The sequence below is a fragment of the Camelus bactrianus genome, chromosome 10 (assembly GCF_048773025.1).
Source record: "Camelus bactrianus isolate YW-2024 breed Bactrian camel chromosome 10, ASM4877302v1, whole genome shotgun sequence".
NCBI classification, from domain to species: Eukaryota; Metazoa; Chordata; class Mammalia; order Artiodactyla; family Camelidae; genus Camelus; species Camelus bactrianus.
In genome coordinates, this window is record NC_133548.1 from 9,925,388 (window position 1) to 9,982,526 (window position 57,139).

The window sequence follows — 57,139 nt, forward strand, 5'->3', positions numbered from 1 at the left end:
CCAAGGGACCAGGATTCATTAGTCATGGGAGGTTCTAGGCTAGGGGGCCAGGGGTGTGGGCAGCAGGTGCCAAGTTCCCAATGAGGGACAGGACTGGAAGCTGAGAGGCAGAGCAGGGGCAGGGGGCATGGAGAGGGAGCTATATGAGCTGAGGCTCAGGAGTTGGCAGGGGGTGGGGGGAGCCCTTGCAGGGTTTCAAGCACTCTGACCTCAGGGCTGACCATGAACTGGAAGGTGCCACCGCAGAGGTCCAGGAAGGGAAGGACAGCTGTCTAGAAATTGCCCTGGGCTGTCATGTCCTCCTCTCTGCTCTGCCTCTCCTCACTCCACTTTCACTCAGCTCTATTTTTTGTTCCATGCACCTGTCCTCAAACCCAGGATCCCCTACAGGTTCAGGGAGTTGGTTGGCCAGGCACAAGAGAGACTCAAATTGTCCTGCATGTGCAGCAGGCCTTGCATCAGCCTGGGAGATAAGCTTGCCCCGCTGCGGGGGCGGCATCCTGGCCATCGTTACAGAGTTGCAGTGAGGCTGTGTATATATGATGCTCACCAGTGACTGTATCACCTGTGTGCGATGTAGCAGAACAACGCTGGGTGTTACCAAGAAACGGGACCTGGAAATTAGAAGTTAGATCTGGTTTAGTTTTAGTTTTAGAAGGTGGGTTGGGGTCTAAGAGTTTCGGTGAATCCCACTTTAGGACCTCTCACAACCTGGCATCTTTCACCTGGCCTGGCAGAGGGCTGCCAGCAGGACCTGGGAGAAGCCACATGCACCAGACATCCCCAGCCTGCTGACAGGGCAGTCTCCGCCTTTCTCATGTTCTCCAGTAGTGGCAGCTCAATGTGTACAGTAAAAAGGCTCCTTTCAGCAGCCTCCAACTGAGGCATCTGCAGGGCCACTGCTGCCCTAGACTGGGGACAGGGCGGGGGGCAGGGGGTACTTGGCCCCAGGACTTTCCCTAGGCCTCCAGTTCCTGGTCCCCACACACTTCGGGGGCGCAGACTGGACAACAAGGAAGAAACTGCACTTCTGTTCTCTTTGATGTGTTCCTCTCCTGCTTTTTTCCTGCCATCCACATTGTTTCCAGGACCTTTCCTATTATCCACCACCCCCGAAGGTCACCGGCACATGTATACACTCTCATTGCAAGGCTCAGCCCTCTGAGATGGCTTCTTGGCAAGGTGACATCTGCCACCCTAGTGACCTCGCCAAGAGAGGACAGAGTTTGAATGTGACATGCACTTTGTCCCCACACCCCAGTGATCCTGAACTTCCACCGAGGAGCAGCAGAGGCAGCTGAGTCTGCATACCACCCTCTTGATTTTGTTATAAACCTAAAGCTGCTCTTAAAAAATAAATAAAATCTTTTAAAAATAAATAGACGAGGTCCTTGACCCAATGGAACTTCTCTGCTGGAGGACATAACCAGTAATTGAATGAGTATCATGTGCTTGAAGACATTGAAAAAGGACAAGGTGGCAGAAAGAGGATGCTGAAAATCCAGTAGGCAACCACTTAGATGGGATGATCAGGGAAGGTCTTCGTGAAGAGGAGACATTCCAGCTGAAACCAAAATACAGGGAAGAGGCCAGTCATGCAAAGATCTGGAGGAAGAGAAGTTCTGGCAGAGGAAACAGTAGAGACCAAGGTCCAGAGGCAGGAAGGGGGCTCAGCACGGGAGGGAACAGGAGGAGGCCAGTGTGGCTGGACTTGAGTGGATGGAGGAGGCCAGGGGCCAGATCCCTTGGGGCTTGGAGATCAAGGTGAGGGCTGGCTCTTAATCCACGGGCACTGCGGCGCCCCAAGGAGGGGAGGGCTGAGGCTTCATTTTGATTTAGTCTGAGGTCAGTCTCCTTCAATCTCGACTCCCTTGTGGGCCCTCTATGGTGCCACAAGCTTCTGGAAGGTGCCCCCACTTCCTTCCCAACAATAGTGTTGCACAATCTGAATTGCATTTGAGAGCTTCCTCTGTCACTCAGGTGCCCAGGCAGTGGTTTACCCCTAGTTCAGTTACCATGAACCAGTCACCCCCCAGCCTCCCCTCCTCCCTACTCCACTGGGCCTCGGTGTGCATCCACTAAGTGGGTGGGTAGGACAAAATGTTGCGTATATCCTTTCCAGTTCTATCATTCCAGATTTGGATGGCGATTAGAAGAGGATGCAAGCAAAAGTAGGATCTAGGGAGAAATGAAAGTGAAAGGTGGAAAATATTCCTCCAGCCTCCAGGAAGGCAGGCAGAGATTGGGGCAAGAGCAATGGGTGAGAGGAGAGGGGAGGGTTTTAGAAAGCTGAGCGGGCGGAGACCCTGTGACCCGGGCTTTCGTTTCTCCTAAACACTCCACGGCACCATGTGACGCAGCCCCGGCCACAGAGGCAGTGAAAGGGGAAGCTAGGGACTCCCAGAGTTTCTCAAGAAGCAGAGAGCTGGACAGAGGCTGAGCCACAACCAGGAGCCAGAGGGACACCAGGGGCGGCAAGGGAGGCAGTCGCTGGAGAGGGAGGAGGTGGAGGAGGCAGCAGGGGGCAGAGGGAGCCCATGTGGCAGGACCCCTCTCCCCAGAGCTGGCCAGGTGTCACCTGGGTTAAGAAAAGGCGACCAACCAGGGAGACCAACAGGAAAGGGGGGGGAGGGGCAGAGAAGTGGGGAGAGGAAGGGTGAGCAGTGAGGACAGAGAGGAGAAGAAGACAGAGTCCGGGTGGAGGAAGGTGGAAGAGTTAGGGGTGGGAGGCAGGGAAAGGAGAGAGTTGAGAATTAGGGAGTGGGAGGTAGAATCTGGGTAGCATCAGAGGCCGAAGGGGCCGAGAAAGTCAGGCAGAGGGGGCAGGGGAGCAGAGGGGAAAGGGACAAGAAGGGGGACTTAAAGGGGTGAGAAAGGAGGGCAGCCATTTGGGGGAGGGGAGGAGAAGAGTAGGGCTGGGGGTTGGTGGTGGAGGGGGGTGCGGAGGGCTCGGGAGTCGGGGTCAGAGAAGCGCAGCGGAGGCCCAGGATGCCCGGGCCGCGCGTCCCGGGGGAGCCCCGCGAGCCCGCGCCCGGGGAGCGCCGGCCGCTGCTGGCGCGCGGGCCGCGGAGGCCCCGTCGGTGGTGGCGGGCGGCGGCGGCCGCGGTGCTGCTGGTGGAGACGCTGGAGCGCGCTGCCTTCTTCGGCGTCGCGGGCAACCTCGTGCTCTACCTCAACAGCGCCGACCTGCAGTGGGCCGGCGAGCAGGCGTCCCGCGCCGCGCTCGTCTTCCTGGGCGCGTCCTACCTGCTGGCGCCCGTGGGCGGCTGGCTGGCCGACGTGTACCTGGGCCGCTACCAAGCCATCGCGCTCAGCCTGCTGCTCTACCTGGCCGCCACCGGCCTGCTGGCCGCCACCGCCTTCCCTGACGGCCGCCGCTCCTTCTGCGGCGAGAGGCCCGCCTTGCCGCTGGAGCCCTCCTGCCACCCGCCGGACTGCCTGCACACCTCGCCCAGCCCCTACTGCGCGCCCACCCTCTACGCCGCGCTGCTGCTGCTCGGCCTGGCCGCCAGCTCGGTCCGGAGCAACCTCACCTCTTTCGGAGCCGACCAGGTGAGTGGCAGGAGGGCCCGCCCCTTCGGAAGGCCCAGGGCGTGAGGAAGGAAGGGGATGGCCGGGGAGTCAGGAGGTTCCGGCTGTCAGCGTGACCTCGGACAACCACTTCCCCTCTCCCGAATCCAGTTTCCTTATTTCAATGAAGAGGGGGTGCTAACTCCAACAATAAGGATGGCACCAGTGGTCATAACCATAGTTAGCCTTCTGTACGTGCCACTTTCAGTGTTTCAACTCATTTCATCCTCTTAACTACTTAGGAGGTAGGTAGTGTTATTATGTCCATTTTACAGATGAGGACACTGAGGTTTCAGGACATTAATCAACCAGTCCAAGGTCTCATAGAGAGCGGGTCAAAGAGCAGCGTAAATGAAGCTGGACTTCCGGCCCCAGCCGGAGCCTCATCTTTATGAGCTTTGGGGATCTGGGGGCTAGGGTGGGAGCAAGCCTCTTCCTGCCAGCTGGGCCAGAGGTTGTTCAGATCCCAGATCTGCCACTCACCAGCCAGACTGGGCCAGTAGCTTCACTTCTGAGCCTCTCTCTGTACCGTGTGGCCAGAGCATGGCACAGAGGAGAAATTCAATAGATAGATATTTGCTACATGAATGAGTAAACACCTAACAACATGGCTCTGTTTTGATAGCTCGACTCAGTGGGATATTAGACAGGAATTTAAATAATATGTAACATGATTTTTAAAAAACCACATATGATGTTAATGAGCAAAAGCAATGCAGAATTGCACACAGAACATGATCACAGCCGCGTGAAAAGACCAGGTTCATCTCCAAGAGGATGCAGTTTTAAACACATCTGTAGGGACTGTAAGTTTACACTTGGAAAAGGAACAAGATACCTATTTACCTTTTCCCCAGTGCAGTCAATGAAGCTTGACAAAATCTTCTTAGCTAATGGGTACGTGTATCTCTGGGTGGAAGGAAAGCAATGGGGTCTGAGGTTTGGGGAGTTATTGAAAGGGTGATGGGTACAGAGTTGCAGGGGGGAAGGTGGAAAAAATTCTAACGGTAGAGTATTCAGGTCCCTGGACTAGTACTGTTTTCCTAATTGTCTCTGTTTTCAAATGTTCCTTAATCGTAAGTATTACAAGTATAAAGGGGACATTTTTCAGGGAATCTTTGCATCCAGTATCCAACAGTCTCTAGTATCCTTGCCAAGGAGTCGCTCACCTGGCCTGTTTGGATCCCTTTGACGATGGGGAGCTTGGTGCCCCCAGGACAGCCCTGTTTATTTCTCAGCCAACATTGATTTTCCTTCAGACCAAGAGATCCCTAACATCTGCCAGTGTGAATCTCTCATCTTCCCTTAATTCTGCTCTTTCATTGATATCCCACCACACCCCCAGGTGCTCTTAACCTGTGCCCTTGACCTCACTGACCTCCAGAGGGCCTCAGCCATCTACTGCCTCCTGTCTCTCCCTCCTCTTGGTGGCAGAATTGGCCTCTCAGAAGACCACTGGGCCGACCTCTGGTGGCATCACACTGATAGCAGCTTCCCTGCACCCTGCTGTTTACTGAGCATGGATTTCAGGCGAAGCAGGGTGAGGCCAGGCTGGAATGCTGCCTTAGGGGTTTGGGCCTGATCCCTGGGACAGTACAGAAACACTAAAATGCCTTGAGGCAGGGATGGACATCACTGGATGAAGATGCTGTTAAAAAATAGCTCTGGCTACAGTGTAGAGGGTGGATGGGGGTAAGGAGTGGGCACACCAGAGCACTGAGGGGGCTGCGGTGGAATTCCGGACGGCAGTCGGACGAGGAGCATGGGTGGGAGGGGTTGGCACCATCTGGCAGACAGCTACACCCAGGAGCTGGGTGTTCAACACACTTGCTGATTTCAGAAAGGGCCATCCATCACTCTCAACAACGTGGCCGCTCATTTGGCGAGAACTCATTTATATCCTGAACGGGCTATCTGGTCTTCCCCTTAGAGTTGCAATTGTCATATTCATTTACATCCAATTAATAAATGGAGTGGCTGCTCATAATGGGACTTATTCAATTTTCTGCTTGAAAGTCGACAGCAAGGATTCTCAGTGAGTGTTCAGGCCCCTCCCTCCCTGTTGCCAAGAGGACCCCTCAGAATCTCCAAGAGGATGCAGTTTTAAACACATCTGTAGGGACTATAAGTTTACATTTGGAAAAGGAACAAAATATCTACTAACCTTTTCCCCGGTGCAGTCGATGAAGCTTGACAAAATCTTCTTAGCGAATGGGTACATGTATCTCTGGGTGGAAGGAAAGCAATGGGGTCTGAGGTTTGGGGAGTTATTGAAAGGGTGGTGGGCACAGAGTCATTTGTCCAGAGAAGTGACCTCCAGACCTCACTGCTTTTTAAAAGCGCAGATGCCCGGGCCCTGCCCAGACTTGCTGATTCAGAATCTGGGATCAGGGTGTGGGAGAGGTGGGGCAGTCAGTGCAGCTGACCCAAGTCAGCAGACCGGAAAGGGGCCTGGGGCCTGGCTGTTGCAGATCGATCCAAATCCTGGGTAAAGATTTTCAGCCCTTCTGCCCTTGCTGGGGGGGGGGGCCTGAATTTTTTAAATTTTCATCAGGCCAGACCCCGGCTGTGTCCGGGACTACTTCTGCTTTCCCTGATTACGCCAAATTTGTTTGACTGGGAGGCAAGTTGGGGTGGGGCACAATAGAAAGCTCTGTATCTCCAAATTGCAGAGGAAACTCTCAATTGCACTTCTACCTGTTTTTTCAGTAACATGCACAATTCATATTTAATAATGTGAAACAGACCTGAGCTCTTTCCTGGCTTTTTTTCTGCTTATGAAGGTGACACATGCTGTAGGTTGCTCAAAGACAAAGGGATAAATCAACTAGAAATGAACAAAATGGCATCAGAGACATCTGTTGTGTGTGCTACTTAGTGACAATAACAAAGCAATGTGTGTCAAAGGCATGAAGAAACAGCTGTGTCAAAATGTCCTGATCATTTACAAGTGACTTCTGAAAGAAGGATCTATTCATTCATTCAACAAATATTTATTAAGTGATCAGGGATTTATTTAGTGATCAGGGATTAAGAAAGTGCTAGGATGCCCACACGCTGACCCAAGAAGTGTCTCTGTGGGAGAGAGGGTGCAGGTACGGAGAGCACATCGTGGCAGGGTGTTCCCGCACCTCCTTGGCCCTCACTCTTACCCCTGCCTGCCAGGTGATGGATCTCGGTCGCCATGCCAACCAGCGCTTCTTCAACTGGTTTTATTGGAGCATCAACCTGGGTGCGGTGCTGTCGCTGCTGGTGGTGGCTTTTATCCAACAGAACATCAGCTTCCTGGTGGGCTACTGCATCCCTGTGGGCTGTGTGGGCCTGGCCTTCTTCATCTTCCTCTTTGCCACCCCAGGCTTTGTTACCAAGCCCCCCACAGGCAGCCAAGTGTCTTCCATGCTTAAACTTGCTCTCCAAAACTGCTGTCCCCGGCTGTGGCACCGACACTCTGCTAGGTAAGGAGGGGGGTCGAGGTGAAGGGACCACTGAGCCTGGAGAAGCTTCTCCTGGGGAGGTACAGTCCAGTTTAAAGACATTCTGGATCAGGTCCGGTGGTGGCCCTGTATGATGACCAGCTCTCCACTGGGCCAGCACTGCCTGCTGTGACTGAGGATGGGGACGGAGGTCAAGGTGGCAGTGGACTAACTGTGGAAAGTATGAGGACGTTAATGGTCTTGATAGTGATGGCGGTGATGAAGATAGGGATGATGGTGTTGTTAGCTCCGGTGATGACAGATGCTGGTAATGGTGAGGCAGCTGGATTATGAAAATGATGGCACCAGTGGAGCTTGCTGGGATAGAATTCTACACTATCTCCATATTAAGTATAAGAAAGTCTAAGAAGTCAGCCAGACTAGCTCCCTTTCCCATTAGCTGGCGTCGAAGGGAGGAAGGTTCTGAATGCCCTTGCATGTGCGTAATGACTTCCTTTTGCCCCTCTCTTCCCTAAGTTAATTGACTACTTACGCTAAGCAAACCTGCCCCCAGACCTTGGGCCCAGTTACAGTTCCTGTCAGTGGGATCTAGATCTAACCTGGTGTATTTCTGTAGGGTTTTGTTTTAATGGCCCATTGCTGCCTAGCAAACCACCCCAGAATTTAGTGGTCTAAGCAACCACTTTTTTTTTTTTTAATGATCTCTCACGATTCTGTAGGTGAGGGGCTCAGCTGAGCAGTTCTGCTTCTTGTGATGTTACAGAGGGGCTGCAATCATTTGGGGACTTGAAAAGGCTAGAGCACCCTGTTCGGCTCACTTATCTGGGTGGCAGTCGAAGTTGGCTCACCCCCAGGTGGCTGGAGCTCCTTACAGCAGGGTGTCCGGGCTGTGAAGGGAGGGAGCATTCCAAGAGGGAATGTTCCAAAGGGCAGAAAGTGGAGGCTGTTGGTCCCTTAAGGCCCTTTGGAGGTTTGGTAGTGCCAGAGCATCACTTCTTCCTCACTCTCTTGGTCAGCACAGCCACAGGCCAGCCCAGATTCAAGGGCAGGGCAAATAAACCCCACCTGTTAGCAGAGGAGTGGCGTCACATACTGGGAGGGGAGAAGCTGATGCTGGCCATCTTTGGGAAAAAAACCACACCGGTATCGTCCTTTTTGGAATCTCAAAAGATGAGGCAAGGCTCTTGGGCAAGAAGGGATTAGAAGCCTCTTAGGACAAAGGACAAAGGGTAAAGGATAAAGGATAAAGGTTGATCTTTCCTGTCTCCTAATTATGTTGCCTCCATCCCTCCCTCTCCATTTCTTGTTCTGTAGGGAGAGGGCTACCATGCTGCCTCCTGAGGAGGATGAACTTGGAGCCAGCACTGGGGGAATTTGGGTATCTCAAATTGGGACAGCTTCTCTCTCTGAATCAGGCATGGATGGGGGCTTCCCGGGTTCCCATGGCAAACTGGCACTCCAAGCCAAAAAATCCCCCAAGACTCTGCTGGCCACAGTCTCTGGTCTTACTTCCCCCCAGGACCTAAGGGGCCACAGCTCTAGGATGGAATGGGTCTTGATCGATGCCTTTGCTACAGAGATGATAGGGATAGTATTGACAGTGGCAGTGCCAGCACTGAAAAACTGATGGTGATGGTAGTGAAAACTCCATGCAGCGGATGGCTTTGGTGACGGGGATCACCTTACTAAGTGATGGTGGTGGGGATGCTGGCATTGGTGATGATAGTGATGATGACGAAGGCGATGTAATGGTGGAGTGGAGGAGGTGAGGGCGGTGATTGGGGAGGTGACGGCTCTGATAACTGGTGACAGGGGAGTGGGATTGAAGTAGGGGATAATGGTGGAGGTGGAAAGGTGGCCGTGGTGGCGGTGATGACAGCTGCTGTTTTATCTGCTGCCTCTATGGCCCCACAGAGACTCTCCAGGCGCCCATTTGCTGCCTGACCAGAGGTCTCAGCAGCCTGGCCCTTCCCCCCAAGAGGACATCGCCAACTTCCAGGTGCTGGTGAAGATCTTGCCTGTCATGGTGACTTTGGTGCCCTACTGGATGGTGTACTTCCAGGTGACCACCCCTGCCCTTTCACTCTGGGGGGACTGGTTCTCCAGTCCCCTCACTGGTCTCATCTCCCATCGTAGAAGCCCAGGGCATATGACAAGTGGGGAGGGGTTCACCAAGTGAACAGCTGCTACATAGCAGCTGGAGTGGGGCCTGGGGCAAAGCCATCCCAGTAATTAACCGCCCAGGTGGTATAGCACAGGGAACTCTGGAGACCAGGCTGAGGCCCAGTGACTTGGATACATCACCCCATCTCTCTGGGCCTCAGTTTCCTCATGTTAGACGAGAGGCTCGAACAGCTCTGCAACATTCAGATTCTCCAACTTGGCAACAGAGGCTCAGAGAAGGTGTGTCAGTTGCCCGAGGGCCTCCAGCAATTTAGGGGCAAGCTCGGTGCATTGAGCTTTACAAAAGCGGTTCCCCACCCTGGCTGTGCCTCAGAGTCACCTGCAGAGATTTTAAAAAATACAGATTCCCAAGTCCCACCCGAGATGACTGAAAGGGACTTGCTGGGGGGAGTCTGTAGTGTAATAAACCTCTCAGATGATGCTGACAGGCAGCCTGGTTTGAGAACCACTGCTTCCCCCCGCTCCCCAAGGGGAAGGTTATTGGGGTGTATGTGTGTGGGTGTGCGTGTGTGGGGTGGGCAGCAGCCTAACCCCAGCCTCTAATCCCTAGACCACAAGGTCACTGCCTCCCGCACCCCCATCATAGGGACCTGGTTTCAAGCTGCAGGAGATGGGGGTTATGCAAGGCCAGCCAGCTACTGGGAGAGGGGAGTGGGGGTGGCACAGAAGCAGAAGGTATCCATGATGGGACAGGGACATAGGGGGCAGAATGTGTATTTATGGCTGATCCCCAGTCATACCAGTTGTCAGAATAACGACATCCTTTCATACCAGTTGGCAAACAGCTGCTGCCCCTAGTAGCCCAAGTGCCCTCCCCTGCCCCCAGCCCTTCAGGGCCATTCTGGTGGGTCAGTGCCTATACAGTTCCCAGATGTCAACCTGTGGGACTCAGCTTGGCCTCAGTGTCAGATGAGAGCTCTCCGCAGGGACAGCCATGTCATTATCTTCCCCTTGTCAACAAACATTTATCCACGCCTACTCCGTGCCAGGCCCTAGAGACACGAATATGAGCCAGAGCAGCTGTGCTGGGCTCTGGAGTAAAGTTGCCCGCACAGTCCTCAGGCCTGGGAGCAGAGTGGAGGAAACTCCGGAGGGAGGAGGCTGGGAGAGGGGACAGCTGCCCAGCTGCCCTGTGCTACTGCTGGAAATGCCTGACTGGGCGCTGGGAGCCTCCTGGGGTGGAGGCGAGGGGCCAGATCTGTTCCAGCCTCGCCTCTGTCTCTCTCTCGGCAGATGCAGTCCACCTATGTCCTGCAAGGTCTTCACCTCCACATCCCGAACATCTTCCCAAACTACCCTGCCAACAGCTCTGTGGCTCTGAGAGCCCAGGGCAGCAGCTACAAGGTGAGAGAAATGTGCGTGTTCAATCCACAGGCTGTAGGCTTCCTCTGAGAAAAGGAGGAAATGAAGCTGCCACCCTCACCACCACCCCCAGCCGCAGGGCATCCTCAGGATACAGGAAAAGCACCTGGAGGCCCAGACATCCTGCCACAAAGCTCAACTCCTTGAAAGAATTCAGGCTAGCTTTGCTCCCACCCGCTGCTGCTCTGAAGTGGGTCCCACTGCCCAGCTTGCACCCCACCCTCAGATCAGGCACATGCAGGGTGTTCCTCAACTCGACCTGGCTCCCTCCCTCTCTGGGATACCTGGATGCCCAGACTGATACCTTTCACCAAGACTTTCCTGACCAGATCCCTGGCATTTCAGAGACTCTTAAAATCAAAGATCTTCAGAGCTGGCAGATAAATGACATACTTGCTACTAGACCTCCCTTCCTTGCCCATGGCAGACATCACTAATCAATCATGACATTTTTTCATGCTGAGCCCTGGAATGTTCCAGGCAGCCACTACCAATTGATAGATGTTAGAGGAAACTTATTTGCCACCCCGATCAAATCTGGCCCCTAGTAACATGGCTTAATAGTTTGCATTCCGGAGAGGAGAAAGGACTGATGCTGGGTCACCCAGGGACAGTCTGGATGGAGTCCAGGTCTCCAGCCCAGAGCACCTTCTGCTCTGCCAGCCTGCCTCTCTTGGTCCCTTCTTGCCCAGATCCCAGAAGCCTGGCTCCTCCTGGCCAACGTCGTGGTCTTGCTGATTCTGGTGCCAGTAAAGGACCACCTGCTCGACCCTTTACTGCTACGGTGCAAGCTGCTTCCCTCGGCTCTGCAGAAGATGGCACTGGGGATGTTCTTTGGTTTCACCTCCGTCATTGTGGCAGGTGTGTAGGCCGGAGTGGAGGGTCTTGGGGAGGGGGCTGGCCTTTGTCTATGGCCAGGGGAAGGCTGGCTCCACTCCAGGCTGATGCTGAAGCCATGGGCCTGGGGCAAGTACACCCTCCACCCATGGGTGCCAGTCTTGGCTTCTGGGAATGTGTGAGCTGAAGGAGACCCTCCTCCTTGAGTCCAGCCAGCCCCCACCTCATTTTGACAGATGAGAAAACTCAGGCCAAGAGAGGAAAAGATTCTCCCCAGTGGGATGTAAGCTCCATGAAGGCAGGCTGTTTGTTTCTTTTTGGCTATTCACTGCTACGAATAACGCACATAGGTGCTCAGTAATGTGTCGAATTTGTTTTCCAAAGACACACAGCCACTTACTGGTTTGGGGGCTTTTTTCAGAAGAGTACATATTATTTATTCTCTTCCTTCTAACATTTGAAAAGGATTTGAATCCACTTACAAGAAAGGGGTCTGGTAAAGAGGCTTTGTATGATGCTACTGCACAAACCTCGGCCCTTTTCACTACATGACTTAATGATCCTGAAGTTACTTCGAGTCTCTGAGCTTTAACATGGGGAGAGAAATTCATTCAGACCCTGTGCAGGGCCCAGGCTCAGTCCTCGTGGAATGTGGTCTAGCAAGAGTGTTGTGAGGATTAAATGAGATGAATCCGGTAAAGCATCCAGCACTGTGCCTGGATCACAGGGAGGAGCCAGAGGAAATGAAGGTCAATAAACAGTACTGTGTTACAAGGATGAAAAAGCAAACTAGATTCTTTTTCAGCTACGTGCTTTAGTGCGTTTCACCCTATTTCATTCTCACGATGATCCTGGGATTTTTATTCCCTCCTGTTGCATAAGCGAACTGAGTCTCAAAGAGGCTAAGTGATTGGCCCAAGGTCACACAGCTAGCCAGTGGCAGGCTCAGGATTGGAACCCAAATCACCTAATTCCATATTCAGTGTTCATTCCACTAGCGCACAGCTGTCTCCTAAGCAATGAAGGGGAAAGAGAGAAAATAAACTTGAAAGTCAGGTTAGAAAGCCTCCTGTACTACTTGATGCTGCAGTAGAGGAGTCATGTGATATCATGGAAACTGGGCCAGCTTTGAAACCAGACACACTGGGGTGCAAATCCAGCCCCAACTACTTATCAGCTGTGTGACTCTGGGCTGGTTGTTTAATCCAAATTTCTCTTTTGCATTTGCAAGAATGCGTATTAAATACCTAGCTCATAACAGGTTCTCAATTAATGAGAGTTGTTATTGTTATAGAGTGCAAAACCTAGTTCTGAGCTTCCTAGCAGCCAAGGCAAAAAGGGAAGGGTTGGAGGGCCACTGTTCTTTTCTTTACCTGCTGCCTAGTCAATCACTGGCTACTTAGTGAATATCCACTACATGTCAAGCTCTGTCATGGGCAAAGCTGCCTAGAGTGGGCCTGGCTGTAGTCTCCCTCTCTCCCTCACCAGGAGTCCTGGAGATGGAGCGTTTAGAATACATCAGTCACAACCAGACGGTGTCCCAGCAGATCGGGCAGAACATATACTATGCAGCACCACTGTCCATCTGGTGGCAGATCCCTCAGTACCTGCTCATCGGGATCAGTGAGATCTTTGCCAGCATCCCAGGTACCTTGGACCCCTCCCCAGCTCTCATACCAGTGATGGGCTCTGCCTGGTGGTGCCTTAATGTCAGAGGTCTCACGGGCACAGCCTCTGGAGCTTGTCTGAATGGAGAAAGGCAGGGTTTTCTGAGCAGGGCTGCATTCACCCAGTTGGGACTTGTCAGCATCTGGTTTGTGCCAGGCACCGTGACAGACATGGGGGCTCTGGAGGTGAATGAGACACTTCCCATACCAACTTCTCACACAGCCCCCCTGCTGCTGTGTTTTCCACCCTCTGTGTCTTTGACCTTGGTGTTCCCCCTGCCTCTGATCAGAAGTGAACTCCCACTTCCCCTTCAATTCCCAGTCTAAATGCTGTCTCCTCCATGAGGCTCTCTCCAAGGCCCCTAGGTAGTCGGGGTCCCCTCTGTCCTCCCTTTGTTCATTTGGCCCAGGGTAGAGGGAACAGAGCCGGGGAAAGACGTTGGGAGCAGATTTCCGAGGTTGAATCACAATGATATGGTGATGATGTTGAAGGAAGGCAGAGAGAGTGGGGGTTACAGTGAAGACAGGGCTGGCTCAGTGGTGCCATCACTGAAATGGGAGACCGGGGAGAAAGGAGAACAGGGGAGACAGAGCAATGTGGAGCATCCAGGTGGAGGTGTTCAGATGAGGGGATGAGCAGGGCAGAGGGTTATTGGTGCTTGGGTGTCGTCATCACAGCAGTCATTCAGGGAGGCCAGGGTGGAGGCTTGGTGGGGGTGGGGTGAGCGTTGTGGGGCCTGAGCCCGCTTTCTGCTCCTCCATTGGCCCCTTGGGTTTTCCTCCCTCCCTCTGCAGGCTTGGAGTTTGCGTACTCAGAGGCCCCACGCTCCATGCAGGGTGCCATCATGGGCATCTTCTTCTGCCTGTCGGGAGTGGGCTCGCTGTTGGGCTCCAGCCTGGTGGCACTGCTGTCACTGCCGGGAGGCTGGCTGCACTGCCCCCAGGACTCTGGTGAGTGTGGGAGCCTCCTGGGAATGGGACATAGGTGGAGGGAGGCTGGGAAAGGAAAGGTGGTGGCAACTGCTGTGTGCTTGACCCTAGGCAGAAGGAAGTGGCACACTAGACTCAGGAGAACAGAGTTTGAGCCCAAACTTGGCCCACTGCCCACAGCGTGGCCTCCCCTCCTGGGCCTCGATTACCCTGACCATCAAAAAGGGATCACTGAATGCAGCAGACCTCCAAGGGGCCTGCCTGCTTCTGGAACTCTGCCATTCTGGTTGAAGGGTCACCTTTCTCTGTGGTCCTTAATGTTTTAAGCCCCTCAAAGAAGAACCAGCTAACAGGGCATTGTAGACGCCACAGGGGACACCCAGAGCAGCCAGATGCCAGAGGGCCATCTGCCCAGTGTTTTCAGATCCCCTCCACTGCCCACTCTGGCTTCAGCTGCCATCCCCAGGGGAGCCCTGCCCTGACCCAAATGCCAACCCCTCCTTTCCCCAGGGAACATCAACAAATGCCGAATGGACCTCTACTTCTTCCTGCTGGCTGGCATTCAGGCTGCCACGACCATCCTGTTTATTGGGATCACTGGTCGCTATGAGAGGGCGGCCCAGAGCCGAGCCTCCCAAAGCTGTCCCAAGAGGGACAGTGGCTGAACACACCCCCGACCCTAGTCCCTCACTTCTCTCCCCCCAACATAGACTGCAGCAGTCCGCTAGGGTTTCCTTTTCAGTTTATTCCGTACCCAACATCAGGATGAAATGGGTCTCATAAGTAAGGGCCATGAGCCCTTCCTCACAACTGCGGTCCATGACAAAGGGCTGGGCGGAGGGGGCCTGGGGGGACTCCCTGCGAGGAGCCAGGCAAAGGACTCAGATTAACAAGCACTGGAGGAGGAGCAGGAGGCTACCGGGCTGGAAGCTGACAGCGCAGGGCCAGGCGAGGCCGGGAGGGTCAGGAGCTGCCCCGGATCCTCTCCATGTAGCTGCGCAGCTCCTCAGGGTCTTTCAGCCCCATGTCCTCACACACCCAGCGGATGTCCTCCTCGCCCGCCACCAGGATGGACTGCACAGCAGGGGCCCCCACGGGCTCCTCAGGCAGCTGGACTGGGGGTGCTGGTGCGAACGTCACAAACTCTACGCGCTTCCGCCGCCCCCCAGCTTCCTTCCTGGCCAAGGTGCTCAAAGAGCTGGTGGTGCCCCCAGCAGGTGCCTGGGCTGGGGTGGGGGCCTCCCCTCCTCCCCCACTCTCGCAGGGGCAGCTTCCCTCCCCTTTGGGCAGGCCAGGGGACTGCCGGTCCAGCTGGCGGCTCAGTTCCTCCTGGTCAGTGCCCAGCCAGACCCAGTTGTGGGGCTGGGGGGAGGCAGGGTCAGTGGCACTGTCAGGAGGCTCTTTGCGCTGGTAGCGCAGCACGAAGACCACACCATTGACCAGGAAGATGAGGATGGCCAGACAGAAGATGCCCAGCAGGGCGTACATGCCCAGCTCTAGGTCGGTGACCCGCTGTGGGGCAGGAACCATCTCCTCCTGTTCCTCCTCCTCCTCCCTAGCGTCTGCCTCCTCCTTTCTGGCCTCCTCCTCTGCCTGCTCAAACTTGCCCCTCACATCTCTGCTGCCCCCCAAGCTGCCTGCTGCCCGCCGTTCTCCACCCACACTGGCCTCCGGGGCTGGTGAGCTCCGAGCAGGCCTGGATGGGAGGGCAGGGGCAGGGGTGGGAGCAGGGGGCAGCCCTAGCCACGCGGTGCCAGAGGCCAGGGGCACACGGTGGCGGCCCCGGCGGCAGGGCTCAGGCGGGTGCAGAGCCACATGCAGGGGCAGCCCCTCAGCACCTGCCCCACTCACCACCACCCCGAGTTGGGCACCCCGCTCCTCGGCTGGCAGGACAGCACCGGGTTCCTCGGCCGAGACGGACAGTCCCAGGTCATGGTGGTCGTAGAGCTCAGCAGGGGCCAGGGTATGGTCAGAGAAGGACAGCCACAGGGAAAGGGCCACCTCCTGTGGGGCACACGGACACAGGCAGAGACACGCGAGGGCACGCACGCATGCACACAGAGACCACTCCCACAGAGACAGGCCACACGGAGGAGAGACCAGAGAGAAAACAGACACAGGCAGAGGGACAAAACACAGGGAGAGAGGGGACGTGTGTCAATCACCTGTCTGCCACTCAGCCCTGGGGTCTGAGTCATCGGGAGGGGCCTCAGTTAGAGCCATCTAATCAACCTCCCACTGCCACATTTCAGCCAGCCACTGCTTGATCCCCTCCAGCTGCAGAGAGCTCACTACCTTACTTACAGGGAGTCCGTCCTCATTCTGAAAACCCTAAGGTGAAGGGTGGAGGTACCTCCCATCCCTCTGTTATCAGTCCCCAGCTGGAGATGTTGACCTCCTCCCCCTAACCCACAGCTGTCACCTGCTTTGGGGCGGGAAGGGCTGACTGTGCCCAGCACGTGGCTGTGACCTCCCCGGGGTGGGCAGTGCCCCGGCTCAGGGCCAGTGAGATGCCCATCACCGGCTGCACCCGCAGCTCCAGCACTGAGACCTTGTCGTCCGTCACGGCCAGCGCCTGCTCCCCCAGGATGGAGTCAGACAGCGGGGAACGCACCTGAGGGTGAGAGGGAGCTGGAAGTTGAGGGGGGCCTCATACACAGACAGCTTCTCTGCTCTGAGAGCCCAGCACCCCCACAAAGGGATCTGGTTTGTACTCCCAGCATCCAAACAGGCTGCCTTCCCACCCACTGCACCCCAACCACACACCTTATACACACCTGGACCTCCATGCCACACCGAGGGGACAGTTCCTTCCTCTCTCAAGAGTCTCTCACATACCCAACCTCAGTCCTTCTTACTTTGAGGACTTCGCCCATTACACGAGCCACCAAAGTCTCACCCAATCCCTAATCCCACTGAGCTCATACCACCCCAGGTACAGCCCGGGCCCCTCCGACATTCTTCGCACCTGCCCACGAGCATGCTGGGAGGCACCCACACTCTTCTCAGGGCATCTGCTCACCTCAATGGAGGTAACACCGGGCTCCCGGCCCACCAGGACGCGGCCTCCCTCCAGCGAGGCCACGCGCGGGTCCTGCACGCGGGCGTGGGGCGCTACGAGGTGGGACACGTCCAGCAGCCAGTCAGGGCCGAGCAGGTGGGTGAGGCGGCGGCCGCTGTCCAGCGGGTGGGCGGCGAAGGGGACGAGGAAGCGCACGCCGGCGCGCTGGTACTGCAGGCGGCAGCCGCGGGCGCGCCGCTCGGCCTCCTCCGCGCCCGTAGCCTCGGGCTCCGGCGCCCTGCGGTGAGGGGCGGCCCGGGGGCGGGGCGTCAGTGCGGGCTCTGCCCCCAGCCCGCCGGGGCCCCACCCACACTCCTAATGGGAGCACGTTCTTCACGCTCCGCCCACAGCCGCACCTCTGTGGCCAGGCCCTTCCACCTGCAGACGCCACGCCCCAGTTCGGTTCCTGCTTGGTGCCTGTGCCTATCCATCAAGCCACTCTTGCCCTCCTCTTGCTCCTTATTGGAACTCTGGCCAAGGGGGAGGTGAGGAGACCCTCTTACGGGGGAGATAGATCTACGAGTGCTCACTCTTTGGAGGGTCAGATTACAGAGGCCTGAGGCCACCTCACCCTGGGGCTCTGGTAGGATCCCCTCAATGTTTACTGAGCTAGCTAGCATCTTAGGCTCAGAGGACACAGCAGTGAACAGAACAGACAAAACCCCTGCCTTCGAGGGCTTACATCCTAGGGGAGGAGTGCGGACAGGGTAGGTGGACCGCAAACAAGATTAATCCGATCAGGTGGTATATTAGAAAGTGATACGTACTATAGAGAAATGAGGCAGGGCAGGAGGTGGGGGAAGGGAGCTCGGCAGTCACAAATAGCGGTCAGAGGCTCGGTGAAGACCCCAGCTCGGGCTTCTGGCTGTGTCCCCTGCACCCTCCCTCAATCCCAGAGCGACTTCGCCAAGGCCTGCTAGTTTCCTCAGGCCTCTACTCACCCTTCCGCTGGGCCAGGTACCCTCCAGCCTCGGACCTGCTCGAGGGTGGTGTCGGTCAGCTCAATGCGCAGGGGCAGCAGCGGGGCCCACACGGTCAGCCGCAGTGAGGCCCGCAGCCGGCGCCACCAGAAGTCCACCCGCAACCCTCGAGCGCCCCGGCTCTCCTTGCCAGCCACAAACACAGCATCACAGGCCTCTGACACCTGTGGGAGGCAGAGGGTAGGGGATGGGCTAAGCCAGGGCAGACAGGTGTGGACCAGAGGGGTACAGCTGAAATTCACTCTATATTTTACTATAATGCATGTCCTTGGATTAAGATTTCACCAGGCAGCCAATATCCGCTCCCTGAGGAGGAACCAGGACTTCCCTGAGTTCACCTGGGGCTCATCTGGGGAAACTGGCTATTTGCAGATAACAGAATCCACCCCCCCCCCCCAAACACACACACACCCTCTGCAGGAGAGGGTTTGAATCTACAACTTTGGCTCCTCATTCATGCTGGCCTCTGGCTTTGATGCTAGAGCCACCAGCTACAAGTGAGTAGGCAGAGGCTGAGGGCAAGGCAGCCTCATCCACCAGAGAACCATGTACCCAGAAGCAAAATGCTGGTCCAGGTAGCAAAAGACACTTCCATTTGGGCAGCCAGGATTTAGGAAACTCAAGCTCTGGGCTTCCCTTCTAAATAGGGAAAGTTGCCCTGCCCTTTTTTTTTTTTTTTTTTTTTTTTTTTACCTCATGGGTCATTACAGGGCTTCAATAATAGTTCACTCTTTTTTAGCATTCTATAATGATTTTATTGCCCGATTATGATAACGGCAGTAGCTGCCGCTGTTTCAGCTCCTGCTGTCTGCTGGATACTGACTTAGAGTGCTTTTCATTCTGACAACATCCCTAAAATATATTCCCATTTTGAAGCGTAGGAGACTGAGGCACAGAGAGGTTAAGATACTTGTTCGCAATCACATGCTAGCTGATAACAAAGACTGGTTTCAGACGAAGACTTTCCCATCCCAAAGTACATGCTCTTAACTCTTCCACATCAGTTCATCTGCCAGTGCAGATTGAATTGGGGGCTGCTGGGGTCACACAGCTCCCACTTGACTCTGGAGAGAGGTGGTGGGGATAAAAGCTGTGGTTCCCCTTGTGAGGTTACTGGCCTCAAGAGGCAGCTGTTCTCTTGGGGACCTGAATGGGGAAGGAAAGCTGTGTGTGCATCACACATGCACAAATGCATAGTCACACACGGATGGCACATGCCACTCACCTGCAGCACCTGTGTGTTGGCCGACTCGCAGCCGATGTGCTCTGTCACCTCCACCAAATCTCCCCCACTGTCCACGGTGACAAGGCGCACGGGGACCCGCCGTGGCACTCCAGTCAATGGTGCCGTGTTCACCAGCTCCTCGGCCTGGGGGTGCAATAGGCACTCAGCCCCAAGCTCCTCACCCCACTTGGCCCCCAGCCAGGCCAGGTAGAGGTGGGGACCCCTTACCTTGGCCAGTGGGATGAGGGCTCTTATGTCCCGCTCCGACACCAGGATCTCCCACACCATTTTGTCCTTTTCTGCTTCAGGGGCCTGGCCTGGGTACTCCAGCTGCCATGTGACAGGGCGAGTGACTGACACGCCCCCACTAGTGCCATTCTCCACCAAAAAGTCCACCCACAGGAACTCGGACAGTTCAAGGGGGCTGCTGGCCAGAAGAGAGAAAATCTGAGCGCGGGCTAGGCGGCCAGCCACTGTTGTGAGCGCGTCCTGAATTCATGTGGTATGTCCTATGATTATCCCCATTTTACAGATGAGGAAACTGAGGCACAGAGGTTATATAACTTGCCCAAGGTCACACCGTGAAAGGTGGCAGGACTGGGATCAAACCGAAGCATCCTGGCTCCAGAGCCAAAGTTCTTATTGGCTCTTGGCCTATTACCACATCTTGGATGCCTGCTGGCTTTCGTGCCTTCCTAGACCCTGCTCCATTCAGACCTCTCTGCCTTCCACATAAAGCACCTGATGTCAATTTTTACCAAGGAGGAAGATTCGCTTCCAATCCCCAGGACTGGCACTTGACCCTGAATAATAACCTTGCAGTTTCTTTAGATCAAGCACCTACTATGTGCCAGAAGCTGGCCTGGATGCTTGCTATGCAGTATCTTATTTCACAAACCTTAAGGGGTGCATTATTATCCCCATTGACAAGTAAGGAAACAGAGGCTCTGGTGGTAGGGAGGCAGGGGGTGGGGTGGTTAAGTGGCTTGCCTAAGTTATTTATCCAAAAAGTATCAGAACCAGGATTCAAACAGGGGCTACAAAACCCATGGCCTTGCCAAGACCCAGGGCATGAATAAGAAGCATTCATAAGTGCTGAGAACTGCAACTAGGCTTTTGGGGGAATATTAGTTACCCAGAAAGAAGGACCTGTTTGGTGGTGGGAGGCAGGGTAGTGGCAGTGAGGGCTGTGACTGGATGGCCAGGACAGGTCACTATCACCTGGAATGGGACTCACACTCACCATACCTGGCATGTGGCTGGGAACTGATAAACAAGAGCTGAGTGAATGAACGAAAGGTGTGTCTGCTTTGTGCTGCTCCCTCTTGGGTCAGCCTACATGGGCATGGCAGCCCCCTCCCCTTGGGCACCAGAAATCTGCCCACTAGACCTCTGGGACCAACCCTCTCCACTCTGCCCCTTGGAGGAGGGAAGTACCTACCTGGAGTCTGGCCCCGAGGGCCCGGCACGGTGACAGGTGATGAGGGTGGTGTGATGCTTGGAGCCCTTGAAGCGGTCCAGCTTGGCAGCCCAAAGTGTGGGTTGGGCAGGGCGGGCAGCCGTCACAAGCAGCCCCTTCTTTACCTTGATTCTAGGGGAGAGGACACAGGTCCAGTTTGTTGAGGGGGTGCTGAAGTGCGGACTGGATCGGTGGGAGCAGGTGGGGGAAGACAAGGGGCTCTGGTCTGAATGACCTACTTGCCATCCTCCAACCCAGAAGGACCCCATCTCAACACAGGTCATGCCAAACAGCTCTACCTGACTCCCCACTGCCCACAAGGTCAAGTCTCAGCCTGGCATTAGAGGCCCTCTAGGGTCTGGTCTAGTTTCTTCTTCAGCTGTGACATCTCTCCATGCAGTCGTAGCTTCAGTGGTACCCAGAGTACACATACATGATGCCACTTGTGCCTCTAAGCCTTTGCTCAGGCTGTGCTTTCAGCCTGGTCTGCCCTGCCTTTCTTCACCCGCTCATTCGTCAAGTCTCCAGTGACACAAACACCATCTCCCTTAGAAAGCTTTCCCTGCAGCAGAATGAATTTCCCCTTCCTCCACCCCTCAACCCAAGCCCCTGCAGCACTTCATAGTTTCATTAGAGCATATAATCCAGTCCCTGCCCATCCAGCCCTGCTCTATACCACTGGAGGGGACTGGGCCTTGCTCCTCTCTGAAGCTCCAGAGTGGAGACACAGGGCTTGGGGTATTTTAAATGTCTAGGAAAGATCTAACAATAGTACAAGAGAGCATAGGAGGGCATGAGAGACAGAGAGAAGGGACGGACACCTGCGAGAGAGAGGGATGGGACATACACAAACCTGATTATGGGATAGACAAGTCATACTTTGCAAATCTTTGTCAGTGAGATTGAGGAGGGAGACTGCTTTAGGGGGACTCCCTGCAGAATGGGCAGGAAAAGGAGGGCCTTCCTATGGGGAGGAGCCAGCTCTGTCCAAAGACTAAGGACCCATGGTCCATCGGGAGAAGATGCAGATGAATGGGACTGGGGCAATTACCTCTCCTGGGGCATCAGAGCATTAACCATACCCAGGCACTGCACTTTACAGTCTCTAAGCCCTCTCCTGTTTCCCCTCCCTGGAGCTGTGCCTCCCTGTGAGGCAGGCAACATCAGCCCCACTGAACAAAGGAGTCTTAGGGTAGTGCCAGAGGGAGGGGAGCTTCCTACTTCTGAGTGCAAGTTAAGGGCTGTGCCCAATGGCTGGGTCCTGCCAGCTGCCAGGGCAATCACAGCACATGGGCTGGAGGGGAGTTTGCGGACCCATGATTTGCAGCCGTCAAGGATTCTAGTAAGGAGTCCAAGAGGAGGAGGCACCTGCCAGGTCTTCCTGCAGAGGTTCCTGTCTCTGACCCCCGCCTCCAGACCCCGGGCCCATTGCTCACCGCAGGGTCAGGACACTGGCTGTGAAGTTGTGCCGAAGCAGGAGGGTGGCACTGAAGAGCTGGCCAGGCCGCACGGGCATGTCAGGCACCCGCAGGGTCACTGCCTCATCCAGGGGCACCTCTTGGTACTGTGGGGGGTCTGCTGGGTGCAGCTCCACGCTGCCCACTGGGAGGGCCTGCTCCCTGGGGTCCTCCTCCCCGCCAGGGCCACAGTCCCCAGGGCCCTCGGATGCAGGCTCCAGGGTGTAGGCCAGCTCGGCCCGCGTGGCTGAGCCCTGGGAGAACCAGTGTGAGGGGAACTCCAGCTCCACCACGCAGGCGCCCAGGGTTGGCTGCAAACACAGAAGGGCCATGGTCAGTGTGTTGGGGGAGGGGAGTCCTAGGCCCCAGAGCTGGAGGGGTCCATGAAAGCAAGGCCAGCATGGGCCAGAGATGCATCCCAGGTGACACAGCCAACCAGTGACATGACGGGCTGGGTCTCAGAATGCATCCGCTGGCCTCTCTTCTCTTTAGGAATAATCTCATTCCAAAGTGAGCCAATCCCAACGCCTCCCCCTAAACATGCTCCAGGACCGCCCTGACTACAACGCAGGCTTCTCAGAATCCCAGAGCCCACAGAACACCTCTCTCCGGTGGACTCCTGGGCAAGACTCCAAAATAGCGGAAACTACAATAATAAAAGTAATGCTAACAATATTATACACCCTCACTGAGGGCCTGCCCTGGTGCCTGGCCTTGTGCTAAAAGCCATTCTTGCATCCATTTCAATTATTCTTTATTCCAACTCCATAGAAGGGAAGAATTATTACCCCATTTTACTGATGAGGAAACTGAGTTTCAGAGAGATTAAGTTACTTGCCCAAAGTCACAATGGACTGAACCCCTTATGGGGCCCTAAATAACCCTTTCACGGGACCCCGTGAAAGCTCGCAGAGCAGGAGTGGAGTCAAGTGGTCCGTGACTTCCAAACTTCCCAGGAGTGGTGAGCCCTCTCTTCCCTATGCCGGGACCACACTGTGGCTGGCATGGTGACAGGGCCAGCCCAGGTGGGCCCTCCCGCTCACCTGGAAGCGGCAGGCTCGGTGAGCCGTGCCTGCCGGGTGTGTGGCGTGGAGCCGGGCACAGGGCAGGCTGCCGTGTCCTGGTGGCCAATCTTGCCCTTTGAGGTGGAAGAGGATGCGGGCGTGGGGCTCCGCTGGGGTCACGGCCGCTTCCACTAACACGGCTCGCACGTCCCATGGGACTGGCCGTTGGTGTGGTTCAGTGACCCGAGGAGGGACCACCTGGAGGGAGAAGAGGGTGCTCAACAAAGCAGTGGTTGGGGAAGACAGGCTCCAGGCTTCATATCCCAGGCTGGCAGGAGAGACTTTATGGGCCTCCTTTTCCCCTCTGGAAAAGGGGGAGCACAGCCAGGGCTGGGAAGGGCCCTGAGACCCCAGCAGACTGCATTTCTGAGTCCTGAGAGCCCAGGAGACTCTGGGGACCCCTCCTTACCTGCTGGGTGGCAAAAGGTGGGTAGGAGGCCCGGAGAAGTGGCTGGGCCCTGGGCCAGGGCTGGAGGAGCAGAAAGGTCTCAGATCTGGAGCCCAGAGAGGAGTTGGCAGGTGGGTAGTGGCCCACCTGCTGCACGCGGAAGTGCTCTGGGGCATCCAGGAGCTCCAGGGCTGCTGGCAGGTAGACTGGGTCCAAGGGGTCCTGGTCACAGGCCACTGCAGAGGGAGAAGGGGTAGAGATGGTGACAGATTCAGAACAGGCAGGGACTGAACTGAGCTTTGTCCCAGGGCTGGTAGTCGTGGGCAGTGGAGGAAGAAAGGGGTTAAAAATGTCCCATCCTCCCAGGATGTGGTGGGGGAGGGGAATCTCCCCATTGCACAGATGAGGTAACTGGGGCCAGGATTTGAATCTACATCCAGGACTGACTGCCAGCTTTGGAGTTGTTCTTTCTTCTGCCTTCCACAGACCCAAACCTTCCTCCCTCCAGCAGAACTGCAGAACCCTCTCAAAGTCTCCTTCTCCCCCATTCCTGCCCCCTACCTACCTGCCTCGACACCGAGGCATTTGTGGGGTTCAGCACTCCCCAGGCAGGGTCTGTGTGATAAAAGATGGTGACGAGGTGAGCTTTGTAGAAGTAGAGACCCTTTCTCTGCCCCTAGGTCCTTGGCCAGACTTGGCTGGGCAGCCATCCTCCCGCCACGTCATCACCATGGCAACTTGCACTGGTTTCCCAGACTTACTCGCTTCATCCCAACAGCATATTGGAGTGCAAGACTGGGATGAGGGAGGGGCATGGGAACATGAGCCTGGGGAGTATTCAACAATCAGAAGGGCAAAGGACCCCTAAGACCATATTTGGTTTGTACCAACAGACTATTAGTCTAATAACAATAATTAACATTTTTTGAAAGCTAACTGTATGCAAGCTACTATTTTAAACACTTTACCTGTATGAACTCTTCCAGGTTTTGTAACAGCTCTGAAAACTAGCTTCTATTACTATTAATCCCATTTTATGGTTGTAGGAAATGAAGCTAAGAGGTTCAAGGACTTGCCTGGGGTCTCACAGCAGGAGCGTGGTGGAGCTGGGAGTCAGAGCCCAGGCAGCAAGCACTAGGCTACCATGCCCCTCCACCCTCCACCCCTCTCTCCACCCTTCTTGCTTTCCAACTGCTTGCTTTGGGCCTTGCTCCCTAGACTGGGTCTCCCCTCCTCTGCTAGGTGGCGCCTCCCTCCACCTTTAAGGCCATGAGTGAATGTCACCTCCTTCCTAAGGAAACCCTCCTTGATTGCTTGCCCTCCCACCAGTCCCCTGCCTTTTGCATCCCTGTTTGCCTCCTCTGAATGAGTTATCTTGCTGTCTATCAGCCAGGAGCCTTGTCTTACTCATAACAGAATCCCTCACCCTTGGAGAGGATGTTCTGGGAGGCTGGAGACCTGTGTTTACTTCCTAACTCTCCCTCGATGAAGCTTGGGTCAGTCATTTAACATCCTAGAGCCTCCGCTTCCTCACCTGTAGGATGAGCATTTAGTGACACAGTGGATGGGGGAGGGAGGGCTTTGTAAACGGTGGCACGCTGTCTGGAGGAGGGGTTATTGCTGCTGCATAATGGATGTGACAAGGCTTTCCTCATCGCCCTGTGTAAGGGGTTATTAGGGCTCCTGCTGGGTCCCCTGGGGAGGGGAGCAGGTGGCTGAAAGCAGCCCTAGAACCAGTTCGATCTCTCTCCACTGCTGGGCAGGGGAACTTGATGGTTTCAACCTCCTTCAAGACCCTCCCCACCCAGGAGCATGTGGCTGAGAAGCTCCACCCCCCCCTCCCCAAATGTAACAGGTGAGTGACTATGGCTCCCTGGGGGCAGACCCTGGCTTCTGGTCCTCTTCCTACCCCATTGCCTGGATAATTACAGGATGCTCTGTGGCCTGACTCCCACGGACTCCCATCTGCCAGATCTCGGCTCTCCTGTCCAGAGGGGAGGGGCAGAGAATGCTTCACTATCCCCCACTCTCTGTGGAATCATCCACCTAGCAGCCTCAGCTCATGCCAAGGGCAGTCTGACTCCCATGGGGAGGGGGATGGCACAGGGGAGGCGCTGCCCCTTCTTCCAGTGATCCCCATAAGGACTCAGGAGGGTACGGATGGGGAATTCCCTGGAGACTCCAAGGTCAGAGAGCTCCGTGGGGCAGGGGGAAAGCAGCTGTGGATGTCGCAGGTCCTAGGCAAAGAGGCTGCTTCCCGTTCCGTGGGAGCTGGGTTGATGGTGGCAGGAGCAGGCTAGGAGCCACGGGGCTGCAGCTCTCTGGACGGCAGATTAGGGAGTTGGTGTTTGCGGGTCAGCGGGCAGCCAGGTTAAGCGTCCCAGTTGGAGGGGAAGCTCGCGGCGAGATTGGCGGGACGGCGGTGAGAGCCGGGGGACCCGGCTAGTTCTGGGTCGGGAATGAGTTGCCTGGTTATGCAAGTGAGGGAGGCGACAGAGGCGCGTGGCTGGAGGCACGATCCCGTGGGGGTGAGACCTCTCCAACCCTCAGGGCATGCTGCGGGGCGACCCCGCTCAGGGTTTAATCCGAGAACTCGCAGGTTCCCGGCTCCCGGGCATCCCTCGCGCCCGGCCTCGGCCCGGGCCCAGCTGCCCCTCGCCCCGCCCCGCCCTCCCCTCCCGCTGACCTCTCACGACGTCCAGGGCGAGGGCCACCAGGAGGCAGAGCCAGGGGCCGCAGGGCCCCCGGGGAGCCGCTGCCGCGCGCCCCGCCATCCGGGCGCACATCCTTCCCACGGAAGGAGGGGACTAGGCGGGCGGCTCAGGTGGCCGCAGTCAGCCGGGCATCTCCCGCGCCAGCTCCGCGCCGGCCCGACCCAGGCGACTGGGTCCCCGATGGTCCGCCCGCCCCGCGGCCGCAGTTCCCAGACAATGGAGCGGGAGCTGGAGCAGGAGGGTGGGAGGGAGCGAACGCGGCACACGGGCTGCCCTCCGCCCCACCGGGTCCTAGTGCCCTACGGATCCGGAGCCCCCGAGCGCCCCCGTGCTAGAGGTCAGGAAGAATGCCGCTTCCCTGGGGACTGAACAGCAGGGGACTGAACGCCTCTGCCAAGAGGGATGGCGACGTGTTCTATTCACTGCCTCTCGGAAGCTCCCGACCAAGGAGAAAAAAGCCTCTTCCTCTGCCTCACCCCCACCCTACAAGCGGCTCACCTATAAAGGGATCTGACACTTGAATCAGAACCAGAATTCAGCGACAGAAGGCACCGAGCTGAGAGGTGGAAAGGGGATGAAAGGGGGCCAGTAGAGCCAGGTGACAACTGTCTAGGCCTGCCCTGAAAGAGGAAGGACTCCAGGTGCAGCAGCGGGAGTTTCGTGTCCAGCCCCCTTCCTGGGAGAAGCATGTGGGTCTAGAAAGGGTGAGGGCTGGTTTCTGCTCCTGACCAAAGGCCTGCCTCCTAGGTCCCAGCCTTGCCCGCCAGGCAGTGTTGGGAGAGGCGCTGAGTGGGGCATCTGGCTGCACATTAGCCTCTCCTGGTGCTGCTTAACAAGGAAAACCACGCTTGGGCCACTCCACAAAAAGACTGCTCCTATCTGTAGGCTGGCTTGAGAACCATGGTGTAGAAACTCCTGTCTGATGGGGAAGCAGGGAGGGCAGGCAGGCCTCTCTCTGGCTGGGGGCCAGCCTTCATGGCTCCTGCACACAGGGGTGGAAGGGGTACTTCCCTCCACCTCCCCCCACAGGCACACGATTCCAACAGAGCTGGTCAGTTCCTGGAAGTTTGGTAACGGGGGCATGCCCTCCTCATTCCTCACACTCTTGGAGGGAAGGGTACCTGGTACCAGCCTTCTTCTGTGCTCCCTCCCTTTCCACAAGCTTCCCACTGCTCCTGCAGGGAGCAGAATGGAGCAGCTCCACGGAAACAGGTTTAGCTGGAGAGGGAACAATCAAAGCCAGCCAGACTGAGTAAATACGTTTTATCCGGAACAAGATAATAAAATAGCGTGCACTTTATTTAAAACCAACCAAGCGCTGATAAAAATATATATCACTGCAGCTGTGATTCCACATCAAACCTCAACAGACCTGGGCATGTCTTTACTCTTCACATCATGTGCTGGGTCTGGCAGAGGAGGATGCCCACCTCCACCAGAGGAGAGCCCCGTGGGGAGGGCTCGGCTCCCCCGGCTCCCCCAGAGCATGACACGGGAAAGGGGTTGTGGGGGCATCTCTACTGTTTGTTCTGTGTTCCTCCCAGGCTGCTGGCGGCCGCTGATCAGCAACTCCTTGGTGGCAGTGATGGAGAGAGAGAGATGGAGAGCCGCCTGGCATGGTACAGACAAGGAGATGACCCCTCTTTCCTCCTTCAGGGTCTCTGAAGTCCCCACAGGGGATCTGGTGGCCACTGCAGGGTCCTACTTGCAGGCACAAGCCTATGAAGCAGTCATCTTTTGCTTTGGCTGAAGGGGAATCAAGATTCTGAGAGGAACCACTCTCCTCTGGACACAAAGCAGCCACAGTGCACCTTCCTACATACAGTACGGCAGCGGGCAGGCAAAAGGCCCCACTGGCTCGGATTAAGGCACTTGTAACAGACTCATGTACATCCCAGCCCCAGCCCCTCAGGGGAACTCCCCCATTTCCCTTCCCCTCAAGCCCCATCTGCCCCGCTTCTTCCCCACACAGGGCAATGAAGGAACAGGAGCATGCCTTGAGGGACCGTGGTCTGGCTGGAAGACTGAGCTGGAAGAAGACAAATGGGAAGGAAGCTGGGGACTTAGCAAAGGAAGAGCCAGAGAAGGACAGGAGCGCCAGGGCATCAGGAGGAAGGCAAGGTGGTAACTGAGTCACGGGAGGCCAACAGCAGTGATGTTCGCTGAGAGCAGGTGCAGAAGCTGGCAAGGAGGCCCCCCAACCGGCCCTGGCTAAGACAGGCTGGGAGCAGAGAGAGGGTTAAGAGAACCAACCCCAGGCAGAGAACCTCAGAAGACAGGGCCCCTGAGGACCAGCAGAATGGTCTTCCTCTCTCTCGGCTAAGGGGTGTGGTGCCCAGATCAAGGTTCGGAAGGTTCAGAGACAGGGCAAGGGAGGGGCAGGGGGCTGGAGGAGGGCTGTGAAACCCAGAAGCAGCTCAGCTCTTTGGTACGATGAAGGTGGCGGTGTCCAGCGTCCTCCTCACTCCTCCTCCACACTTCGGGGCCCTTTGGCCGCTCGCCTCTGCCGCCAGCGCAGCTCCTCCACCTGGCGCTCCAGCCCCCGCACCTTGGCCTCCAGCTGGGCGCCCGAGGCCCGGGTGCCAGTGAGGCGGCTCAGCAGGGCGTAGAGGGTGAGCAAGGCCAGGAGGAGCAAGGCCCGGGTGGACGGGTCGGGTACCGACCTCACCAGGGCCACAAAGGCGGCCAGGAAGAGGACCAGCTTCAGGCCCCACAGGATTCGCCCCAGCAAGGCCAAGACCAAGCCGAGGAGCAGGGACAGCAGCCAATAGGCCACCAGGGCCCCTGCTCCCCACAGCAGGAAGGTCTGGACCTGGCCCGGGCTGAGCTTCAGGCCCTGGGTGAGGTGATCTCCTGGAAGGGGAGAGAGTCACAGAATCAGCCAGCCTGGAGTGGTGAGGGGAGAGGGGTGGTCAAGAACCCCAAAAAGGGGAGGAGCTAAACCCCTCTGCAAAGGGAAAATCCTCTTTCATAGGGTCAGAGACATGAGCTTGGACCTCAGCTCCAGTTCCCGCTGGCTGGGAGGACGTTACTTCTCTTGGTCAAGCCTGTTGCATCTATGAAATGGGAGTAATTCTCTGGGCTGTGGGTGACAGATGAGGTGCTATGTCTGAGCATCATGCTTCACCTGGTGTGAAGCAAACAATGACCCGGCAGGTGGTGACAATATTAGCCTGCTCTTATGCTGGCCTCTGGGGGAACCCGGGAGGTGTTCCTGGGGAAAAAGTCTAGACCCTGAAAAGATAAACTCCCCTAAACAAGAAGAGACAGGCTGAGCTCCAGCTGACCTAACCAGTTCTCTGCCACTCACCTTCGAGCCCCAAGGCACTCAGCAGCTGTGCGGCGATCCCAGACAGAGCGAAGAAGGCCACAGAGATGGCGGATGAGACGGCCCACATCACCTGGGCCAAGGTCTGCAGGAAGAGCCAGGCAGGAGATGAGTCCAGAAGTCATGATCACCCCTCCTTCGAGCCTCACCAGCACCTCCCACGAACATCTCCCCCACCCCGCCTCTTGCCAGAGGTTTGCCTGCCTGGGCCTGACTGAGGGGTCCCTTCCACAGCCACTTTCTAGTGCACAGGCTTGGACACCAGGCCATTTCTCCTTTCTGAAATGGAACCCAGGACATCTGGGCCCTAATTCAACTGATTGGCAGGAATACTGCGGTGGTAGTTGCAGGGGAACATGGGCATGGGGGTGCTCATCAAGTCCCTGGAGTAGTCACCCCATAAAACTGGGGCACTCCGACTCTCCCAGGGAATCATGAAGGTGTGTGAAGTAAGACCTGTAAAGGGCTAGGATCTTTCCATGGAAAAGGAGACAATCAGCTCTTCTGTATTACAGATTTTACAAGTGACTTGTTTAGTACGACCTATCAAAGGTATGTGACAAGCTTGGGATCCATTAGGTGGAAGAGACAGCCCTGCCTTAAGGCCCTGTGTCATCCCCACCCCGACCTCTCCAGGTGAAGGAATGGACTCAGGTCTTGCCAGTTTGCCAATTTTAGATTTCGGGTCAGATTTAGACCAAAGTCACACTCTGCAGTCACCCGTGACACAGGTTTATAAAGATGGCTCATTTCCTAGCCTTTCTGGCAGGGAAGGGCAGGAAAAAGGGAAAACTGGGGGTGGAGCTAAAGGCCGTTGGGTAGGAATCAAACAAAGGGAGTGCAAAAGGCAGGAACTGTCTGGCTTCATCCTGTGGAATCTGGGGCTCTCTGCCCCAGGGATTACGACACACAGAGGATGTGGAGCCAAGACAGCGGCCATGGACATCTCCTCTTTCCTCAGTTCATGGAATCACGGCAGGGAATGCCTTCCTTACCTCAGAAATCAGGTGGGTGGTTTCTGGGCCAATCCAGGCATCCAGTGTTCCCCGCACAGATCGACCTATCTGGCTCAGGAGATCAACTGGGACCTCCCTCTTCTGCTGGTCTGATGACACAAAGTCTCGATGGGACTGGGATGATGCTGAGTGGAGGAGGAGGAAGGCCACGAGGACCACCAGGATGACTTTGAACAGATGCTTGCCCCATGGCAAACTGCTCCCTGTGCCTGCCATGGCTGGGTCTGCCGGGAGAGAAGCTCAGGGTGAGCAGAGAGCCCGAATGAGCAGAGACACCCACTGTCCCAGGCATGACATGCCCCATCTCCCTCCTCCACCCCACCCTGTTCGCTGAGAAAGGCAGAACTGGGACTTTCGACTTAAGCTGGGCACAACGATCTGATTCACAGGTTCCTCTTTCACATTCTTTACCACCTGCATATTAATTAACCAGCAAGTATCATTCCGGGCCTTAAGTGGATGACAAGATCTCTCTAAGGCTTATTCCAGTTCTAAACTCTGAAGGCCTATCTCTGCATCTTAGGTGCTTTGGGCATTAAAAAAAAAAAAAGACCATAAGGTTCTGTTCCCAAGGAGATTACAGACTACTGAAGATAAAGCTGATTTTTTCAAAAAATTGAAAAACAGCACACAAATAAATGACATAAGGAAAAGTGATCAGTTACATGCTCAAATAAGAACATACTGCACACAGGCCATCCGCTCTCATGTGAGGTGGGTGTTAGCCTCCTGCCACTACCAATACAGAGGAGAAGAAGCTGAGACTTAGGAGTTAAGCATTTGCCCAAGGTTGCTGGGCTAAGTAGAAAGGCCAGGATTTGAACCTAAGGTTCTGCTTCCAAATCGCACACTCACCGGTGGTGAAGGTAACACAGCGGGTGTCAACTGCAGTTGCTCACTGGAATCACCTGGAAGCTACACCAAGTACTGAGGCCTCTGTCCCAAGCCCAGAGGTTCTGATGTCACCGTCTGGTGTGGCCTGATCCTAGATCTGCAAAGGCTCCCCAAGGGATTCCACTGGGCAAAGTTGAACCCCCCTGACACAGAATGACCTCAACTCCCCAGCCCCCAACGTAGGCAGAGTGAAAGCACAACTCCGAAGTCAAGATATTATGAGTAATAAAAAGTTAACCATGCACCACCAATTACATTTAATCCAACAACAACCCAGCAGGTAGGTACTGTTATTATCCCCCTCTTCACTGATGAAGAAACCAAGGAAGGATAAGTAGTTAGTGGGGAAGCCAGGATTTGAATCCAGGGGCATCTGACATCAGATCCCCTCACACACACCACCGTGCTGTATCCTCTCCAACTTAAGTCTCAGAAGTGATTTGGAAAGTCAAACAATAGGCTTATTCATGAGCCAAAGTAGTAAAATAGTCTTGGCATCTACCAGTCAACTCTATGAATTACTGGTGACAATTCACTTAGCCACTTTGTATTTTGTGCTCTGATCTCGTCTGTAACGTGATGCTATAGGCAGGTTAAGACCCAACAAGTACCAACTCATTGAAATATGTGTGGATGCAGCCAAGAAAAACGTTTTCAGTTCCAACTTCTACTTGCCACCATGCTTGAGAAAAGTCAAACCCTACCAGCAAATCCCCTGTTCTCTTCCAGGCTCAGAAATGAACCTGTGGCTCCAGGGAGTTTCCATGATTCAGCCCTGATGAGCAGAGGCTAGGCCATGCCCCCGAGGCAGAAGCAACCAGGTTTTCGAAGTTTGTGCAGTTACCAGGGCACTCAGGGAGTTGGCCAGAAATCTGGAGCTGTCAGGATGGACGAGATGGAAGAGAAGATATTCTCATTCTTGTTTAGTGGGAAGGAGGAGGGTCCAAGAAGAGGTTATAAAAATATCACTTTCAGGGCAACTTTTGGCCCAGAAACAGCTGCTGTAAGTCCCTCCTGAGACCTGGAGGATCAAGCAGGGCTGCCAAACATGCAGTTCATATACAACAACCTCAAACGGGGAAGCCTTCTATTCTTCTTGGCACAAATCAGGAAACAGACGGTCCCTGCCACCAGTGGTCGGAGATGAGGATCACTCAGGTCAGTTCCTGGTCTATCTGGGTCATGACTGCGGACTGAAAGAACAGGGCTGCTATCCTGGGTTGGATTCTATATCCAAGGGCCTCCACCAGGAGGGATCAGATGTCATCTCCTCAGTTCTAGAAGGTCAGGATGATGTGAGCTGCTCCCTCCATGGCAGCCTCCTGGGTTCTGTGCCATCCTCAACTTTCAGGCGTCCCTATGTTCCAGCTGAAAGGAGCTGGAGGACCATGAAATAAACTCCACGATGAGGCTGGCATTGCCCCGCCAGCTGACCTTCTGAAGGGTACCAGAAACCAAATCGAACAGGAGTCTGGAGTGGGCCATTTGCATGTAAGAGTGCAGATAGCTGTCTGGTCCCCTTCTTCAGACTGCGTTCACAGCATTCCTTCTCCTTTCTTCTTCAGCAAGAATCTGACCCATGGCCATGATGCCTCCTCACTTTGGCCCAATCAAATACTTGGAATAAAGAGAAGCCATGGCAGTCAAGAGCTGAAGCAGTCTTGAGCTCTGAGCAGAAGTATGTCTTAACCATCTTCATCTCCTGTAATGCTAGACCGCAGCCAAACAGGAGGCACACAACCATGATAAACTGTGTGTGTGGTATGTATAGTGTGTGTGGTATGTATAGTGTGTGTTGTTTTATAATTAAGTGCTTGTTATCTCACCACTGCATTTAACTCTTATAACAATCTTATAAGGTCCTGCTACTCTACACATATTGCTCAGAAAACTATGGCTCAGAGATCAAGTGACTTGTTTAGGTTCACACAGCAGAACTGGGACTTGACTCCAGAAGCCAGGATCTAAACCTTACCCTGTGGTTCGTTCCACATCCTCACACTGCCTTAGTAAGATATGGTCCCTGTCCTCGAGGTGCTTAAAGTCCTGCTCCAAGTCAACCAACTCAAAGTGAGAGAACACCTAGACCCTGCAACGGGATCACACCCCAGAGGATGAAACACCTGCTGGGCTTACACGTCATGGGTTTGCACCAAGACGTATGAGGCCAGCAAAAATATGGGACTAGACCTGCCACTTCTGTTCAGACAGCTGCAATATGGCTCAGGCAGGGCCAGGAGAACCCTGCTGAGCTGAGGAAACTGCTTCACTGAACTACGGTATGAGAAGGCAGCATATGTTTAGCTGTGGTTTGCTGAGGGCAGGCAGGGTGTGGCGGTCCACACATCCCCTGCCAAGTCTTCTTCCTCCCATTAGCTTCCTTCCACACTATGAATCACTACATGGCAGGAGGGGCAGCTGACTTAGTGCCCTCTGCCGGCCCTGATTTCTCCATCATTGCTGGAGCTGTCCCTAGGGAGCACCGGTTCTCAGCCTGTAGAGTCTTTTCAAGCAAAGGTGTCTGCCTCCTTGCGGGGCTGCCTTACTCATACTCTCCCATAGATGGGTTCAGGCTTTGGTTTCTAGAGCTCCTCAGAGATTTCTGATGCATAACCAGACAACTGCCACAAATGATCAGCAGCACGGAAGTCTACTGTAGGCAAAACCCCCAAAGTGTAGCAGTGCACAAAGGACTCTAGACTTCCTTCTGTCCCAGGCTCATCTCTGTCACACACTACAAGCACTACCTTATGCCTATTACTTAACCTGAGTTTTCGTCTCCTCGAATGTAAAACGGGTCAAGCGAGGTTAAGAGTTATTGCAAGGAGTTAACATGTTTCTGCAAGAACTCTGTAAACATCTACAGAAGCATTGCAGTACACAAATTGCCAAGATATCTCTTATTACACTGTCGCATAATTTAGCAGTTTATATGCCTGCTTCCGCCATTACTTTGAGTACCTCCTCCCCTTCAGACTTCACAGCTAACTTTTCTTGGAAGCCCAGCGCCTAGCACAGAACAATGACTAATAAGTGAGTATTAGAAGCCCGCCAAGAAGCGGTGACGGTAGCAATGCAGAGCCATGGAGAGATGCGGAGAGGAGGCTATTTTTAAGTTGATCCAAATATGTAGCGGCCACCGAAAAGCACAGCTGAGTTGAAAGGAAGCTCCTAGACCGGGCGAAGCTGCCACTGAGAATGAAGTCAGCGTCCTGGCAGGTGAGGGCAGCCCCCGCTAAGCCCCGGACAGCTGCTGCCCGGCAACTGTTTGGGGGCAGGGCGACAGGCAAAGGGGCAGCTTCCCAGGCGCACCGCGCCCTCTCCAGGACCCAGTCTCTCTGAGACAGGGTGTCAGTGGCATGTATGTGCTATTTCGAACAGCGTGTCCCCTGCCAAGCCCTGCTTTGTGGCGTCGCCGGCAAGGGACGCGCTGCGGCCCGGGGGTTGGGAGTATCCCAAAGGGCTCGGAGCGAGGCCGTGGGATGCTAGGCCGTAGGCAAGAGTCAGGGGTGAGGGGCTCAGCACTAGCCTCGTCCCCCAGCCTGACAGCCGCCAGGTCTCGGCCGGACCTCGGAGCAGCTATCGGAACGCTCTTCTCCCCGGAAACGCGTGCCTCCCGTGTTACCTAGTAACGACGCCCCCTGTTGCTTAGCAACGGTGAGCAGGATCCCCAGTTGGTTTCCCCCACCGCGCGACGTCGGACCCCTCCCCACTGCTGCTCGCCAGGCCTCCCGGTTCCGCCCTGCTCCCGCCTGCAGCGGCTGTCACCTCCCGGTCCCGCATGCTGACCTCGAGTCCTGGTCTCGGCTCGCACTCACCGGGCTACGGCCCCCGCTGCCCTTCACGTGCGACTTCACTAAAACGCGCCACTAAACCCGCGCCTCCACACTGGGGCGTTGGTGTATCGTCTGCGCACGCGCAAGGCGGGATGAGCCCGGGGACCTGCCTGCCTCCCTTCGGGCCCAAGCCTGGTGCCGGTCAGCGCATGCGCCCTATTCTAGGACTATGTTTTGCCCCATGCGTTCCCATCCAGAGAATGGGGTCGAAGTTCGAGCTGGGAACGGAATTTTCTGGCAGGAAAAAGGAAAGAAGTGACTATATCTGGGCAAACTGGATCTTTGAATTCAGAGGGGAAGCTTATCTGCCTCTAAAAAAAAAAAAAAAAAACCCTTGGCATTTCGGGCAATGTAGTTCTCAGCTATGTGGTCTCTCCTGAGGCATTGTGGGAAATGTAGTTCTAAGGGAGAGGCTCCTGAATGCACCTGTTCTGAGAAACTTTTCGCGCTAAAAAGGCACAAAGGGAAAGGTTGTTAGAAAAGCAGTAAGAGGCGCAAAAGTGAGAAAATGCATCCTCTCCCTCTGAGGGCATTTCTACATTCAAACCCTGCAGATGGCTCCCAAATGTTCTCTCAGTTTTAGAGAAATAAAGGTACCAACTCCCAGAGCCCATTTGTAGCAAAAAGGCGGCGTTATGAAGGACATTTGAACAACAGATTTGGAATGAAGTGATTTTTTTTTTGCCTGCTTTGTGATTCTAGGCAAATCACTTCATCTCTCTGGATATTCTTGTTTCAACTTCAATGTTGTTAAAAAGAAAACCATAGGTTTGAAATGGGGTTAATTATGCTAGGACAAGCCCTCAAACCCGGGCTTAATACCTAACCTAAATGAAGTTTCAGTCTCCCCTAGAAATGTAGACTTAATCAGTCAGTCAGGAGATTTTTTGGTCAGCACCAATGAGGCAACCTGTCATATGGGCTCTCTCTAGCCCCCAAAGGAAGATGACATAATCTGATACACTGACCCCTTATGTTCCCCATAGATAGATTACCTATGCCCGAAATAATCTTTTTTTTCTGTTTCTCAGTCCCATGTCCTGCCTTAAAAGCCTTTCCCTACTGTAGCCCTTTGGAGATGGGATGCTGCCTGATTGATGAATCTTTTATAGCCAATAAGATCTTGGAAATTTGCTAGACTGAATTTTATTGTTTGACTCTATGAAGTATTAGAAGGTCCTAAAAATACCACTCCACTGCACAACAAGAGATTCAATGACGAGAGGAGAGTGAACATTTATTTTAAAAACATGGTTGCTGTCCAAATGCTTTATCCCATTGGGTACCATAAGCAAGCTCCCTCTTGATGTTAAAACAGTTTCTGAAACTCAAAACTGTAAAACAGAACTCCTTTTTTTTCTCCCTGCTGTTATCAGTTTGCTAATTCTGCCTTCTTCCAAGATGTTGACTGAAAGAAAAACACACTACGTAAGAGCTGTGAATTGAGTTTTGTGCAGTGTCTTACTGAGAACTATAGTCCAGAGACAGCCTCTTAGATAGCTCTGAGGGACTACTCAGAAGAGGTAGGGGGAGAGGCCGGTATATCCGTGATTTTGGCTAAGAAGTATCAGCAATCCAGCATACATCTCAGAAGAAGGTTACTGCTAGTCAAGAGGAACAGATATCTCAGTTAATGATCCTAGTGCTTTTCTAAGTATGGGAAGATGAAAGAATCAGTGTTCATAAAAATGTTTCCTGTTATATATAATTATCTAAGGGCTCGTTTTACCCGTTTTCCCAAAGCACAGAGTGATTTATCCTGTTCATTCTGAATTCCTTTCAGGGTATATTGCATATCAGCAGCTGCCAGTGGCTTGATTTATTGACTTGTGGAACTGGATGGTGAGTGACATTCCTTGTTTTACACTGCCCCCTTGTGGTCATAAATTTGACCAAGGTTTGGGAGGCCTTTTGTAAGTAGTTTGTCACATGGTGCTAGTAAGGCTTATTCCTAGGTCAGGTGAGGATTTCGTTGATATGCCACTCAGTGCGCTATTGCTGGACTTCCTGTTAGGTAGCCATAAAAGTCTCTGGACCACCTATCTTGCTGGTCCAGGAAATGATTCCCTCTTGTTGCTTCCTCCCATGTCTAGAGTTACACTATTACAATCATTTTAATCTTATATAGAATTATATATTTGATCAATGGTTTCAAGTTGTTTAGTCAACATTATTTTTGTCAGAGGCTCAGTGACATGCTGGGTAATGAAAGAAATGACAATGTCATAGAAGAGGCAGAATGCCAGTAAGACACCTAGAAGCATGAATAAGGTCATAAGGAAGAAGTTAAACCAAGAACTTCCATTTGGTGCAGCCCAATATATCCCCAGTCATCTGACCTAGTCAATTGCTGTCTTTAAGGGTAATGATATATTGGCATTATTCATAAGACACTCAGCCCAATTTCCTAATGTAATTAGGCTGATTATTCCTAGTATAATTTAATTATTCCCAACATAATGGGGCCTTTAAACTAAAATGACCATAGCCTGGTGTTAACCATATATAACCATCCATAACTGAGGGAGGATCTCGCCGAATAAGCAAGAAGTTATGGTTTTTGACTGAAATTTAGCTCATTGTTCTGATGGAGTAAACTTTAAAGAAAATTTCTATTTATGACCAGAGTCAGAGCAGGTATGATTGATTAGCCAAGTGAGGGGGGGGTCCCATCTAGTAATTTCAGTAATGGCCTGAACAGAACTATATAACTTCTTTCTTCTAGAATAAATTTCCTAAGGGCTACCCAATCAAAGTCTTGGAGTGGAGAAATCCACCAAGGTAAACCAGAAATACTGGACATGACTAATTGACCATAACTTGACAATTGGATTGACTTTTAAACTGCACAGGATTTGTACTTGCAATTGAAATCAAGAAAACATTATAAATAATCACACAGGTCAGGCCCAGTATCTTGGGATAGCTGTCTACTTCTGATGTCATCTTCTTCTTTCTTTCTTTCTTTTTTTTTTTTCCGGTGGAGGTACTGGGGTTTGAACCCAGGACCTCGTGCATGCTAAGCATGTGCTCTACCACTGAGCTATTACCCTCCCCTTAACAAATTTTTTAAATTTATTCTTTTATTTTAAATTTTTTTTGATGTCACCTTCTCCTCATCCTGGTGCAGTTGTAGTTTCTCCTCTGAGTGTTGTTTTAAGGTGATTTTAGGTCAGCAGTCCTCTCCATAGACCAGTTTGGTACAGGAGGGCCTTTTAAAGTGGGAGATATGAATCCAAGAGTCAGAGTTCCCTTCAGTTTCACTTCACAGGATCTAGTTAAGAGTACCTGATAAGTATCCTTTGATTTAGGTTGGAGAGAGTCCTTTAAATGATGTCTTTTCCAGTATGCGTAATCCCCTGGTTGCAGGTCATGGGGCATCTGATCTTTATCCCAAGACAGATTACTATGATAAGCTTCAGAAACTAGCTTAGAATGTCCTTTTAATAATTCAATTAAGCTTTACAATAATGCAACATAGTAAAAGGGACCATCTAGGAAGTGAGTCTTAGGCAGTAAATACCAAAACTCAAAGATAATTAACAACACTAGAACTTAATATCCACAAAGGTGTATTACTGAAACCTAATTCTTCTCTCCAAAACCACCCTCACTCTACCAAATATAGCCAAAATTAAGACTAATTTGTTTGCAGAATAAGTCTGGTTTCAATAAACTTGGCTTCATTATTCATATAAGTGTAATAGATCATATACGCTCTTTTAAATTGACTTTGCTGGGACTTTTCATAAGAATTCTCAAACTGAACTTTAAAAGTCCTCTCAAGGCCAGGAAATGCATGCCAAGGATTTGCCATCAGATTCTGTCTTGAATACCTATAAATTTGGATGAATTACTCTCTTCTTGAAGTCGAAAATATCTTGAGGTTTTTGCATCTGCCAGGAAGTGGCTTTCTTTTCTTTTTTTTTAAATTGAAGTATAGTGGATTTACAATGTTGTCTTAGTTTCTGGTGTACAGCATAGTAATTCAGTTATACATACATATATATTCTTTTTCATATTCTTTCTCATTATAGGTTATTACAAGCAATTTAATATAGTTCCCTGTTCTACACAGTTGGAACTTGCTGTTTATCAATTTTATATATAGTAGTTCATTCCAAACTCCTAATTTATCCCTTCGTCCCCCTTTCCCCTTTGGTAACCCTAAGTTTGTTTTCTATGTCTGTGAGTCTGTTCCTGTTTTGTAAATAAGTTCATTTGTGCCTTTTTTTTTAGATTCCACAAATAAATGACATCAAATGCTATTTGTCTTTCTCTGTCTGACTTACCTCACTTAATATGATAATCTCTAGGACCATCTAAGTTGCTGCAATTGGCATTATTTCATTCTTTTTTATGGCTGAGTAATATTTCATTGTATATATAGACCACATCTTCTTTATCCAGTCATCTATTGATGGACATTTAGGTTATTTCCATGATTTGGTTACTGTAAATAGTGCTGCTATGAACATTGGGGTGTCTGTATCTTTTTGAATTAGTTTTCTCATTCAGTAACTAAAACTATTTTTAGTTTTTTAAGGAATCTCCATACTGTTTTCCATAATGGCTGCACCAAACTATATTCCCACTAACAGTGTAGGAGGGCTCAAGGGGAACAGTTTCTTACTGAACTTACACGAATAACTATATTGCCGTGAGACTAAGAATACTCACAAAGAGTTTACAAATTCTGAAGGTATCAGGTAGAGAGAAAAGATAAACATTTCAATTCTGCTTACAAAGGTATAATTTACCAAATTGCTGTAAGTCACAGCTTAAGGGAAAAGGTTTCCTTATATCTGGAAAACGAAGATTAAAAGCCAAAAACATTTCAGATAAAAAGTTATACTTGTTGATATTGATACTCTGTTAGTTTTATAAAGACATCAGTTTTTCCAACAGAATTCTTTAATTTCTTACCCAGTTTAGAAGTATAATCTGAAACTTATCAGAAACCTGTACTTTTCAAAAAGCATCAGAGCAAAACACTAGCTGTCTATAAATGAAAAAAGACTTTAAAAGGCATGGTTAAAGACGTGATTACAATGCAATTGTCAAGGAAATTTAGTTATTTTTGTGAAATAAATTCTTTAACAAATTCTGTTAAAGTCTGTGAAGCCGATTTGAGGAAAGATATCAGGTCAGCCTCCTCCCTAATCACCCAGTCCCAATCTCCTCACTGTCTTTCAACTGAGCAAAATCTTCCCAGTGTCTGTCAACTGGGAAATAAAGGCACCTGTTCTTGAATCCTAAGTTCAAGGGTAACTTGCTCCTCATAGTGAGGAGTTTAACAATCTCTGAATAAAACTCAGGATTGTCAACCAAGATGCTAGAGCAAGACCAGGAGTGACTCACCTAAATTCATCTGGGCACACCAAGGAGGCAGACAGGCACAAGGGGCCCTTGCTGGTACCATGGTTCTGGATCCTATTAGAGTTCAGGCAAAGGAGAGAGGTTGCTCTGGGTCCTTTCATGGTCACCAAAACTGTCAATTGAAAAAAAGTGCACAACATAAGAGTTATGAGTTGAGTTTTATGCAGTGTCTTACTGAGGACTCTAGCCCAGGAGACAGCCTCTCAGATAGTCTGAGAAACTGCTCAGAAGAGGTTTGGGGAGAGGCCAGTGTACCTGTGATTTTGGCTAAGAAGCATCAGCGATCCAGCATATGTCTCAGTGGAAAGTTGGGGTTCATTAAATTTTTTTCCTGTTATATCTAACTATGTAAGGACCTGTTTTGCCAAAGCACAGAGTGGCTCATCCCGTTCTTCATTCTGAATTCTTTTCAGGGTGTGCTGTAGGGCAGCGACTGTAGTGGCTAATGACTTCATCCTTGGAGGACCATATGGTGAGTCCTTGTTTCACACAGACTACACATGAGTAGCCACCAGTCTGCCATCATGTCAAGTTGTTTCTTTCCTTCAGATGTTTCCCAGACATACCCATCTTCCTCTGGCCCCTTATTACTTCCTCCCTTGGCTAAGGGTCTCTTTCTTCCAGAACGGGCTCTAGCAGCATCCTGGGCCTCACCTTCCAGCCTTTCTAACAGTTGCACAGTTGGAACCTCACATGTGCTTGTGAGATCGTTTCTTATTTGTAGAACTACCAACCTCATGTCATGGACTTTCCCATGCAAGAAATGTAACTTTTCTTTTTTTTTTTTTCCTATGACAAGTTAATTTCTTTTCAACTCTCTTCCAGCTGAGTGGTAGAAACATCCTCAGACAGTTCAGGGTTCTTTCTATCCTTGTTTCTCAGGTTGTACACACCTTTTGGAAAATTAACATAGAGTTGGAGGGGGGAACGAGAAGAATTCATCTAAACCTCTTTGAGCTGCATTGTCCTTCTTAATTGTCTGTCTCTTGTCCACATAGGTTGCAACTAAATCTATATGGGAAATGGAGCTTCTTCTGGATTATTTGCCCAATATGTTGCCTTGCTTCCCAAGTAACAGCAGCCCTGGCCTGGGGAAGCAGGACATAGAGTTCCTGTCTCAAGGACCCACTGACAGCTATGCATGTATATATCCCTTCCCCAACGTGTCCCTTCCCAGCCTTAGATAATCTTTATCTCCTCTGTGGGGAGGCTGAGATTGGGAGGAGTGGTGAGTAATCTGAGATCAAGTTCTCACCTGTAATATTTACTCCAAAGTCAATTGCCCTGAATCCTTTCTATTCCCTGAAGAGCTGGCTTTTAAAACTCAAAAGCCTTGAAGAGACTCCCCCTTTCCTCCATTCTTCCATCACAGCCATAAGCTCCCCCACATAGGGACAACTCTGTTTCACTCAGAGTCCTATCCCCAATGCCAAGTACAGTGCCTCCTGACTGGCCACAGTGGGCACTCAACAAAGATTTGTCCAATAAATAAATTTTTGTGTCCCTCTCCCTCCAGTCTGTCCCCTCCCAACCCATTCAGTAAATGTCTTCCAGAGGAATCTTCTAGAAACATGGTTATCACTTCACAGCTGAACTGCTGTTCCACTGCTAGCCCAGTCAAGTCTAACCAACTCTGGTTCAAGGTCCCATCTAAATGGTTCCACTTTATTTCCTACCACATCCAAGTACTTAAGCTGCCTGGCCTGGCAGGCAGTCTGTCGTTCAACCAATAGTTATGACTTTCCCGCTATGTGTCAGGCACTGCGTTAGACTCTGCGAAGCAACAGTGACCACAACAATGATGATTCCTGTCATCTCGGAGTTTACAGTCTAGCGGAGTATCCAGACATCAAACATTTACTTGTACATAATTAAATGATTATAGTTATTCAGAATGGTTCAGAGGAGAATTACAGAGTGCTGTGCGGACTAAAATTCAGAAGTCAAGAACAAGACTCCAGAGGAAGTACCATTTAAGGTGAGACTGAAGTTTCCTTTGGAGGGGATAGGCGGGAAGGGAAGGAGGGACAGTCCGAGTTGACGAAAGTATTCCAGGCAAAAGCACTGGAACCAGCCAGAGAGGGTAAGTTTGAGGACCTGAAATGCCAGTGTGGCCGAAGAGAAGTTGATGACTCGGCCAAAATCACAGAGCAAATTGGTAGAAAAGGTAGGACCAGAACAGTTGCTTGGCCAGCGTTAGTTTTCTTCACCCATCTGCATCCACGGCTTCTTCACTGGGTCTTTCTAAGGGTAGTCCGAGAAACGCTTGCCCGGGAATCACGTGGGGCACGCACTGAAAACGCAGGCTCTCTTAAGCAGACCCCAGGAAGATGCATTTTAAGAGATTCTCGCACGCCAAAGTTTGGAAGACTACGATCCCACGGCCCCAACAAGCTCTGTTCTCAAGTGTGTTGCCGAATTGATTGGCTTTTTAAAAAGGCCCACTGCATCATGGGAAATGTAGTTTCGGGCCTCCTCTCCTCCTCCAGGGGCGCGTTACGGAAGGAACCGAGTGGGCCCGGAAATAGCCGAGTATGACCTGGCGCTCCCTTTCCTGCACGGTTGCATTCTGGGAAAGGGCAGTTTCCGTTAAGTGCTGGAGGCTGAGGCGCGCGACCAGCCGTGGTTCCACGTGAAGCGCTAGGCGGGCTTCGCTCGGCGGGGTCGCTCCCCGCTCGCCGCGGAGCGTCCCGGAAGCAGCGAGGAACCGGAAGTGGCCCGAGGGGGCTGAGAAGCCGATCCCGGAGCTCGGTGTGAGACGCCTCGGAGCGTAGCGACGGCGCCATGTCCCTGATCTGCTCTAGTGAGTATGGGCTAAGGCCGATCGCGGGTCGCAGGAGGCCGGAGAGCCGAGCAGGAGGATCTACGAGCCGCTGCGGTGCAGGGGTGGGGGCGGAGGTGAAAACAGGGCTCCTGGGAGGCAGGGGGGCTGCCTGTCAGCCCGGGGGTCTTCCTCCTCAAGCGTGGGGTGCATTTGCGCAGCGCTTCATAGTTTACCTAAAGCCTCAAACGTATTGTCGCAGGCACTGAGGCCATCCATCTCTTTTGCGCAGTGGAACTGAGGCCTGCATAGAGAGAGCTGGTGCAGGGGAAACAGCTCTGGTGTAGGAATCGGGAAGCCCGAAGGCTTGTGCAGGATCCTCCTCCAGTTGGCTTTGTGATCTGGCAGGAGGATGCGGGCCTCTGTTTACCCATCTGCAAAATGAAGGCCTTGGCACTGGATGTTGTCTGAGGCCCTGCTCGGGTCGGCAGAGCTTCTGTAATTTGCGAAGGTCACACAGTGAGTTGGAGGCAGTGACAGGGCTGAAAGCCAGGTCTCTGGCTCCCAGCCTCACGCTGTAGGACTAGTAAAAACAGCGCACATTTATAAAGCTTTTATTGGTTTACAGTGCACTTGCAAGTCTGTGATCTCATTATATCCTCACAAGAATGCTCCAAAGCAGAAATAAAGGTCCGATTTTACAGATAAGGATGTAATGCCCAAGGAAAATGTGGCTTTTGTCAAACAGAATAGCTAATTAACTGGCGAAGCTGGGTGATGGAGCCAGGTTCTCTGACCCTGAATCCATGCTTTTTTCAAATGCCTTGTACTGTCTTTCCTTTTGGTGTTTCATTGAGGCATGGAGATGTTTTCCATTCTCATTGTTCATCAGGTTATTAATTTCTCAGCTTTTTCTCTCCTTGCTTCCTAACTCTCAAGCCCTTTAGTCTTCTGAGAACCTCTCCATAAATCCAAACAAAGAGAAGAAGGAGGGAAGAGAACGTGGCTAGAAAAAAGAACTTTTCACATTTAAAGAAATTACAATGTGCAGAGTATTTTCACATTTACTGTTTCCTTTCAGTCTTGAGGAACCCCTTTTACGTGTTCCCCAGCACCATCCTTCCTCTCATTCGCTCATCTGTTAGATGTTTACTGACTGCCTGCTGGGCATCTGCATTGTTCTGGAAGTCAGAGACCAGCTATAATCCCTGTCCTCAAGGGGTATAAACGATAGCTCTGTTGAGGGTGGTTGTGAGGATGAGTTAATCTGCGGAAGTGTTTATAGTCGTGCTTGGCATCTAGTAAACACCGTGTAAATGCTTTTTGTTATTACAGCATTTGTTATATTGCTTTGTAATTTCTTTGTCTGAGAATCCATCTAGGCTCTAGCCCGAGATTTGAGTGGCTTCGTGTGTATCTCCCTGTCGTCCAGTATAATGGGTGCCTAAGCACCTTCATTCAGAAATGAGATGGGCAAGGATTACTGACCGCTCTCAAGCGCCCGGTGGATGGTAGTTGTGCAATAATTATTTGTTGATGGACTGATGGGAGACTGATGGAGAAGCTAGTTAGGTTGCTGGACAACGTTCTGGGTACAGTCCAAAACTGGCTTAGTGTCATGTCTTGATTCCTGTTAGTGTAGGGACGCGTGGTCTTGTTGAGGCCAGTAGGCAGGGAAACATCTCCTTGGCCCAAGGTCCCTTTCACCCGCCAAGCTGACTGCCTGCCTTTTCTCCGCAGTCTCCAATGAAGTGCCAGAGCACCCATGTGTGTCCCCAGTCTCTAATCATGTCTATGAGCGGCGGCTCATTGAGAAGTACATTGCAGAGAACGGCACAGACCCCATCAACAACCAGCCTCTGTCCGAGGAGCAGCTCATTGACATCAAAGGTGCCCACTGGCTGGCTGCAGTCTGAGGCGCTCCTAGCTCAGAGCCGGAGAGGGGGGCCAGTGCACCAGGGGAGGAGGCGGTGGTCTGTTAGTGCAGGTGGAGGGGAAGAGTGGGGAGGGGTAGCACACCCCAGGTTATGGTTTTTCAGACCCACTTTCCCTCTCTTGGCAGTTGCTCACCCAATCCGGCCCAAGCCTCCCTCAGCCACCAGCATCCCAGCCATCCTAAAAGCCTTGCAGGATGAGTGGGTGAGTCCCTGGAAGAGAAGTGGTGTTTTCCCCACTTGAAAAGAGTGGGTCATTGGACCAGGATGTGGGGTTGAGAAGGATGGAGCATTGTTTTCTGTTCTGCGGGGTGGGTGAGGGCAGAAGAGGAGCCTGGTGGTTGAAGCCACACAGATCCCGGTTGCACACTTAGCTCCGATGCCCGCTTGCCATGTCACCCTGGGCAGGGTGCTTGCATCTGAGTCTTGATTTTCCCAACTGGAGGACACACGTTAGTGCCTGTCAATCAGGGTTTGGGGAGAATTTGAGTGAGATTAGAGTATAAGCTTCATGGGGTCAGGGCCTTGTGTTACTCATCGGTACAGCTCCAGCATCGAGAGCAGTGCCCATGCCTAGTGGGTGCTCTGAAATGTGAAGGGATGAGTACATCCGGGGCCTGGCTGGCCAGTGCCTGACACATCCAGGGCCACCAGTGAACAGCAGCAGTAGCATTTGTATTCCCTTTTGGTGAGGTGACCGCATAACTCCTGAGATTCACTGGCAAATTCGAGAGGATGGGGAAGGGAAGGAGCTGGCTCCCACTCTCGTCTGTGTGCCCAGTGTTTGGTGCCGGCTGGGAGCCCGGGAGTGTCTGTATTGCATCCCGGGTCATGGATACTGGTCTAGGCCATGGGATGGGAGGCAGCCTCCTCTTATCAAGGGCTGACTCTCTTGCTGGGTGCTCCCTCCTCCTCCCGGCCCTCACAGCAGTGTCTCCCTCTCCCAGGATGCAGTCATGCTCCACAGCTTCACCCTGCGCCAGCAGCTGCAGACCACTCGCCAGGAGCTGTCCCATGCCCTGTACCAGCACGATGCCGCCTGCCGGGTCATTGCCCGTCTCACCAAGGAAGTCACTGCTGCTCGAGAAGGTCCAGCCTCTCCCCTGCCATCCCTCACTCCGGGCTGGGCCTGTTTTACAGCACCCCGTTTCTAATGTCCCTTTCTCGTGCAGCTCTGGCGACCCTGAAACCACAGGCTGGTCTCATCGTGCCCCAGGCTGTGCCAAGCTCCCAGCCGAGCGTTGTGGTGAGTGTCCCCCTGGCCCTGCCAGCCGCCCGTTTGTGTGAGGAGGCGCCTGTTGCCCTTCTGTGAGAGTCTCCGGCATTCTGTGCTCCTCTCACCTTCCCCTTCCTTCCCTTCAGGGTGCAGGCGAGCCAATGGATTTGGGCGAGCTCGTGGGAATGACCCCCGAGATTATTCAGAAGGTACGTCGCTCTCTCACTCGGCTGGAGGGCTGATGGGCCCTCCCCTTTCACTACCTGCCTTGAGTCCAGTAGGAATGCTGGTCGTATCCACTTGGAGGTGGAGCCGTGGTGCAGAGCACAGACTTGGACCAGACTGCCTGGGTTTGTGTTCTCATGTCACCACTGCTGAGCTTTATGACCTTGGGTGGGCTCAGCCAATCCTGTGTCTTAATTCCCTGGCTTGTAGAGTGAGGATAATAGTACCTACTTTATAAACTTGTGGGGATTTTAAGGATTTTAATTCTGTGAAGTGCAACAACTTGCAGCTCTCATGAGGGTTCTTTGCAGACACTAGAACGTTTTGTTACACGTTTTCATGGTTTTTCTGCTGAGGGAGACAGGGCAGGAGTCATTGTTCACATTTTACAGATGAAGAATCTGTAAAGAACCTGAGACTCAGACTCAGAGGCCCAGCTCACAGGAGGTGGAGCTGGCCCCTGAGCCCAGGGCTGGCGCTCTGTTGTAGTCACAGCATCCTCCTTAGTGGGAATGGCTAGTTTGTGTCTCTTCCGAGCAGTTGAGGTCGTCCGCACGCATCTGGGATCTCAGCGGCGCGGCCACGGTCTGGGAGCGCTGCCATTTATCTCCTCTGTGACCTTGGGCGAGTGACTTCACTTCTCAGTTTCCTCCCCTGAAATGAGGTCATCAACACCCACCTCATAAGGTTGGAGTGAAAGTAAAGCGAGATACGCACATTAGCCTTGAGCACAGCGCCTGGCAGGTGATGAGTCCTTGGTGATGCTTGTGAGAGCAGAGTGTGACCAGCAGCCCCCGGGCTGTTTTCCTGGCAAAATAATTTGTCTGACATTGAGCCTGTTCCCGGCTCTTTCCTCAGCTGCAAGACAAGGCCACTGTGCTCACCACGGAGCGTAAGAAGGTGAGTCCTCCTAGAGCCGGGGGCGAGAGTGGGCCTGGGGGAGGTGGTCAGCCCCTTAGGAGAAAGGGAGATGGCTGAACCCTGCACTCACTGCCCCTTTTCATGGGGGTCTCTTTCTTTTTCTCAGAGAGGGAAGACGGTGCCTGAGGAGCTGGTGAAGCCAGAAGAGCTCAGCAAATACCGTCAGGTGGCATCTCATGTGGTGAGTGGCCGGGCCCCCGCTGACTTGGAGACAAGGCCCTCCCCGGCTGTTTCTGTGGTGGAGGGGGCCAGCACGGGGTGCCGTCCAGGGCCTCTGGCCCCGTTTCTAGCCTTGGCTGCTGACTTGTCAGGGCTTCTCTTCCTGCCCAGCTCTGGCTTTCCTGATAGTGCAGTGAGGGGGTTACTGCATCCAGGCAGAAAGCCAAGCGCAGCGGATGCGGAACAGAAGTCACCCTTGTTTGCCGAGGCCAGGGCTGGGGGGTTCATGTGGCTTTGTGGTGGCCTTGATTCAGCCGTGACAGGATTTAACCTGGCACTGTCTGCACAGGGCTTGCACAGTGCCAGCATTCCCGGGATCCTCGCCCTGGACCTCTGCCCATCTGACACCAACAAGATCCTCACTGGTGAGAGCCGGCTTGGCCCTGCAGGCCGGGGCAGGGAGGGCAGCGAGGAAAGTGCAAGCTCCTGTCCTCTGTGAGCCTGGAAACAAAAGGATCTTCTCCAGCAGAGGGACCTGGGGGGCCTGACTTATTTTTGGATCTCACTTTGGTTCTCTTCAGGTGGGGCGGATAAAAATGTTGTTGTCTTTGACAAGAGTTCTGAGCAAATCCTGGCCACCCTCAAAGGCCATACCAAGAAAGTCACCAGTGTGGTGTTTCACCCTTCGCAGGTAAGGGGTCTCCTCGTACCCTCAGCCCCTCATTCCTGAGCCCTGTAGCAGTGGTTTAGGGTCCCAGAACCAGTCTCCCACCCCTCCTGTCTCCTTGGTGAAGTTATGTGGGCCTGAGAAACCGCACTGACTCTCTAGTTTCTCAATTGCGCTAGCCACCTTTTTCTCTGGTCCTGGAAACCGCTTGGGATGTTTCCCTCTGCTGCAGTTATCCTTTTTACCACTAGATGGCGGGGCCTCTTCTTGGCCAAATGCTGTTTGATTTCTCATTCTGATAGCATTTATCCTCTTAGGCATTTTTGAGTGGATGGGTGGTTCCAGGCAGGGTGGGACTGAGAAGAGGAGCAGTTGTCCCTAGTCCCCTTTTGTAGGATGGTTCTTTGGCTCTGATAACCTGCATCTTTGCTTTTCTTTCAGGAGCTGGTGTTTTCTGCCTCCCCAGATGCCACTATCAGGATTTGGTCGGTCCCGAATGCCTCTTGTGTACAGGTTGTTCGGGCCCATGAGAGTGCGGTGACCGGCCTCAGCCTCCACGCCACTGGTGACTATCTCCTGAGCTCCTCTGATGACCAGGTGTGGTCCCAGCCGGGGCCCTGAAGAGGCCCCGGGGAAGCTCAGACATTGGGAGGAGGGAACATCTTACCAGACCCAGCTGGTTCCCCAGAATCTGGGGGAGAGTGTTTCCTCTGCCAAGAAAGGCTAGCCTAGCGGGGTCTGCCTAACCGGGGCCTGCCTTCCTGCGGGGCTGCCGGAACCTGGGGCCCACTGTCTTACTGGCTCTGTTGTCTCTGTCTTTTCAGTACTGGGCCTTCTCTGACATCCAGACAGGGCGTGTGCTCACCAAGGTGACCGATGAGACCTCTGGCTGCTGTAAGTTGCCTCCCAGGCACTGGGCTCTTCATTTGCCGCATATCGTTAATTTTTATGTTTTATTTAGTCGTTGGCTCATTTGTTCTTCTAAAAATGCACTTGCTGCCAGCACCTGCTGAGAGCCAGGCCCTGTGCTGGGCACGGTGAGCAGTGCGAGGAGAAGGAGCCTGCCTTGGCTGAGCTCAGTCTTCCCCTGTGGGCTCTGACCACGTGTCCACCCCTCTACTCCACAGCTCTCACCTGTGCGCAGTTCCACCCCGACGGACTCATTTTCGGAACAGGAACTATGGACTCTCAGATCAAGATCTGGGACTTGAAGGTAGGACTTGGCAGCCTCCATCTGTGACCCAGAGCGGGCACTCTTGTGACTGCCATGTGGCTAAGTGCTTGTGGCACCGGGCCCCGGGGTATCCCAAGAGTGAAGAGACGGTGGCCATGTGTGTGTGACATGGTGATAGGTGTGTTCTGGGGGCCCCGGGCTGGGCTGTCCATCCCTGCTATTCCTGCTGGTTGTCCTTCCTCATGACCAGTGGGTGACATTTGACTCCCCGCCCCCCACTGTAGGAGCGCACCAATGTGGCCAACTTCCCTGGCCACTCGGGCCCCATCACCAGCATTGCCTTCTCCGAGAATGGCTACTACCTGGCTACAGCGGCCGATGACTCCTCTGTCAAGCTCTGGGATCTGCGCAAACTTAAGAACTTTAAGACATTGCAGCTGGATAACAACTTTGAGGTGCGCCCCTCCCTCCCCCCATCTCTCTCGATTGCCTCTCCTCCTCATTTGTCTATTCATGGAATTACTCTAAACTGCCCAGCACCCCTAGTCTCTGCTCTCATGTGCCCTCTCCTGACTCTGGCAGGTGAAGTCACTGATCTTTGACCAGAGTGGTACTTACCTGGCCCTTGGGGGCACAGACGTCCAGATCTACATCTGCAAACAGTGGACGGAGATTCTTCACTTTACAGGTAGAGGCTGGCCCTGGGATCCTGAGGTCTCCAGGTGCCCTGGCCCAGAGGAAAGTGGGAGAATCTCACTGGGTTAGGAATTTCTAGGGGTAGGTGCAAATTTGCAGCTTTTAATCACTACCTGAGGTGGCAGAGTTTAGTGGCTAAGAAGATGAACTCAGGGTGAAGTCAAGGATCTGACTGCCTGACTTTGAATATAAGCTTTACCACTTGAAGCTCTATGACACTGGGCAAGTTACTTAACTCTCTGGAGAATGATGATAGTACAGTCGGTCCCCAACAGACTCAACCAACTGTGGATCAAAAATATCTGGGGGAGAAAAAAATCCAGAAAAGCAAACCATGAATTGGCCGCACACTGGCAACTATTTATATAACGTTTACATTGTATTTACAACTCTACATAGAATTTACATTCTGTAAGATTTTGTAAGTTATCTAGGGGTAACTTAAAGTGTATGGGAGAATGTGTGTAAGTTACATGCGAGTATGCCATTATTTTATATAAAGGACTTGAGCATTCGTGGATTTTGGTATCTGCAGGGGTTCCTGGAACCAGTACCGCTCAGATGCCAGGGGAGAACTCTGTATACCCGGTGGGGTTGTTGTGAGGTTTAGATGAGTTCTTTTATACATATGTGCACATATAAATATTTTTAGATGAGTTTATATAAATATGTAAACAAGTAAACTACGAATGTATGTAATGTATAAAGATACACGCATAAGATAGCAGCATGCACACATGTGTGAGTGTATGTTTGGAACGGTGTCTGGCCCAAGGAGGGATGCGCCATCATCAGTGAGTGCTGTGGCTCGTCCCTGGGGGAGCAGAGAGTAGCTGAGACAGACCCAGTGTTTGCACTAGTGGAATTTCTGGTCCGGTTGGGAAGGCAGATGTAGAAGGACCTCACAGACAATTACTTAGCTACAGTGGTAAGTCCTGGAGAAGAAAAGCATAAAACGCTGAGACCGTGGCCAACAGGGTTGGCAGCCGCCTAGTGGTCATGGTGGCCTCAGGCACCGGACTTACCCTTTCAAAGCTGCGCTTCTTCAGCTTTAAAGATTGATTTAAAGTATTTGCTTTGCCAGTTGTGCCAGCTGCCTGGTAACGGGGTGACTGCTCCACCCGTGGGAACTGAATGAAAGGCAGTTGCTCTTGTCCTTGTTGATGAGATTCTTGTCCTCGTGAGCAGGGTGCGAGTAGGGCACAGGTGTCTTCTCCCAGCCTGGATTCTCCTGAGCCCTGCTCAGCGTGTGTGTTCCAGGCCTGACTGTGGCCCACCCACGGGTTTTAACCCTTGCCCGGGCTCCGGGCTCTGATTTGGAGCAGAGTTAGGTGGCGTGGCAGGCTGGAAGCACAGGGCGGCTTTGTAGTGTCTCCATCTGGGATCCTAAACCTAGAAGAAATGGGACTTATGCCCATGAACTCCCTAAGCCCTGTGAAGAGGGCCGCCCAGCCTCCTCTGCCCTGACTCCACCCCATCATATGTGGGGGGCCCAGGCTTCCTGGAGTCACAGCTCTGAGAACTTGAACTCGGTGAACAATGGACTGTTGCAGCTACGTGGAGGGAGTTAGAACTAAATACTGCCAAGCCAGCTTCCAGTCAATTCTGGTCCTTGAACTGAGCAGACTTGCAGCTGCCCTGAAATCTTGGGTGAGGGAGGCTGGCGCTCATCTGTCCACTCGGCCTCCATGGGCCAGTCCCGAGCTGGGCCCTGGGGGTCAGGGTTGTGCAGTTCAGATGGGAGCCCTGCCCTTGGGAGTTCACAGTTGGCGGAGACAAGGCTGCAGCAGCCTGTGGGGTGCGGGGCACCGACAAGGGATTGGATGGATTGGGAGCAGATCATTGGGGTTGGTGCCAAGACCCCGAGGGAGAAAAGCCTTCTCACTGTTGCGTCTTGTCTCTCCACAGAGCATAGTGGCCTGACCACAGGGGTGGCCTTTGGGCACCACGCCAAGTTCATCGCTTCAACGGGCATGGACCGGAGCCTCAAGTTCTACAGCCTGTAGGCCCGGCCCCTCCAACTGGAGCTGGGCCACATCTCAGTAGTGGGGTAGAGTTGGGGGGGGTGGGGGAGGGAGAAGAGACTGCGGGGGGAGGGGGGTGTATGGGGTGGGACATTCACATCATTTCACTCTGGTCCGGTGATGGCCTGAGAGCTGCGGTGGCATGGACCGCCCTCATCTGTGCCACCCCCAGGCCCCAAGGGGACGGACATGGGAGGTGGGACTGTCACACCCTGAGGGCTCAGAGTCGGCGCCCAGGGCCTCTCCCCTCCTGGCGTTCGTGGAGTTGGAGCTGGTGGCCATGCCACACCCACCTTGCTCCAGGTCCTGTGAGTCAGGGAGAGGCTGAGCCAAGGGAACTGTGAAGGGGCTGGGCCCAGGGCTCAGGCAGGTTTTTGTAAGCAGTGATCTAGTTTCATTAAAAAAAGAAAACAATAAACATAGCCACTGTCTGTGTGTGTCTGTAACAAGGAAAGTCAGGGAGGGAGCACAAAGTGAGACTTGGGCAACTAGGATGCCCGTCATCGCTTTTTTTTTCTTTTTTTGATTGCACAGCAGAAATAAACAAAAAGAAATCTACAAGCCATTGCCAGAATGAATCTCCCATGTCCCTACAGGCCTTGACCGTGTCTTTTGTAGGGTCTCATGTCACTCTCACTTGCCTTATGGGGTTGGCTTCCACAGGAGCCTGGAAGGGTGAGGGAAGTGCTGAAGAGTGAGAAACTGCCGGCCCTTTGGCTCTCAAGGATCCTTCAGTTCTTCCCTCAGAGGTGGTAGAAACCCTGTCCCAATGTGGCTTAAATCAAAGATTTCTATAACCCTGGGGTTTGAAGGTTTGAAGTAGAACTGGTGGGGGAGGCAGCCAGCACATAGTAGCTAAAAGATCAGATCTTGAATGCCCCATTTAATAAGGGAATGAAAGTAGGCTGATCAGTGTGGCCTCTTTGGGTGGTCAAGAGAGGCCTTTTTCAAGTAAAGTTGAGGCCTGACTGAGAGGAGCTAAAGGGGAGGAGGAAGGTTGCAGACAGGGAGGAAAGGTTCTGAGGCTGCAAGGATGGAGATGTGTGGAGCCTGGGAAGGAGGCCAGTATGGCTAGAGTGCAACGGTGCCAGGGAGGGGGCCAAGATATGGAGTGTTCCCTGGTGGGGCGGGGCCAGGTTCTAAGCAGAGCAGTTCACACGGATCCAACAGCCTCCACGTGTATTTTGCCATGTCAGTGCATGTGGTCAGGTCAGTTTGGGCACACCGTGTCTCCCTAGGAAGGCCAGAATGCCTCTTAGCTAGCACAGCCTTGTCCAACTCCTGCAGCACAGAAACCATTGAACTTTTTGAGCCAGTTTCCTCATAAATATTTCACTAGAAGAGCCTTTGTAAGCCCCGTCGCCCATGGAACTCGCCTTTTGGAAAACGTACCAAAGTTTTTAGCTCTTTGTAAACAGTACTGCAATGAACACCTGTGAGCATGCAGCCTCTCGCTAGCTTAGGTGAGTTCTTAATGGGTGCCTTTCCAAGAGTGGAGTGATGACGATGGCAGTGCATGGAAGACTTCGAGGTTTTCCCACATCTGCCAACCAAAGTAGGACCAATTTGAAGGTATGGCTTAATGTGTGACTTAATTTTATGTATCCTCAACCAGTTTGGGGTAATTTTTCTGATTTGAAAAGTGTGATTGTCCTTTTAGGAAAACACCCATCACGTGGTTCTGAACAGGACCAACTTCTGAAGGACAAGAGAAACTGTTGAGTGAAAGGTGGGCCAGTGGAGCTGCCCGCTGTTTGCAGGTGGTGGAGCTGCGTCATTCAAGGTGGTGACCCAGGGCTTGGAGGGCCTCCTGGGACTGAGCTGGGCCCCAGGGTTACCTAATGATTTCTGGCTAGATACTAATACACATTCTTAAGGTCTGCCTTCATTTCCAGAAAAACAAGTTGAGGACAGAGCTTCTTGGAGGACCCATGGGTTGGGAAGGGCACCGTGGCTCCCCTCTTTGCGAGCCTATGCACATGTACTTTTTTCAGGGGCAAGGCTTGGAATAAATCTCTGAGGGACTGTAGTCCCTCCCCCAGCCCCAGTCAATTCCATACCACGTCCCGGAAGCATTGGGATGTGGGTCATAAGGCTCTGAAATGCTTCCTCTGTCCTGCCCTCTGTCCACCCTCAGCAACACACAGGCTGTGTGCTGGACCCTGTACATACTTTTTCTCATTTTAAACTTGAAATAACCTTGCTTTTAGCTGTCCAGCAACTCCACAGCTTCCCCGCACCTTTGTGGGGCTTCATACCTCTTTCCCATCCAGGGTGGAAGGCAGACTCGGGCTCTGGGGACAGACTCTGGGCTTTGACCCCTTAGGCGTGTGGGGCCTTGTAACTTTCTTTCTGTTACAGTGTCTTCATCCATGAGACGGGCATAGTGTCCTTACGAAGGATGCTGTAAGGCTTCCGTGGGTTAGTGTGTGAGCAGTGCTTAGGACAGCGACGCGTGGAGTGAATGCTATTTATATTTTAACTGCTGCTGCTGCTGCTGCTGCTGCTGCTGCTGCTGCTACTACTACTACTACTTTTACTTCTACTGCCACACTGTTTACTTTCCCTGGAGTCTCCTTCTCAGAGACAGGCTAGCCCCTTCAGGAAGCCCCGGTGCCCATCCCCGCCCTGCCAGGTGAGCTCCCTCACTTGGCCCAGGGTTCATGCCTCCAGCATAGCTCTGATCAGGTTACCATGTTACCTTGGAGTTGTTTCTGCATTTCTCTTAACTAGGTTTTTGCAAAGTTTTTTTGTTTGTTTTGTTAATGGTGGTACTGGGGCTTGAACCCAGGACATCATGCATGCTAAGCATGTGCTCCACCACTGAGCCATTCCCCTCCTGCCATTAATTAGATTTTAATCTCCGCGAGAGCGGCACCATGGACTCATTGCTGTCAGTCCCCTTTCCACTTGTCTCACCGCTGCTGAGGAGCAGAGTCAACGCTGGGGCTCAGACCAAAGCCCAGGCTCTGTCTTTGCTCAGAACACAAAAACCAGGGAGATGACAGACTTCGTTATTTCAGCCAGAATGGAATGGAGAGCTGTCACCCCCACCACATCTCTCCAGCTTCAGCTCAGCTGTCTTGTGGGTGAACCTTTCACAAGTAGGTCTTGGTAAATTCTAAAGGGCTCACCTTTTCTGGGCCCATATCGTTAGGCTCATGGATTTTGGTAATTAATGTTTATTGCATCCTGCATGAACTTGAGCCCTTTGACTATCAATGCCTGGACCCATTCTTGCCTGAGGACCCAGCCCCCAGTCCCCATCCACATCCCTCCACTGTTGAAGGTTGCCGGCCCGTGGAGCACTAACCAGCGCGGCCACCTGTGGGCACTGTAGTTACACTAGTCTCCCGGGTGACACCGGCACCAAGACCAAGCTCAGCACCACAGGGGGCGCTGTTCTCCCCATTCCGCAGATTGGAAACAAACTGGGGCGGGGGGATGGTGCTGGCTTAAGACCACCCTGTAAATAGTAGGGCTGGGATTTTAAGGCATCTGGCTTGAGAGACAGCTGACTACCCCATCATCAGCTGAGACAGGAGGGGCCGCTGATGACACACCCGCAGTTTTCCCAGGAGTGGAATGCTGTGGTTAGGTGTGGGCTCTGGGGACAGAAGCCCAGGTTTGCACCCCAGCGCTGCAACTCTCTGCCTTATGTCTTTGTGTCTCAGTCTCTGCATCTGAAAAAATTAATGATGCCTACTGCATGGGGCTGTTGGGGAAGTGAGGTAATCCGAGCAGAGAGCACAGGGGAGGGAGGCATTCCATGGCTGGCTGCTGTTTGCCCTGCTTCTGTCTGCACTGGCATCCGGTGACACTGCCAGGGGTCCCGGGGACCCTTGACACTCGACATCTGTGTTAGAAAGGTCTGGCCTGACATGGCCTTCATTCAGAAATCTAACATGACTTCAGGCTCTGATGACACAAGGTGGAGCAGCATTAGACAGGGAGGTGGGAGCACACAGGTGATACGGCCGCGGGGCTGTCGAGTTCTGATAAAGGCGCCAACTCAGGATGGGGCATTGTTATTTTGAAAGTCAGGTAAGTCTGGGGAGAGGTGACATTGGCACGTTTTGGAGAAGTAAAAATTCACTAGGTAGACCCAGGGTAAGGAACAGAGGAGGAGTGGCTGTCCTAAGGAGAGGGTCTGGCAGCCCCACCGCCTTGCTGAGGTAAGGTAGGGGGAGGAGGTAGCAGGGTCAAGGAAAAGTCAGGAATGGGGCGCAGACTGAAAGGCCAGGGCAGGAATGTGGGAGAAATGTCCAGCGAACTGTGTTAAGGCAGGTGTGGAGGTGGCGGGTCTCCATCAGCAGCATGAAGTCTAAGATCTCACCTGCAGATTTTCAAAATTTGGAATAGATCTTGAGCCAACATTTTAAGTGGTTTTTATTGTGAAACATTCATTCCAAAGTGTCTAAAACATACCTCTTCGGTTTAAAGAATAATCAACACCCTGGCATCCACCACCTAGCTTAAGAAAGACAGCACCGGGGTCCTCTGTGTGTCTATGAATGCATCCCTCTGTCCCCCTGCAGAGGGAATTGCTACCGTGAAATAGGGGTTGATCACTCCTT

General features: G+C 52.9%; 4 protein-coding genes across 7 annotated transcripts; 2 read left to right on the top strand and 2 right to left on the bottom strand.

Moving 5' to 3' along the window:
• The first annotated feature begins 2,935 nt into the window (after nucleotides 1–2,935).
• SLC15A3 (solute carrier family 15 member 3) lies at nucleotides 2,936–14,709 on the top strand. Its single transcript, XM_010956378.3, has 8 exons — nucleotides 2,936–3,552; nucleotides 6,736–7,025; nucleotides 8,919–9,066; nucleotides 10,422–10,532; nucleotides 11,243–11,411; nucleotides 12,876–13,034; nucleotides 13,850–14,005; nucleotides 14,495–14,709. The coding sequence occupies exons 1-8, from the start codon at nucleotides 2,989–2,991 to the stop codon at nucleotides 14,647–14,649; spliced, it is 1,752 nt and encodes a 583-aa protein (XP_010954680.3). The 5' UTR covers nucleotides 2,936–2,988; the 3' UTR covers nucleotides 14,650–14,709.
• On the bottom strand, nucleotides 14,710–27,355 carry TMEM132A (transmembrane protein 132A). Of its 2 annotated transcripts, none has more exons than XM_074371957.1 (11): nucleotides 26,305–27,355; nucleotides 23,640–23,854; nucleotides 23,210–23,428; nucleotides 22,146–22,477; nucleotides 20,692–20,841; nucleotides 19,479–19,674; nucleotides 19,251–19,394; nucleotides 17,987–18,189; nucleotides 17,007–17,283; nucleotides 16,407–16,598; nucleotides 14,710–15,988 (listed from the first exon to the last, which is right to left on the bottom strand). In XM_074371957.1, exons 1-11 carry the CDS (start codon nucleotides 26,402–26,404, stop codon nucleotides 14,948–14,950), a joined length of 3,069 nt encoding a protein of 1,022 aa, XP_074228058.1. In that variant the 5' UTR covers nucleotides 26,405–27,355; the 3' UTR covers nucleotides 14,710–14,947. The 2 variants fall into 2 exon arrangements, with proteins under 2 accessions (XP_074228058.1, XP_074228057.1); XM_074371956.1 differs by having other exon boundaries at nucleotides 19,479–19,677.
• Nucleotides 27,356–28,598: 1,243 nt separating this feature from the next.
• On the bottom strand, nucleotides 28,599–35,545 carry TMEM109 (transmembrane protein 109). Of its 3 annotated transcripts, none has more exons than XM_010956376.3 (4): nucleotides 35,389–35,545; nucleotides 30,656–30,900; nucleotides 29,643–29,745; nucleotides 28,599–29,185 (listed from the first exon to the last, which is right to left on the bottom strand). In XM_010956376.3, the coding sequence occupies exons 2-4, from the start codon at nucleotides 30,890–30,892 to the stop codon at nucleotides 28,794–28,796; spliced, it is 732 nt and encodes a 243-aa protein (XP_010954678.1). In that variant the 5' UTR covers nucleotides 30,893–30,900; nucleotides 35,389–35,545; the 3' UTR covers nucleotides 28,599–28,793. The 3 variants fall into 3 exon arrangements, with proteins under 3 accessions (XP_010954678.1, XP_010954677.1, XP_010954679.1); XM_010956375.3 differs by having other exon boundaries at nucleotides 35,360–35,518; XM_010956377.3 differs by lacking the exon at nucleotides 35,389–35,545 and adding an exon at nucleotides 31,532–33,702.
• A 7,791-nt stretch (nucleotides 35,546–43,336) lies between these two features.
• On the top strand, nucleotides 43,337–52,984 carry PRPF19 (pre-mRNA processing factor 19). Its single transcript, XM_010956374.3, has 16 exons — nucleotides 43,337–43,588; nucleotides 45,287–45,436; nucleotides 45,609–45,685; nucleotides 46,428–46,569; nucleotides 46,653–46,726; nucleotides 46,843–46,905; nucleotides 47,780–47,821; nucleotides 47,949–48,023; nucleotides 48,351–48,426; nucleotides 48,583–48,692; nucleotides 49,110–49,265; nucleotides 49,493–49,562; nucleotides 49,796–49,881; nucleotides 50,127–50,297; nucleotides 50,425–50,530; nucleotides 52,447–52,984. The coding sequence occupies exons 1-16, from the start codon at nucleotides 43,570–43,572 to the stop codon at nucleotides 52,542–52,544; spliced, it is 1,515 nt and encodes a 504-aa protein (XP_010954676.1). The 5' UTR covers nucleotides 43,337–43,569; the 3' UTR covers nucleotides 52,545–52,984.
• The last annotated feature ends 4,155 nt before the right edge of the window (nucleotides 52,985–57,139 follow it).

Excerpts from the sequence above, each read along its gene's own strand:
- SLC15A3 (XM_010956378.3), top strand. The coding sequence starts at position 2,989 with ATGCCCGGGCCGCGCGTCCCGGGGGAGCCCCGCGAGCCCGCGCCCGGG. Across the intron at positions 11,412-12,875 it reads CACCTCCGTCATTGTGGCAG|GAGTCCTGGAGATGGAGCGT; the intron begins GTGTGTAGGCCG and ends CTCCCTCACCAG. Across the intron at positions 14,006-14,494 it reads GCACTGCCCCCAGGACTCTG|GGAACATCAACAAATGCCGA; the intron begins GTGAGTGTGGGA and ends TCCTTTCCCCAG.
- TMEM132A (XM_074371956.1), bottom strand. The coding sequence starts at position 26,404 with ATGTGCGCCCGGATGGCGGGGCGCGCGGCAGCGGCTCCCCGGGGGCCC. Across the intron at positions 23,855-26,304 it reads CGCCCTGGACGTCGTGAGAG|TGGCCTGTGACCAGGACCCC; the intron begins GTCAGCGGGAGG and ends CTCCCTCTGCAG. Across the intron at positions 18,190-19,250 it reads CCAACACACAGGTGCTGCAG|GTGTCAGAGGCCTGTGATGC; the intron begins GTGAGTGGCATG and ends TGCCTCCCACAG.
- TMEM109 (XM_010956376.3), bottom strand. The coding sequence starts at position 30,892 with ATGGCAGGCACAGGGAGCAGTTTGCCATGGGGCAAGCATCTGTTCAAA. Across the intron at positions 29,746-30,655 it reads CCACCCACCTGATTTCTGAG|ACCTTGGCCCAGGTGATGTG; the intron begins GTAAGGAAGGCA and ends CTCTTCCTGCAG. Across the intron at positions 29,186-29,642 it reads GAGTGCCTTGGGGCTCGAAG|GAGATCACCTCACCCAGGGC; the intron begins GTGAGTGGCAGA and ends CTCCCCTTCCAG.
- PRPF19 (XM_010956374.3), top strand. Across the intron at positions 46,906-47,779 it reads CCCCCGAGATTATTCAGAAG|CTGCAAGACAAGGCCACTGT; the intron begins GTACGTCGCTCT and ends CTCTTTCCTCAG. Across the intron at positions 48,024-48,350 it reads GTCAGGTGGCATCTCATGTG|GGCTTGCACAGTGCCAGCAT; the intron begins GTGAGTGGCCGG and ends CTGTCTGCACAG.